We start from the raw sequence: 59822 nt of genomic DNA on the forward strand, positions 1-59822 counted from the left end.
TCTGAATGCATTTATACATGTAGGAAAGGAACCAACGAATATAAATTAATAATAATGCATTCACATCGACAATATACTCACAACAAACACAATAGAGAATAAAATGAGAAATAATCATCAAAAAGAAAAAAAAAAACCTCTTTTGGGAAACCTACCATTTGTTTCTAATGATTGTAATCCAAAACGCCAAATAAATACTCTCTAACTTTTCTATTGTCAAAACTTCTCTATCAGCCCGAGAATAAACGACCCCTTTTAACCTTGTCCAAATAGAGTCTACCTCGGTTCCCTCAGCGCCTCGAGACCTTTCCTCCTCTGAGCTAGAAGACACTCCTCTGCGACTGCGTTGGAAAGGTAGGTGTGATCCTCTCCCCAAAGACCTACCCCATTTACTAGAGTATCGGTGTCACTTGCCAAGTGTTAAAATTAGCCAACTCCCCCGCAAGCTTTTTCAACAGAGACCCTTTCAGCTTCCCATTGATTGAGCTGAGACGAGTTCCTAAAGCTCTATCCCCTCTCTGGATGTCACTTGGACTCAACTCTCCGTCGATGTGTGAAGTGTTAAAATTAGCCCTAAGTGTCAATTCGGATTGTGTGAGACTCGAGTTGGACTCAAGTCACACAAGCCAAATTCGAATTTGACTAAAAGGTTATCATGCATGAGATGCATGATAATTAAAAAGCTGCATTATCTTCCTTAAAAGAAGAGAAAGATTGCCATGCATGAGATGCATGATCTTTCATTAAAAGAGGAGAAAGATCTTTTGCATGAGATGCATTGGAATTAATAAAATATTAATTTCGGAATTAATATTATATTAATTTTCCCCTTCATCCATTATATCTCATGGTGGGCTATAAAAGAGGGTGAGAGGCTCTTGATGAAGGGGTTGTTGGACACTCTTGCTCTTCCTCTTCTTCTCTTCTTCTTCTTGGCCGAACCTCCTCTTGTGGCTAGCACCACAGTTTGGTTCTTCTCCATCTCAGTGTTCGTGTGGATACCGTGGAGGCGCGAACACTCTGATCGTGCTGAGATCCGACGACCTTGAAGGCAAAGAGTTGCTGTCGGGATTGCGAAGGGCACGCATCGAAGGTATACTCGATTCTAGTAGGTAGAATCGTCAAACGAGTTTGTTTTTCGCATGGATCTTCTGGAGGGATCCTGTTTTCCGCTGCGTTATATGCGGTTTAATCGGTTTTTCGCGCATATAGATCCCTACAGTGGTATCAGAGCCACTTGCGAAAGCACACTCGTTTTTAGTTTTATGTGATAAAACTTAGAACTTTTTATTATGATCTGCATGTTGATCATGAGATGATCGGACTGATCAGATCTGATGGCATCAATCTGATGATGCAGATCGGACTGATCAGATCGGATCGTACCAATCTGATGGTACAGATCTGATGGTGTCGCAAAGGCGGAGCTAATCGGACTGATCAGATCTGATGGCATCAATCTGATGGTGCAGATCAGACTGATCAGATCAGATCGTACCAATCTGATGGTGCAGATCTGATGGTACCGATCGGGTGGTCTTGGGTTCATCATGATGAACAGAATGGGCAGCGACTCATTCAACGAGTCTAAAAAAATAATTTTGAACTCCGTGGCGTTGCGGCTCATATTTTGCTTATGATCATAATAAACAGTTTTATTTAGTCATTAATATTTTGAATGTTATATGACATGGTGCATGGTTATGGCCTCAAACCCCAATGTGATTGGATATGTGTGTGTGTTTGTTGTAATTCATAATACGGCCTGCGTGTCGTGCCTTTCACCTTCATTATTCTGGTTGTAAAATTTGTTTACCCTCAAATGTAACTTGAGGTTTCTCTCATATTGTAATGTACAATGAAGAGCAATTCTACACTACTGGAAGACGGTGCAAAGGATGGAGGCCAACAACACATGACAACCAAGGAAGCACTTGGAGAAGATGCTAATCCCTAGGTTGACCATTCGCTCTTCTCATTGGCTTGAGAAGATCGTAGAAAGGGGCCATAACCATGTCACGTTTATTTTGTGCATATATGTGATGTATGTGATGCTTGTATGTGATGCATGCGTAATTAGTTGTCACAAAATTAGGTCACTTATCATATGCCTACCAATGATAAGCTAGGATTTTATGGTATTTTGTTGATTCATTTTGGATTTTATTGTGAACAATTAAATGTTTAATGACATAATTGAATTGCATTTGTGACATGGTGTATTTTTGGATGATTGATATAATTTCTGTAATTTTGATGGTTAATTTGGTATTAATTGAGTTTAATTCTTTGTAGGGTCCAAATTGAACCATGATCGAGCCAAATGGGACCGAGTCAAGCCAAAATTGATCAATTTGATGGACCTAAAACTTCATGATCAAGATTTGGGTTTGAATTGGAGCTGAAATTGGGCTAATTGGAGCTTAATTGGGCTGAATTGGGCTGAAATTGAGTTGAACCGGTTAAGTTGAATCAGGCTGAACCAGCAGCTGAAGCCGGCTGTGAACAGTAGAGATTCAAATCCCCGTTATAAAGAGAATGAACAGTAGCATTTTGACGCGGTTACTGTAGCAGTTACTGTAGCATCTTCGTTCCGTTTCGCGTTTTTCTTTCGTTTTTGTTTTTAGATTTAGCCAGATCTTCAGATTTTCTTCTTCCAAATCGATTTCCAGCTTCCAGAGACGACTACAAGCTCAGTTTGGCAATCAAATGGCGATCGGGATTGCTGTTGAGGGTTTCTTCAGAGTTTCTGATCCGCCGCGAATTTCAGCTGATTTCTTCAGATCCAAGACGATCGGAGCAATCAAGGGCATTTGGAGGGGTTCTTTGAAGGTTATTGAAGGTTCCTGAGCATTTAATTACAAGCGATTTGAAGGATTTCAGCTGGATTTTCAGATTCTTGGATCTGCTCTGTTCGGCGTGTTCTTGAGGGGTTTCTGATACGCGTTGATTGGATCCAATTCAGATCAAATCGAGCTGAGATTTGATTGGATTGTTCTTCTGGGATTTCTGATCTTTGATCAGATCTTGTGTGACGGCAAGATTGAGATTGATTTGGAAGGGAAGATCTGAGTTTCTGATTTTTTTTTTCTGATTTCTATTTCTGTATTTTGTTTCTGATAATCTGTTCTGAATTTCTGATTTCTGAAATTTTCAGATTGTTTTTAATTTTGAATTTCATTGGTTTTTTGTTATTTTAATTGAATTAGATTCTTCATTGAATTTGTTTTTAAATTTTGAATTTGAGCTATTTCTGAATAGTTTGATGTTAAATCATTGAAAGGTTACTGTTAGTATTAGCCTTTAGTATCAAGCTTGTTAGGTTCATTGCATTGAATTTTGTTTAGTTGAATGCTTAATTAATTTGTCACTGTTCACCGATTGCATTTTATTTTTTTAATAATTGTTTTTGAATTGGTTTCTCAAGTTAACATTTTGTTCATTAGTTAAAAGTTTGTTTTATTGCATTAGTTTTTTATTTTTGCATTGCTGCCTTAATTCATTCATGTTTTTTAATTTTTATTATTGTTTTTGTTCAATTGCAATTGCTTTGGATTTAGTTATTTATTTCATAGATTTGTTACATTGCTTTAGTTTCTTTTTCATTTCCTTATTTTGAATTTACATTTCATTTTGAAAAACACCAAAACCCCCATTTATATAAAAAAACCCAAAAAGAACGACATCTTAGCTTGATTCATACAACTCTCTACTAGTCCTTGGAAAATACGACTCGTGGCCCCTATATTACATTTGTTTGTGAGCTAAGGGTTTTCGATTATAAATTCTAATTTGAGGCTCATTCGTGACATCATTTGTGGGCTTATCAAATTTTGGCGCCGTTGCCGGGGAATAACTAGTAGAGATTGTTTGAATTGAGCTATCCTCATTTTTCTTTATTGCTTTGATCATTGTTGGTTCCTACAATGTATGGAAACTCATTTTATCAGCAACCATATTTTCAACAGCAAAATTTTTATTTGCAGGAACCTTATCAAGGTTTTCAACAAGTGGATCAACCATTTCAAGCTCAAAATCAGAATTTTCAGGATGGGCAATTTCAACAAGGGTTTCAACAGCCTTTTCATCAAGTTCAACAGCAAAACAATCAATTCCAACATCCAAATCAAACATTTCAGCAACCATTTCAACCTCAACAGAATTTCCAGCAACCCTACAACAATTTCCAACCTCAATTCCAGAATTCACAGCATCAAAACAGTTCATTTCAGCAACAACAATTTCAGCCTTCAAATCAAGGGTTTTCACAGCTTTATGGAGGGTTTCAGCAGCCCTTTAATCAAGGTTTTCAAGGAGAAAATTTTCAGCAACCTTCCTCCAACTTTCAAGCAAGTTTTCAAGATCAAAATGCACCATTTCAAGCCCAAAATCAATGTCAATCAACAAATTATCAAAGTGGACAGATTCATGCTCAAAATCAGCAGCCCAATCAATTTCAACATCAACAAAAATTCAACACAAATCAAGATGAATATGAAAATTCTATTGAGTTGATTCAACAACAAAGGCTTGAGGAGATGATGCAACAAATGCTATTGCAACAACAAGCTCAACAAAGGGCAGCTACAACATTGCAAAATCTTGAGAGGCAGTTTGGACAACTTGTAAGTAGCATGAATCAAATTCAAGCTCAAGAATCAAGTCAATTACCTTCTCAAGAAAGTCCAGATCCTGAAGAAAAGTTTGATGGAATAATTTTGAAGAGTGGGGAGCCTACTTCAAATCAAAGCACTCAAAAATCAAATATTCATGAAGAAATTCCATCAGATCAAGTTTCAAATCAAATCAGCTTTGAAGTGGATTCTACAGCAGTTACTAGTGAACCAGATTCAAGTTTAAATTCTTCATCAATTGATTTTATAAATTTGGTTGAAGAGCAAGAGCAAAACCACAATTTTGAGGACTTCACAGCAAACACAGAGGCACAGATTGATTTAGGTTTGGATGATGCAGAGGATATACTAGCTATTGAGGCAGCTGATTTGGAGCCTAGTTCTGATTCATTTGCAGTTGAGGATGATCACATGAGTGTAGGGGATTTTATTGAACCCCAGGGACCACCATTTTTGAGTGATATATCAGAGGATTCAGAAAATAGATATGAGAGTGTAGGGGATTGCACTGAGCCCCAGGGATCACCCATACCTATTGAGCAGTCACAGTTGGAGTTGAAATTTTATCAGATAATTTGAAGAATATTTGTTTGGAAGAAAATCAGAGTCCACCATTTATTATTGCCCAGAATTCAGAGTCAGAGCAGGAGGAAAATTTTATTTCAAGTTCTGAGGCAACAAAAGGAAGCTATAAGGTGGACAATGGTTGATATGATTGGTGTTGAGCCTACCATTTGGGTATATAGAATTTACTTTGAGGAAAATGTGAAATCATTCAGAAAACCACAAAGGAGGCTCAAATTATTAATTTGTGGTCATGTGAAGAAAGATGAATTGGAGCCTACCAGAATGAAGAAGGCATGGATTTATGAAATTATTCTGTACAAGGTGAGGCATAAATGGATCAAAGGATTATTTCCACCGGCTCAAGGAATCATTTTAAAGAATTAAAGGAGCTAGAGGTGGATGTTTGGATTTCATGATGATATCTACCCGACCTAGAGGGGAGTTTTCTATCTTACACTTTTCTTTTCATTGTTAATACCATCTTTTATTTTTCATTTTTCATTTTCAGTTTCATATCAGTAATAACATGCCATTTTCATGAGCATTTTTGTTTGAAATAAAGGCTTGAAATTCATTTCATGCATGGTTGGGTTTAAGGAATAAATGTATCCCCCTAGTCAGTTTTTATATCATTTTAGAGACCTTTGAAAGTGAGTTAAATTTGATTGATTATTCTTGGAATTAAGTTCATGGATAAACACTCTTGAACACTTGAGTTACCCTTAGTAATGGAGTCTAGAGTGATGAAATTAAGATAGTGTACATTTTCTACCTAGTGAGGTTTATACCCTATTGTGTGATGCACTTTTGTGATTGATTACTCTAGAACTTGCTTGTGTTCTTTCAAGGCTAAATTTTCTATGATAGGGTCCACATTTATGAAGGTTATCAACTTGTTTCATCACCCATACATTTTGCTTGATACATTTCATGCTATACCTATACTTCAAATCATTTTCTTTAATCTTTTTCACCTTAATTTCGGTTCATTTTTTCTTTTATCTTGGATGTGGATATTCTTAGATGCTATTAATGTTTCTTGCCCGAGACGGTCAAGATTTAAGTGTGGGGGAGGTGTTCATAATCATGGAAATATTTGATGATACAAGCAAATTTTGGAGCTAGTATTCATGGCATCAAGTGTTTATACTTTGTGATGTTTCATTTTTGTGATTGAACTACATTGTTTGAACTGAAATTTGGAGTGTTTGGAGCTAAGAAGCTGAGATGAGTTGAGATGTGAAATAAGATCAATAAAGATGGCATTTGATTTGTTTGATCAGTAAAAAAAAAAGTGGAGCACTTAATAAAAAGAAGAAGAAAAATGATTGAAAAAAATTGAGATCAAATAAGCAATAAGTGTACATTGATATATATTGCTGAATTCTTGAAAAGATGTAGTGTTGAATTTTGAAGTTTTTGATGGAACATGTTTTGAATTAAATTGCTGAGATGATAGTTGGAAAGTGTTGTTTTAAGCTGAAAGAGCTATAGAAACAAAAGCTAATGCTAAGCTGTAAACAAGATTGTTGTGTAAATTCTGAGAAATCAGATTTGAATTTGGTTGTAGAAAATGAGAATGGAAATCAGTTGAATTGAGGCACTAGTGTACCAAATCTGATACATCAAACTGTGAAGTTATGATCTGAAAAAGAGCTGAACTGTAGAGCTGTGAGAATGATTGGTTGAAAAAAATTCTGGAAAATTGCTTATGATTAAGGAGTGCTAGTTTTCAGAAATTCAGAGGTATTTTTGAAGCTTTTGAAGTCTGTTAAGTAAATTGAGTCTTTAATCAGAATGTGAAATGAAGAAAAAAGAATGTTAATGATGGGAATGAAATCTGAAACAAGGCTGGAAATCAAAATTAAAACAGTTGAAAAGAAAAAAATTTGATGGAGTTTTGAAGTTGTTGAGTGGTTTTGCTTAAATTGTCTTAAACAAATCAGTTGAAGTTCATGTGAAGAAGTAGGATTGATATGTGATAATCATGGGCACAGATCAGTTTGAAATTGTATCAGATCATCAGAAACAGAAAAAAAAAAAGAAAAGGAAAAAACAAAACAGAAAACAGATGTTTCAAAAGAGCAAGTAGTGTATCAAAACTTTGATAAGCTGATTAATTCTTGTGAAAGTTGATGCAATTCAAGCACTTATTGGACAACAAGTTGAGAATCTAATCATGTTTGTTGATGGCAGCAAGAAAAAGAAAAGAAACAGAATGAGAAAAAAGAAAAATCAAAAACCTACAGAAATTAATTTTAATTCTGGAAATTTTTGGAAATGCTGGTTTTGGATGGTATTGTTTTGGTTTGTCTGAGACAGACAAATGTTTAAGTGTGGGGGAGTGGTTCCATTGCCGGACTAGAAGAAGAAAAAAAAAAATTTGCAGAAGAAAAAAAACAGAAACAGAATTTCAGTTCTGTTTTTCAGAAAAATTTTTCAAGTTTGAGTTTTGAATTGTTGGAGCTACTGGTTTGAATTCGAATTGCTGAGAAGAATTGCAGATTGATGAGCTAATAGAGATCAAATTTCAGAATCACAGAAAAAAAAAAAAAAAAAACAGAACAAAAAGAAGAAAATCCAGTAAAAAAAAACAGAAAATTGCAGGAATTCTGTTTTGAGTTGTTTTTCAGCTATGTTTTGAATTTTTGAAGCTTACTGATTTGAGCTCGAATTGCAAGGAAATTGTAGTATGATGAACAATAGAAATCAAGTGACAAACTGGAAAAAGAATGGAAGGAAATCAGGAAAAAACAGCATAAAGAAAAAAGTTCCAGAAAAACAGAAAAAAATGCAGAAATTCAGTTTTATTTTTCAGCTGCTGTTTTGAAAATTGTTTGAGCACTGATTTGAGCTCGAAATGCAGGGAAATTGCAGTATGATAAGCATTAGTAATCAATCTTCATTATGGAAAAAGAATGGATGAAAAACAGTGAAGAAATTGAGAGAACAAAGAAAGTATCAATTTGGTTTTGAATTGTTTTTGGATTTAAAGTTGCTATTGATACTTTGCAATTATGGTTTCATGTGAATTGAATTTTGCTTGCTGATGATTGATTGCTATTTCTTATCTCTTTTGAAACTTAAATGTGAAGGAATTGGGTTTGTTTGCAAAGGGAAACAAAAGATAGCATATTTGGTGGAGTTTTGAAGCCAAAATGAAGAAGAAGGAGGAGTTTGTATCAAGGAGGGAAATTGAAAGAGTTTAGACCAGAATTTTTTCATGGAATTGAAGAACAAACAGAAACAAATGTGTTACAAAAGAAATGAAATAGAAAAGAGGGCAAGAGGTCATTGGTTAGCATTTAAGTATATCCATATCTACCACTACCATGCATTTTCCTTAAAGTTTCTTTTCTTAACCTTGTTCTTTCTAAATTCTTATCTCATTTGTTTCAGTTCATGATTTGCTTATTGTCTTCAATAATCCTTAATAAGTGTGGATTCCAAATCAAGAATGCTAGTGGAGAGTAGAAAACAAGCAAGCCTATGGAAGTGCATGAAACTTAAGTTGCTTGAGTGAGCCCTACTTTACTTGATCATGAATTAGAATTAGGGTGAGAGTTACTGATTTATCTACTGAAAACAACCTTGTGAGATTGAGTGTGGTGCATTTATCTTAATTAGTCATGAAGGATGAAACTTGCTAGGTGGTTAACCAAGTACAAGAGTCTAGTTTATGGACTTAAACTTTTGAGATTCTACAACTTTAGATAATTCTCTTTCAATTGTTTCTAATTATGATTGAGGATGATCTAGGGGGGTACGATGGTAGGAGTTTTTCTTAGTTTTATTGTTTTGGCTTGAGCGGGACGCACAAGGCTAAGTGTGGGGGAATTTGATAAGCTAGGATTTTATGGTATTTTGTTGATTCAATTTGGATTTTATTGAACAATTAAATGCTTAATCGACATAATTGAATTGCATTTGTGACATGGTGTATTTTTGGATGATTGATATAATTTCTATAATTTTGATGGTTAATTTGGTATTAATTGAGTTTAATTCTTTGTAGGTCTCAAGTTGAACCATGATCGAGCCAAATGGGACCGAGTCAAGCCAAAATTGATCAATTTGATGGACCTAAAAACTTCATGATCAAGATTAGGGTTTGAATTGGAGCTGAAAACGGCTAATTGGAGAAATTGGGCTGAATTGGGTTGAACCTGAGTTAAATCGCGCTGAACCAGCTTAAATCAAGCCGGCTGTGAACAGTAGAATTCAAATCCCCGTTATAAAGAGAATGAACAGTAGCATTTTGACGCGGTTACTGTAGCAGTTACTGTAGCATCTTCGTTCCGCGTTTTTCTTTTTCTGTTTTTCTTCGTTTTTAGGCAGATCTTCAGATTTTCTTCTTCCAAATCGATTTCCAGCTTCCAGAGACGACTACAAGCTCAGTTTGGCATTAATTGGATCAGAATCATCTGGTGAGGGTTTCTTCAGAGTTTCTGATCCGCGCGAATTTCAGCTGATGATCTTCAGATCCAAGACGATCGGAGCTATCAAGGGCATTCGGAGGGGTTCTTTGAAGGTTCTTGAAGGTTCCTGAGCATTTAATTACAAGCGATTTGAAGGATCTTTCAGCTGGATTTTCAGAATCTTGATCTGCTCTGTTCGGCGTGTTCGGAGGGGTTTCTGATACGCGTTGATCAGATTTGATTCAGATCAAATCGAGCTGAGATTGATAGTAGTTTCTTCTGGGATTTCTGATTTTGATCAGATCTTGTGTGACGGCAAGATTGGAGATTGGATTTGTAAGGGAAGATCTGAAGTTTTTTTTCTGATTTCTGATTTCTTTATTTCTGTTTCTGTATTTTGCATTTCTGATTTTGTTGTTTTGATCAGTTTGTTTCTTGATTCAGTTGATTTCAATTTTGATTCTTTGTTTAGCTATTGTTAGTTGTTTTGATCCATTGGAATTCTTTAGCCTTTAGTTCCTAAATCAATTTGAATTTGAATTCCTTTCACTGAAACTTGTTCACTGTTCACCGTATCAATATCTGTGATTGATAACCTGTTAGCTCTTTTGATAGCTTATGGCATTGTTAGTTTCAGTTGTTAGTTAATTGCATTGTTATAATTAGATTGAATTTGTGCTTGCAAGTTGGATTTGTTATTTTAATAAGTTGCTACATTGAGCTTTAGTTTCTTTAGCATTTTTTCACATCCTTAATTGCATTTCATACTTCCTTTGCTTATCATTACTTGCTTCATTGTTTGCATTTGATTCTTTAATTTGCATTTTATTTTATTGTTTTATTGCTTGGTTTCATGCATTTCATTTACCTTGAATTTCATTTACATTTCATTTTGAAAACACCAAAACCCCCATTTCATATAAAAACCCAAAAAGAACGACATCTAGCTTGATTCATACAAATTCTCTACTAGTCCTTGGAAAATACGACTCGTGGCCCCTATATTACATTTGTTTGTGAGCTAAGGGTTTTCGATTATAAATTCTAATTTGAGGCTCATTCGTGACATCTAGTTGTGGGCTTATCAATCAGTAGGGCACAAGAGCTTGGAGCTTGAATGGTTGCCAATATCTCTTCCACGAAGTGCACTTACCTCTTATACCAGTTCAGTTTTTAAGTTATCAGTCGACTGGATTTACCATCCCAGTCGACTGATTTAGTCAAACATAGAAAACGGCTACTGAATTACTGAAATCACATCTGATTTTTGTCAAAATTCAAAATCCAGTCGATTGATTTTTCCCATCAGTTGATTGATTTTGTCCTCAGTCGACTGATGTGATTGATCAGTCGAGTCATCTTACCTTCTGTTTGCTCTGAGTTGATGACAGTCGACTGATGAACACATCCAGTCGAGTCCATCAACTTCAGTCGACTGACGTGAAGTTCTAGTCGAGTCATTTTACCTTCTGATTGCTCTCCAAGCAACATCAGTCAACTGACCTTCAAAGTCAATCGATTGATCTTCAAAACGACTTGACTGGTGTTAAATCCAATCGACTAATGAGGCGTATCAGGCGTAGTAACTTAGTGCCAGTCGACTGTCCTTACCACTTCAGTCGACTGACACTAGTGAAAAGTGGTTGAAATGAATTCTTGCCGAGTTCTTCCTTCGCTTGATCAAGACTCTGGTCGTCAACCTTCTTGATCTTTATTTGCCTTACCTCGTAAGGGCTTTCCCGTGCCAAGAGCTCGCTCCTTGACCCTCTTGGACTTTTTTCTTTTGCCTTGCCTCCGGTCTTCTCATCCGCAAGGACTTTCCATGCTTTACCTTACCCCATAAGGACTTCCTCATACCAAGAGTTCACTCCTCGACCCTCTTGGACTTTCCTTTTGCCTTACAACCGATCTTCTCATCCGTAAGGACTTTCCTCCACTTGCCTTACTTCGTAAGGATTTTTCTGCACACTTAACACACAAGTTAGATATCTCATCTTGTGCTCTAACATTTATTGGTGTCAAACATCAAAATATAACTTACGGACATGATTGCAACAACAATCTCTCCTTTTTGATGTTTGACAACCCAACAACCTTAGAGCACCTTCCTCCCCCTTTGACAAATATCAAAATAGGCAACACAAAGCAGCGCATGGATACAAGAAAATAGAAAAGAGAGAGCAAGACCTTCCCCTAAAACAATGCATACATCTGAACAAACAAGAACCATCCACACAAGTATCATGGCAGCAGAAACATAAATACAACAGATAAGTGGAGAAGCATCCACCCAAGCAAATATACCAACAAACAACGAAATATCTATACATGAGCAGAAACATCCAAGAACTTAATAATCCATATAGTAACTATAAGAGAAAGTCATACAATTATTAGGAACAAAACATAAACATCTGAAGAAACAATCAATCAAGATTCATAGGAGGAGGATCATCACTAGCCGGAGCTGCACTAGAGATAGAAGCCCGTGGTGGAGGAGGATGACCAGACATCCAGACCTGGAACAGTGCAGTCAGATGATCAACCGAGCCAATCAAATGAGCCACGGCCCCATCAACAGTGTCAAAGCGACCATCAACCAATATAGGTGTGCCTTACGACTAACATTTCAAGGCCAAGCAATTATTCCTACTAAAACTTTTTATGAAATCTCTCAATCATCGTAGCTTTATTGTTGGAATTACAATTAAAGTCTCATATTAAAAATATATAAAGAAGATCATGAGTTTATAAGATGGAAGATATCTCTATTGGTATGAGACATTTTGAGTAAAGTCTAAAAATAAAATTTGTCACTCTATACTTGAGAAATGATGATGTACAATTTATTATATGTCCTAAGAGATTAACTAGATTGAAAACCCTCCTAAATGATGATGTACATAATTAATAGACGAGTTTAGTTAAGCTCATTTATTATCTTCTTACACTATTTGTTGGCGCAATCAACCTCATGTCAAGGTTGACTAACCAAGTGGGTCATAGAGGTGATCAAAAATCCAATAAGAAAGTTGACAAAAGAAAAGTTCAAATTGATCAAAGTTGACAGAACACTTAGTGATTTAAAGTTGTGACAAGGTTGAATATTAGACAACAGCAAAGTCCTGGTAGGTTAAGGTTAATCAGATACTAGACAACGAGAAAGTTCTGGCAGGTTAAGGTTGACTGGATGTCAAGCAACAGGACACGTCTTGGCAGGTCAAGGATGATCAAATGTCATGTAAAGGAAGTCGAAAATCAATCGACTGGTAGAGAATATCAGTCGATTGATAAGTGGAAATCAACCTTAACATTAACTGTATAAGTCAAATTTCGTTTGAAGGAGAAGGGGTCAGTTCTTGGGGGTTTGAGGAAGAAATATTGATGCATTTCCAAACCAACAAGAGGTTATTCCAAGCAATAAGAAGACATTCAAAGTAAGATCTCATTTGAAAAAGTGTTTTTGCTTTCATTTGTATTTATATTCTTATTTCTTATTGTATTATTGTGTTCTTGTAAGAACAATCTTGTGAGAGGCTTCTTCGTCTCCAGAGGATATCCGAAAAGGAGGAGTTCATAATGGGGGTAAATAGTTTAGAGTGGACTTTTGGATTAACTGCCTTAAGGAGATAGATACCAAGTAAAATTCAGGAGTTGTGCATGTGAAGTCACGTTTGAATCAAGATTTCCGCTGCGCGTTCAAACAATGAGAATAAGATCAAGACAAGAAGCAATCGGAGCTATTCACCCCCCTCAAGCTCGCACGGGTCCTAACACTATTAAGAGAACAATGAAGAGGCAAAAGCTTGAGTTTAGTTAAGCTCATTATTATCTTCTTACACTCTATTAAGGGAACAATGAAGAGGCACAAGCTTAGTTAGGCAAATAGGGGCGCGTCTACCATCATTATTGTCATTGATAATTTAATTTACTAATCATTAATTATGAATTTGTCACTAAAAGTTATATTGATCTTTACGGTTAATCGCTACATGTATCATTAATTTATTTTGCAACTTTTAGTAAATTTATTATGATCTTGCTAAACTATCATATACTAGTGTTCAATCATTTTTTTTATCTACATCATCTATCATATCATATCTAAAAATGGATTAAGTTGGTTAGATTTTCATATATATAATATATATTAATTATTTCCAAATATATGTACCTCATAGATATTTAAAATTACAAGATAGATTTAGCAATCGACCTAATTTTCTATGTTAATTATATTTACTGTTTTCATAATAATTCCCCACTCTAACACTAGCATTTGCCCCCACAATACAAGCACAACCCTATTCTTGTTTAGTGGAAAATCATATATATATATATATATATATATATGCATCATTACAAGAGGGAAAAACAAATTGATCGATTCCATGCTTCTCATTTTGTTTCTTCACTTCATTATGATTCCTACCGACAAAATTAAGAAAGAAAGGACCGCGATAAGGGTTTAGGTATCATCATGAGTTTGGTCATTAGATGGGGCATGTAATTAATTGTATTTTAGTTAAGCTAAAACTGATCGAGTAGGATATCATAGGGAACAAGTAGAAATCATGTGAGCAAAGGAGGAGTGCTATTAAGATGAGTGTCGGTAATTAATGGTATTACGAAAGACGAAAGAATATTGCAAGGAAGAAGGTTCATTGAATTGCCTCTGCAAGTCTCAAGTGGATATAGTACTAAGTTCACATCCTACAATTGCAAGGGATGTAGTAGAGTAAATTGATTTGGTTGTAAGCTTGCTAGGGTCATCATGTCCTAGTATGTTATGGGGGCTTTGGCCATGCATCCATTTAGATTAAAAAATAAATAAAGATGAATAATTTCTAAAAATTTTCATTTTGGTTTAGGTCTTTCTCAAAAGATGCCAACGAATCTTAATTTGAGGTAGGTTCTAGTGTGTCTGTATTTATTTCATATATTTGTCCATTCGATAGCATGAGTCTAATTTATTTTAGTTGGTACGAGTCCATATATATGTCCTTGTCAATTTAGTTTAGAGCATTTATTTAAATGCAAGAATTATTATTATTATTATTATTATTTTCAATATTGTGTATTAATTTCTAATTGTGTGTTTTTTGTGGATGGGGATAAATATTGTCGCAATTGAGGGTCCATCCCTTTATATAGGAACTTTGCTTCCATATCATGACAATATTTATTGAAATCATTGCATAATTAGCAATTTGAGTTTGTGAGTTATTCTAGAGATAGACTTTGAGTGTACATAAGCTGTGTTTCGGATTTAATCGATAAATAAACTAAGGGGAAAATTATCTACTTATTATTCAAAAAAAATTGAGTTTGTGAGTTTGAATCATTTTTGATTTTTTGTGTTTCTCATATTTAGGAAATGATCAATGTGTATCTCTTAGCAAAATCAAAGACACCTTGAGTATTGTTTGGTAAATTCATGTGCCTCATTCTTATTGTTTATTTCAAACCACGGTGTGAGGTTGCATATGAAGCCATGGATGTGATTCCACTACTAGAGAGCTTAAGAAGGGGCCATTGCCGCCGCCTCAAAGTACCCACGCGATCTCACCTATCATATTCGAACAATTCTAAATCATAACAGCGAACGAAATAATAGAGGAGTCGAGTAGTCCTACTATGGAGTCCGAGACTGAGACAAACATATTTATTATAGAGACTTCATGTGATCAATTCTAGAATCATTTAGTTTGCAAATTCATTCTGTTCAATGCTACTACTAGTCCATCAAAGGCTCGTGTGTGATTTGAGCCCATCATATGTTACTACTTGAGTCATTTGAATTTTCCTCTACCTATTTAGTCAATTTTGACTCAAATTAATATATTAATTAAATATCGAAATCCAATTCAAAACAACTAGATCTTAGTCAACTTGATCTACTTTGACCTGACTAACCAAACTTTTAACTGTACTTTGACTTGAAGGGTTAAAGAAGGGTTTGTATTACCCTACAACAATGCATACAGACATAACAAGATACAATAGCCCTTCTTTAACCATTAAGATATATAGCTCTAGCCCGGACACTCGACTTTCAAGTTTCAGCAAACACGAAAGAACTGATAATGAAGGAAACAAAATTAATAGGAGGCAACAGAACAGAACTGTGTTATTAAAGATCGGAAACTAAAGCAGGCAATGATTCTCTAGATAATAGAAGATGATGCATTTAAATGGTATGGAATTAGGCAGCCGGCTTCTCCCACTTGAGGGGTTTGATCACTTCCCAGGTGAAGTCGGGGTCGTCCCTGCCGAAGTGGCCATATGCTGCAGTCTTGAGGAATCGGCTACCACCCCTCTTCAAGTCGAGATTGATGGTGATCATTCCAGGCCTGAAATCAAAGTTCTCCTTCACAATCTTCAGAATCTCCTTGTCTGGGATCTTGCCGGTGCCGTAGGTGTCGACAAAGACTGAGAGTGGCTCAGGGACACCAATTGCATAGGACACTTGCACGATGCAGCGGCGTGCGAGGCCATTTGCCACGATGCTCTTGGCTGCTTGCCTAACGATATAGGCACCACTCCTGTCGACCTTGGTAGGGTCCTTGCCTGAGAATGCACCACCACCGTGAGCTCCCCAACCACCGTACGTGTCTATGATGATCTTGCGGCCAGTCAAGCCAGCATCTCCATGAGGACCACCAATGACAAAGCGTCCAGATGGGTTGAGGTGGAAGATGGTCTTCTCGTCGAGGTATTTATCAGGGATGACAGGCTTGATGACGTGCTCCTTAAGGTCTGCAGCAATCTCATCATTGGTGACAGTCTCATCGTGTTGGGTGGAGATCAAGACGGTGTGGACGCGAATGGGAACCATGGCACCATTTTCATTCTGGTATTCGACTGTGACTTGGGTCTTCCCATCGGGCCTCAGCCATGCGCAGGTGCCATTTTTGCGGACTTCAGTGAGGCGCGCGCCTAGCTTGGTGGCGAGGACATGGCTGAGAGGCATCAACTCAGGGGTCTCATCTGTTGCATAACCAAACATGTGACCCTGGTCGCCAGCTCCGATCTCCTCAGGGCGCTTGGTGAAGTGTCCATGGACACCTTGGGCGATGTCGGGTGATTGTTGCTCGATGTTAACTAGCACTTTGCAGTGATCAGCGTCCAGGCCAACGGCATCTGACACGAACCCAATTGAACGGCATGTTTCCCGAACAATCTTTTCATAGTCAATTTTGCCTTTGGTTGTGATCTCCCCGAAGACCATCACCATGTTTGTCTTCGTGCATGTCTCACAAGCAACCTTGCTGTCAGGATCCTGTGCCAGGCAGGCATCAAGGATAGCATCGGAGATCTGGTCGCACAACTTGTCAGGATGCCCCTCGTTCACAGATTCAGAGGTGAAGAGGAAGGTATCAATTGGAGCCATTCAACTGACAGAAAAAAATGAAACAAACAGGTTGATTAGCATGCATCTTTATAACACATTGGTCACATATGATGATTCCTGCATACTAATAATAAAAATCTAAATTCATAAAAATAATTTCTTAACTAGGAAAAAATAATGTTTTGATTTTAAAAAAAACATTATCTTTATATAAAGAATTTTTCTTACACTTATTCTTTTGTCAAGATGGGATAAGAAATTAAAGGACCCGTCACTTACTAATGGTCTATTATACTAAAGGTCCTCAGGAGCAAAAATACGCCTACCACATAAAGTTCCTTATCTTTTGTGTCGATTTCCTAAGACAACTATATGGGTTCAAATACACTTTTGATTTGTACACAATAATTTCATACATTATACATATTTGTAGTTTTGTCATTATAATGATGCAAAATAATTATTCAATCTGTTTTTTCACATCAAGGGTATCAAAGCAATAATTTTATATAGGATATGGTTTATTTCATGGTGGTACAAAGGATTTTTCTGATTATTTTTTTCTTTCATAGATGCATCAGATTGTCAATCTATTTTTTTCTCCTAAAACCAATTAATTATCAGAGTTTGTTCGTTCAATCGATAAACATTATTTAAATGAATTCAATTAAACAAATGCAATTCAGTATTTATAAATTTATTAACAAACGCTAATAATTCAATTTACAAAAAAAAAGAACAAATAGATCAATAATATGATGCAACAATGAAAGGGAAAATAATTTTGAATTTTTTATCACGAAGTATTGTTTAATTGAATTTACTTAAATAAATTCAACTAAACAGTTTCTCGATCTATAGCAAACTTTAGTAATTGGATTCAGAAGAAACCAATTTTGATCATAAATATTGTTTAGTTGAATTTAAATTTAACTAAAGAGTATTTGTCAATCTACAAGCAAATCATAGTAATTAGATTTAGGAGAAAAACTAGATCGATAATCTTTTAGGTTATCATGAAAAGGAAACATAATTTTTAACAAAAAAGTTGTTCTAAAACCATTAATTATGAAAAAAAATATTACTTTGATATCATTAAAGAAAAACTAAATATAATAATTGGCCTACATGATTAATGACAAAACTAAAAATATGCATAAATTTATTTGTATAAATGAAAACTGTTCATGAATTCATATTGCTACCTCAGGAAATCAATTTGGAAAAAAGGAGCAGATGCAATAGGCATCGTTGATGGATCAAGGCCAAGAATACATGAATAATTAATTACTGATAGAGTTAGAGACCCGTTTATTCTAGTCTAATCTGTTTTACTTCATGATTATCCATTCAATAGAATCACTTAATTATCTTATCAAATAAATATTTTGACAATGCAAGTAATATGGGACACCTTATGATTTTTCCTAACAAATACTCAAAAACTAAACCAAAAGAGTAGTTTATCTCATTTGCTTTACATCTGCAATACCTAAAAGAGCCCTATCACTATAACGAAAATCCAAATCATGCATTCGATCTGGATGTGAACCTGATGGGCAACCAGAAGCTGAAAGTTCGATCGGCTTCCGATCACAGAAAAAACAATGCGACCTAAGAAAAACGCAATGCTCTAAGTAGATTCATCCGCCTTCAAAGCGTTAAAACGATTAATGCCCTAAATGTTTCAACGAAACAGACTATGAGCAATCAGACAGCGATTCAAAGAGCAAAAACACTAGATCTACACCCACAGGCATCAGATCTGAATCGTAAAATAAAGCAACCAATTAAAAGTCATTCTAAAGCACTCATTTAAGCATTCGATAGAAGCAGATCGAGATCTACATGAATGAGCCAGAGGAAAAACAAAAAAGACAATGAATGGATCGAATGCAGATCAAGATCTACATGAATGAGCCAGAGGAAAAACAAAAAGGACAATGAATGGAAGAGAATTCACCTCAACTTGGAGACAAATCAGGAGATTTGGTTTCAAGAACGACCCCCTTCCACGTCTATGCTCAATCCGTTCCTCCGCCCTCTATTTATAGACAACTCGTGGACATTATTTAATCTCATCCACAATCACATCCCCACCGGGCCCTATTTCTACTTCCAACGGCTTGAGAGGTGTTCAATGGGTAACTCCTGATTAGTCGGGATAGTATTTCTATCGGATTTCATTCTAATTTCTGGAACTTCTTACTCATTTCCTCGGCTCAGTGCCCCACCAAATGGATCTGCATTGAACAATAGGATATCTGGTAAGACTCTGAGTTTATTAAAGTAGTGAGAGAGTTTATTATTCGAAGGAACATGATTTTTCGGTGCCGTCCGATTGAAACGTTCTACGGTTCCTATTTTCCGGTGCCGGTGAAGACGAAGGATAATGGGATGTGGTGCCAACGGTTATAATTTGCCATATTTCTTGAAGAATAAATAAATAATTATTATTGATTTCAGTAAAATACTTTTTTATTAAATAAATAATATTAATTTTAGTATAATGCTTATTTATTCATCTTATTAATTGTTTGGAGTAAATAAAACTATAATCAAATGAATAGAATTTCCTTTCAAGTGAATTCTAATCGAAAGTTTTAATTATTTTTGCTTTTTTTTTGTTTCTTTCTATTTTTGACCAATAAAAAACATTAATGAATTCTCTTATTTAAATAGAAGAGGGGTACGGAAGAAAAAATAATTTTCAGAATTGGATGGAACTAGATGCAAAAAAAATATAATTTAACGCATTATTTTCTTCCATTTGGATTAGGGGTGAACAAAAATTCAATTAAATCGAATAAACCGATCGAACCGACCGAATTAAAAAATTCGGTTCGGTTATTTCAAAATTTCAATTATTTTTTTTAAAAATTAATTAATTCGATTAATTCGGTTCGATTTCGATTTTAAAATTTCTTATTCGATTAAATCGAATATACCGAATTATTCAAATTAGAAAAAATAATTTATAAATTTTAAGTAAATAAATTTATAAATCCCTTAATTAATTAGTAAAATTTTTATAATATTTAAAAAATTCAATTAATTCGGTTAAAAAATCGAATTAACCAATAAAATATCAATTCGATTTATTTGATTTTTATTAAAAAATTTGATCGATTTAGTTGGTTAAAAAAATCAATTTATTCAATTTTTAATTTATTAAATTTGATTTTAACCAAATACTCAATCCTAATTTGGATCCTATTAAAATAAGCAAAATGATTAAATATATCTAATTTATTTTTCCATCTCACTTATTTTTAATATCAGTAAGAACACCAGAAGACTGTAAGCAACGATTCTACTTGTTTTTAGCAGTTGTAGTTATCAAATATGCATAGATTTCTGTACATAGTTTTACCTCATTCAGCATATGCAAATCAAATGGCAAAACCAAAAAGTTGGTAGGTAAAGATCATAACTGGGGAAGTAGGAGGAACGATTAAAAGAAAGAAATGTTCTTATTATCCTAAAACAATGCATACGACAGTACAAAATACAATAGCCATCGTTGATCAACTCCACAAACGGCGATATCAATTCATGGATAGACTTCTTTGTTGCTTCTTTCACCATTTAGAGAACTCTAGACCGGCCACTCCACTTTCACGTTTCAGCAAACAAGTAAGAACAGATACTGAAGGAAACAAAAATAATAAAAGATAACGGAATAGGCGACTATGTTAATGATTGGAAACTAAAGCAGGCAATGATTCTCTAGATAATAGAAGATGATGCATTTAAATGGAATGGAATTAGGCAGCCGGCTTCTCCCACTTGAGGGGTTTGATCACTTCCCAGGTGAAGTCAGGGTCGTCCCTGCCGAAGTGGCCATATGCTGCAGTCTTGAGGAATCGGCTACCACCCCTCTTCAAGTCGAGATTGATGGTGATCATTCCAGGCCTGAAATCAAAGTTCTCCTTCACAATCTTCAGAATCTCCTTGTCTGGGATCTTGCCAGTGCCATAGGTGTCGACAAAGACTGAGAGCGGCTCAGGGACACCAATTGCATAGGAGACTTGCACAATGCAGCGACGTGCAAGGCCATTTGCCACAATGCTCTTGGCTGCTTGCCTGACGATATATGCACCACTCCTGTCGACCTTGGTAGGGTCCTTGCCTGAGAAAGCACCACCACCGTGAGCTCCCCAACCACCGTAAGTGTCTATGATGATCTTGCGGCCAGTCAAGCCAGCATCTCCATGAGGACCACCAATGACAAAGCGTCCGGATGGGTTGAGATGGAAGATGGTCTTCTCGTCGAGGTATTTATCAGGGATGACAGGCTTGATGACGTGCTCCTTGAGGTCTGCAGCAATCTCATCATTGGTGACAGTCTCATCGTGTTGGGTGGAGATCAAGACGGTGTGGACGCGAATGGGAACCATGGCACCATTTTCATTCTGGTATTCGACTGTGACTTGGGTCTTCCCATCAGGCCTCAGCCATGCGCAGGTGCCATTTTTGCGGACTTCAGTGAGGCGCGCGCCTAGCTTGGTGGCAAGGACATGGCTGAGAGGCATCAACTCAGGGGTCTCATCTGTTGCATAACCAAACATGTGACCCTGGTCGCCAGCTCCGATCTCCTCAGGGCGCTTGGTGAAGTGTCCATGGACACCTTGGGCGATGTCGGGTGATTGTTGCTCGATGTTAACTAGCACTTTGCAGTGATCAGCGTCCAGGCCAACGTCATCTGACACGAACCCAATTGAACGGCATGTTTCCCGAACAATCTTTTCGTAGTCAATATTGCCTTTGGTTGTGATCTCCCCGAAGACCATCACCATATTTGTCTTCGTGCATGTCTCACAAGCAACCTTGCTGTCGGGATCTTGTGCCAGGCAGGCATCAAGGATAGCATCGGAGATCTGGTCGCACAACTTGTCAGGATGCCCCTCGTTCACAGATTCAGAGGTGAAAAGGAAGGTATCAATTTGAGCCATTATTCCCTAACCTGAAACATAGAATACATGTTTAGAACACATAATCAAATTAGATGTCTCTTTGATACATATAATATGAATACTGAAACAGGTTATGAATGTACTCGTGCATGTTTATACTTGCAAAGAGACATTTGGAAAGATATCTATAGAACAGAGCACAGAGCAATTACTTTGTATATGTTCCAAGAATGGAAAAACCAATACAACATGAAAACCAAAGTAAAGTAGAAAACTGAAAACCAAATTACAACGATATGTGTAAAGTTCAGAATAGAAGCTCAGATATGCCCGTTCCTCATCCAAAAAAAAACATTTTAGATCGAGTTGTGAAGCGAGCTTTTGTACACCAAGCCATCAAATAGATATATTACAGGAAGAATCTAATCTTTTTATCCACAATCAAAACTCCGGCTAAAGTTTTAGATCTGAATAGAAAATATCGACTTGAAATCCAAAATAAACAGAATCTGACAAGCTAAGGAGTGCATCTTACCGATCTTTTGTTACTATATTTCAATAACTGAATTATTTTATGTGAAGATGCTCGCATCAGACAGATCTCAGCACAAAAATTAAAAATAAAAAGGAAAATTTCTAAGGTAAATAAACAAATAGATCTAATCCTGCAGGACGACAAAAAAATAAAACAAAAAACAAAAATCTTAGGACCCAAGAAAAGCAGTTCCAAACAGATCTATTCAAGCAAGAATGGTAAAAAAAAAATTAAAAAAAAAACTACGCCACTATAATTCTTTTGAGTGAGATAGAAAAACAGATCTGGGCATTTCGACCACGGAGTAGCAGCACCCAATAACTAATCGGCCATCTCCAAAAGAACAACAAACGCAAACATCAGAAACCATTCGGAGAAGATCTAGATCTACGCGCAACACGAACTAAGAAAAATAATAATAATCTTAGAAAAATCACCTTGTTTCGGACACGATTTGGGAGCGTTTGCTTTCGAGATCCACCCCTTTTCACGGCTTCTTCCAATCCCCTCCGCCCTTATTTATAGACGGACCTGGCCCAGAGACTCACCGTCACCGATCCTTGATCTGACTCCCGTTCTGGGGTCCATGTTTTAAGAGGAATAGAAATGCAGGTAGCATCTGGGTATCTTCTCAAAGGGTTGATAACAAAAATTTAATATTTTCTCGAATTAGGTTAGTTGTGTTTGGCACCCGACCTACTAGTGAAATCTGACGTACCCGGAGAGTTTGCCTACGATGTGTCGAATCATAAGACGGGTAACAACATTCGTAACTATTACGCGTACAAACGTTTTCAGAGGTCCAGATCCGATGAGCCAGGATAGCCGTCGAATCACGAAAGATCTGACGGCCCGAAATTTTCGGAGTAAGTGATAAAATTGACCAGGGTAGATCCGGTAGCCACACCAACCTCGCTGGGGACCACCGTGACCTGGCACTCTGTTAGCTCGTGGTGCACATTAAAACAATTGGAAAATTTTCACCAAACCCCTAGCATTATCATAATTAGCAACTAAGTTAAAGCCCTCAAAATAAAAAATAAAAAATAAAAAAATAAAAATAAAAATAAATTTTTATTTTTCAATGAAATAAATATTTTAAAAGCCAATGCGAGCTCGAATACCTGAGTTAAAAATAATGCTAACTTATTTGTAAAATATTTATTTAAAAAAAAACTCATCAACAAGGTTAAATTAATGGTCAATCTAGACAAACTGGCTCCAAAGAAAATCAACAATTCTGGCACATAAAAAAAATAAAATAAAAAAAATTAAGTCAATCTGATACACCATACCTACTTTAATATTATTTACAGAGAATAACCCCCTAAGATTATTACAATCAAAATAATGGAGGACAGGAAGAACAAATTTAAGAAAACTACAAAACTGGTTGGCTATTCTATGACCATGGCCACTCTAATTCAGCCAAAATAGGATCACAAAGTAATTTTCAGGATTTTGTCGTCCCTTCCAGATATCTACAAAGATCCTGTAAGCTCAACTCTGGCCATTTTTACCCAACCAGCTCTTAAGGTTACAAAGTGCATCGATTGACAGGCTTTTGCAACACCTATATCTGCATAGCTGCAGTTGTTGTTCACCTTGTGGCATGGAAGGACTGGAATATTCGTCGGAGAAGCAGACCACGAGCAATGTAAGATTGTCGAATGTCTTCAGCCGCAGTGCCTCCATAACTACCTCTCTGGCACATAGCTCAGGGTTGTCGTGCCGCCTCAGTCCCTTGCTCACTATGTCGACGGCGTGCTGGCTTGACATCACGTCCCATATGCCGTCGCATCCTATAATTAGGAACTCGTCATCCTCTGATAGAAGGGCATGCCTGAACTCAGGCTCCGCGATGAGAGGGGAAGGAGAGCCTCGGGGCTCTTTGATGTCCCAGTCTCCCAAGGCGCGAGTGAGGGAGAGCACACCGTTGAGGTAACCGCCATCAATGTAACCACCAGACGCCTCGATCCTCTGACGTTCGACTGCATTTGTGGGCCTGTGATCCTGTGACATTTCAACTGCTTCACCTTTTCTACACAGAACAGCTCGGCAATCCCCAGCATTGGCGACCATGAGAAGCCTGCACGAGGTTGTGAAAACGATGAAGATAACCAACATGCGAAGAGTAATTAGTGGTAATTCCTGATTGAAACAGAGCATATCATCAACAGCACCACTAATTGAACATCCGATCAAATACAGTATGAGTCAAAGATCCCAGAAAAAACTGGGTTTTAGTATCAACATATACACTACTAAATCAAAGACCCAATGTGATTGCTTTCAGAATTACCTACCTTCCAAATACCAGTGCTATGAGTGCTGTGGTTCCAGAAGAACTGCTAATACACTCATCAGCCAAAGCAAGGTCAGCAAGATCGAATGCGCTTTTGATTGAGTTCTCGACTGATTTCATGAAATCCTCATCAGGTTCATCAGCATGCGGAAAGCCAGCATCTTCAAATAAGAACCTAATGGCATGCCTTTTAATATAGGCTGATGCATCTGGACCTCCATGACCATCAAAAATCTGCGTAACAAAGATTTTTCTTGTAACAAAACTATTATCTGCAGCCAATATAATAATAAGGTCATTTATCAAGTGGCATTAATAGGTTACCCCATAGAAGGCGCTAGGTGTTGGGCACCTAAACATAGTTCCCAGATTTTCTGAGAGATCATCAATGCGAATGTGTTCATCTTCCATGTATCTCCTAGGTCCAATATTGGCAAAGCTACCAGAACGAAGATTAGGAACAAATTGATGTGATCTAAAAGAATCAACTGACGCAAGTGGTGCTGTTGTGCCCTGTCAAACCATAGAAAAATATACAGAATTTGTTACTTGAGCACACAAACTTCTTTCAAGAACCAAAGCAACTATATGTGATCTATATCCATCATGCAACAATAAATAAGCAGATACAACCACTTCAAAGAAGAAAGCATATGAATAACCAAAAAACCTCATAGATGAGTCAAATCTCTCTATATAGGATCTTGATTGAAATTTTTGCAACCTAACGCATTATTAGTTTTCAAAGATATGTTTTCAACTATGAGATTGACAGGACAAAAAGATTCTTAACAATATGTTGTTTTTTGTTATGCCCTTGTATGGCCTGCTGACTAGAGAGGAAGTTCATCAGTAAAGGCATTATATTATTACCACCATATCCAGCTTCAGCAAACCTTACATCAATTCAAGCACGATTAGAAAACATACGGTCTTCATGTGCAGTGCTTGTAGATATTAATGCCATTTGTCACGCTGTACATTTCAGCTAATAAGGCTATAGATCCAAACAGCATCAACTTTCTTAATTCTTAGTGCATTAGCTACTTGACCAAAATAAGCAGCCACAAAGGACATTGAATTTTAATCATAATAAAGTACAAGAACAAACACCATGGATTACAAGAATACGAAGTATGTTCTGAAAAACAAATGAAGAAAATTTAAACTTGCAACTTTTGAAGGCAAGAAAGAACAACGAAAATAACTAAGGAGCAACAGATAGAAAAAAGTAACCAATGATGGAAGTTGAAGAAAAACTGGTAGATCATAACTAACATACTGAAATGTAAAAGCCACAATGACAATGTTGTCTGAATATAGTAAGGTGGTCTCATGTGGGCTCAATTTGTCATTTAAGTAACTAGATGTCACAGTGACAAATGCTGTTAGCCTTTGATACACATAAAATAAGGCAACATATCATGCACTTTTGAAAATTATTTTACCATTTATGCTATATGCCGAGTTCCTTTACGTGTTCCTAAACTACAGATTATATCATTGTTATTTTAGGGACAATTTGTTACTTTCTAAGAATAGATCCTTCAACAATTAATCGACTATATTGCCTGATTTATTTTATTTGATGATAATTTACCAGCCATTGAATTCTGAATGTCATTAAATTCATTTTTTGATCTCATAGATAAATAATAATTGTATTTATATGGAACTGTGCATGATTAGAAATGTTTTTAATGAATCCTAAAGTTGAAAGTTTATGGTCAGACAACTGAATTTCTTTTGAACAAAAACATAAATTAGAATCACTACTAGCATTCCATTATTTCTAGTCTAAATTGCATGCCTAGAAATTACATAACTAAAGAGAATGAAAGTGAAATCCACCCTACCCCTTGTAAATTTTAAAACTAACCTGCAACCCCTGCGTGCCAAGTGAGAAATGTTTACCATGAATTTGATAAAAATGGCTCAAATGGTCCAACTCAAGATTATATAGGTGGATCCTTAAAAAGTTATTTAACTAGGTAAGAGATACTATCTATGTGGTGAAGCCACGACATAATCCATTAGCAGTATGCAACCTGCATATGCACCACATGGGGTCCATAGTAAAAAAGATATTTAACATGGATTATATTGACAACAAGGAAGAAAATTGTCTATGGTGATATACATAATTCTACAACAAGTACGAAATATCTGATCAATTTAGGCAATTCATGTAAAAAACGTTTTGCGGTGGATTAACCGAAGTGTTTCTCATAAGAATAAGATTACATTAAAGATCAACTCTAAGTCTTTATCTTTTTATACTAAACATGAACAAACTCACTGGACACATCCAATATACAGTACCTTATTGTTTGTAGATAATATTGTTTTGGTAGATGAGACCCGTGAACGAGTAAATGCTAAACACGAATCATAGTGGAAAACGCTAGAAGTAAAATGTTTTAGGCTTAGTAGAGTAACAACAGAATATAGAAATTTAAATTTAGTAATATTAGACGTAATGAGACAATTGTTAAGATAAGAGATGACGAATTGTATGTAACTGAGAACTTTAAATATTTAAGATCATTTTTATAAAAGGATAGAAGGATTGAGAGATATCTTACATAGAATACAAGTAGGATAGTTGAAATGGAGGAGAGCGTCAGGTGTTATATGATCGTAAAGTACCTCTAAGATTAAAAGAAAAATTTACAAAACCACAGTTAAACCTACTATGTTATATGGAGTTGAATGTTAGACTATGACTCGAACACATGAGAAGAAGATGAGAGTTACAGAAATGAGAATGTTAAAGTGCATGTACGGACATACAAAAATGAACAAAATAAAAAATGAAAATAATAGAGAGACAGTCAAGGTTGCACCTATTGAGGAAAAACTACGGAAGACACATTTAAGATAGTACGGACATGTATGTAGATGACCAATAGATGCTCCAGTTAGGCGATGTGAAACTATGACAAATGTGAACATTAAATGAGGAAGAGAAAGACCAAAGAAGACTTGATTAGCAACAATAAAATAAGATAAAATTTATTTAAATATAAATGATGATATAGTAGGGGATAGAGTTCAATGGCGTAGAAGGATCCATATAGTTGACCCCACCTAGTGGGATAAGACTTGGTTGTTGTTATTGTTGTATGTAAAAAAGGTTTTGCATCTATCACTTAATACATCACATTTTAAGCAACCTAAACAATCCATAGTTCCATATAGAAAACTTTGCAAATGAACTCGAGCAGTCATATAAGATACACAACATAATACATGTTAGTCAAACTAAACAATTAAGGTAAAAAAATTTCATATAACCTAAGCAATTATTACCACATATTTTTTGTTAGTTTATTTGGATGAAACTACTTTGACCAAATCATTGTTAGGTTAGACTTGATTTTGAGCATTCACTTTAAGTGATTTAGTTAACCTACATAACCCTTGTGCAGCCTGCATAAGGGAAGCACAAACTTGTTTAAGTCAATTAAACCTAACTGCCTAATCAATCAAGCTACATGTGCAATATGTTCTTTAGTTGCATACACTTATGGGGCAACATAAACAGCCTATTCTACTGTTTTTTCAGATAATAAAAAAACTTAATTGTTTCCTACAGAACCTGAATTTAAGTCAGCATCAATCAGATAACAGTAACAAGGGATGGCAACAAGGAAACGTTAAATTCAGGGGAACATTATATGCTAACCTTCACGGTTTCCAAAATTCCCAATGACTATACAAGTAGTTTTAATAGGGAAGTTGTAATGAACGCGATTAACCATTATTACATGCGTAGAATGAGATTTTCCCTTTTCAAAATTTAGACTAGCAATTTTTACCTATGATACTTCTGATTGTCCATACTATCTATAAATGCCCTATGTTATTTAATCTTTATTTTTGTTAGAAAAGAAACAACCTCTATTTACATCACTTTAACTAGAAATTCCCACAAAATAAATAATAACAGCAGGTAATATACAAAGGCAGCCTAATCATTTCACTTTTTATAATCAATTGACCACCTATCTCTAGCTTTATTATAGAAATTATCCTCATTGACAGCTACAAAGGTTATTATGACTAGATAAACTTTATAAATTCACAACGGATAGTCATGCCGTTACAAATTGTTGAAATGCCATAACTAAACAAGAAAAGAAAAGACTAGCCTATTACTGTCAACTGCATAAACATAGGATTTGTAGGGGGAAAAAATCAAAAGTTAATATAAACAAACAAGATTTATATGACACTACTCAATTAACGAACTAAGATTAAGTTTCAACCAAACAAATATACTGTGTGGCCTTACATACCATAACATCAGCATTTCTACCAATTTCTAGTGAGCATGCGTAAATTCTTACAACTACTCTCAATAATTCAAAAATAAATTTCAAACTCGATATGAAAAATCATCTACGTTTCAAGTGCATATTCATCAAAAGCTAGAAAGAAAACAAAAACATTTACAAAGGATCATTTATGATCATTGTTGCTCTCCAGACTACAACCTAGCCGAAGGAAACAGTGAAGAACCAACAGATTTTTTTTTCTTCTTTAACAATATAGAGCCAGATTTAAATATACTTAATCAAACACCGATAAACAAAAATTTCCTAGTAATATTCTCAAAATCGCGAGAACTTTAAATGAATCGACGAATAAAGGAGCCTCTTTTCACTCCCCGCCTGAAGGAACACAACAAGAGAACACGCAACTACATGCAAAGAGTTACCTACAAATCCAGTGGAAAAAGCAAACAAACAAACTTCAAAATCTAAAACTCACCATCTCGGAAACCGCAAGATCGACCTCCGCGTTATCTGATCCCCCACCTGACGCCGCAACTGCAGCTGCTTCAGACACTTGGACGACCTCCTCGACGACTCCGGACCCGCATCGGCAGTGCACGCCGAGCACCGGCAACTTTGAGGGAGAAACCTCCGCCTCAACGAGCATCTCCAACGACCGCCGCTCTTCTTCTTCTTCTTCTTCCCCAATCGTATCGCTAGGAAAAAGAGATCGAATTACCTCCTAGAAAGCCTGCTGCCGTACCTGCGCGATCTCGGATCGAAGAACACGATAGGAAATTTGGGGGCTTTCTTTTTCTTAAACTACCATGTGGATTCCCAAAACTCGAAGCCTGACGGCGTCGTCAAATGGCCGTCACGGTCGTAAAGCGCCGTTAAGGCCGTGGCTCACGTGAGTGCTTTAATAATCGTGCCCGGCAGCAGATGGTTAAACACGAACCGTAGGATGACTATCGCACGGGTGGATTTGTGCCACGTCGTGCCGACGTCTCCGATTTACGTACACTACTCTCGTCCGATCGAACCGAATAAAATCGACCCACGGCTTAATTTCATTCGGCAGTCAAAATATTCATTATTAAAATTAAAAACATGATTTGATTTTTAAAAGTCTAAATCATTTATGAGAGGAAACATAAATTGTTAAATTTTATTTGCTTGTACGCTACTCTTACTCATTAAATTACACAAAATAAGATATATAGATGTATATTTTATATAACAAATATCTTTTTGAAGCCATGAACGGTCAACATGTCCAAAAAATTTCTTTTAGGAAATTGAACAAGCACAACCTTCGAGGAATTCAATTAATCAAGACATGATGATTATTATTTTATGAGAGAAAAATAACAAATGTTTGATCGTAGAATAAGAGGACTAGTTGAAATGTTGAATATAGGTTGAGCTACAAAAGGAAAGATTTAGTCAAACTTGTTCTATAGTAAAAGATTATAAATTACAATATAGTTGAACAAGCACACATTGAGGTTTAAGCAAGATGCCAATTATAGATAATGTAATGTGCAAACCTCATTGGCTCCATATAGTTGAATGCTATCTAGTTTTCATAAGAGTTAATAGATCAATATAGCATAATTTGTGTTATAATGCAGTATGTATTTTAATTTCCACCATCCATGATCCAATGATAATTCCGTAGGAACCATTTTTCCTTTCTGAACTAGATTAAGGCCAGGTTGAATACAAACACATCTAGCTAATGAACAAAGTAAAAAACACATTACAAAGGCGAAATAAAATATATTAGATTGATGGAACCATGCATTGCAGCATTTACTATCGCTCACCAGATTAACAATATATGAAGTGCATCCCAACACTGAACACATTCCTAGCGATCCCATCCGGAAGGACGTTTTCTTTCTCGAGGCCTCTGTCTTGAGCTGCAAAATCACAAGGAGAAAAACGAATCACAGACAATAAAAATAGGCAGAGACATAACAAGTGCAATGAAAACATCTGGGGAAATGTCTGGTTATAGTGCATCATGACACAGTTCAGTTTTAAAGATAACATCAAGTTTTTTTTTTTTTTTTGAAGGCTAACCTTTCAGAGCCCTTGTGGTTGTTATTCTCATTTCTGTTTTCTTCGTTCTTGGAAGGAGGAACAAAAGGATTAACCGCTTGTGCTTTGTATCCATCCCCTCCAATCGAACCACCAGAGACAAAACCTGCTAAAGCTGGCCTTGCAATCGAGGATACATTACTCTTAGTATTAGATGAGGCAGCAACAAAATTGCTTTTGAATTGTGCCATCATCCCGGTTCTCAACGAATTGACAGCAGATGATCTATTACTCTGAACAGGGTGAGAAGGTGTTGCTGCATTTGTAGTCTCTGGATTGTAGCCAATACCGAGTCCAAAGTCCACACCACGTACACCACGCCCGCCTCCGCCACCACCTTTTCCTCTACCTGCACCTTTTCTCCCACCTGATAAAGAGTTTCTTTATGTTAACAACAAACTGAACATGGTTATGTTATACGACAGTATATTCCACACAAAAAACTAAACAAAGCATCATGCATGAAAAAACACATTTATTTTAACAGTACTAGAATGGCATGGAAATAATACACATACCAGAACCTTTTCGTGCATCACGTTTAGCCCTGAACTTCCCATCCTGAATTTAATAGAAGATTCAATGAACATATTTATAGAGAAGAAAACAAAACAGTTTTCTTACTTTTCATTTCAGCTTACAGGATCATGGTTGCTTCATAAATCAGATACAACACTCTTAACAGAACTCATTTGTTGGACAATGAAAAAAACACTTGAATTATGGTAGAATCAAGGCTCCAATGCATTCAATGTTCCATAGTCATTGTATAAGTATTAAAAATAGACTCCTCAGCAAATAGTGGTATTTAAAATTATACATGTATTAGTGCTAAAGATATTTTCAATGGAAGACCAGAATAAATTGACTTTAGGCACGCAACACGAAATTGAGGTTACAGTAGAAGCTAAATATCAGAATTCATCGACACAGCAAGACTATTTCTCATAAAAGCCAACAAGAACTTAAATTAGGCTGGTATGGCCTAAGCATAACTAACAATGGCAAAAATGAAAAACCATTGCATGGTATAATTAATCAATGTACATAATGGATACATAAAAAGTTTATACGCCATACCTTCATAGCAAGATCCATCAACTCAGCAGGGACATCCTGACCAGCAGCTATCAAGCTATTCACTAATTCACCAGCAAAGCGTGCTTCCTTTTGTGTGATAAGAGTGTATGCAGTCCCATCTTTATCCCCAGCACGGCCTGTTCGGCCAATGCGATGGACATGCATGTCCATATCTCTAGCAATATCATAATTAACAACTGACTTGATCGATTTTATGTCAAGTCCCCGGGCAGCAACATCAGTTGCCACAAGAACATGATATGTTCCTGATTTGAACTTCTGCAAAATGTCCATGCGAGAGGCTTGGTCCTTGTCCCCGTGAAGGGCTGCAATTTTGAAACCTTTCTGAAGCAACTGACTTTCAATCTCATCAACTGCAGCCTTCTTTGAGGCAAATACAAGAACATCCCCGTCGTCAATCAATCCAGGTAGCTTATCAAGAAGCCAAGGCATCTTCTCAGCATCAGAAGGGATTACATTTACAACCTGGGTAATGTCCTCATTTGCCGTTCCTACCTCACCAACTGTAACTCTTAGAGGATCAGATAGAATTTCTCTTGCTAATCGTTCAACTTTGTATGGCATAGTAGCTGAGAAAAGTAAAGTCTGTCGATCAGGTCTAATTTGACCAACAATAGACCTAATCTGTGGCTCAAAGCCAAGATCAAACATTCGATCAGCTTCATCTAGTACAAGATAAGTTGCCCTAGTCATTGTCAGAGCCTTCATCTTAAGCAAGTCAATAAGTCTTCCTGGAGTGACAACAACTATTTCACAACCTGCCTTGAGTTCTCTGAACTGATCTAATTTGGATACCCCACCGTACACGGCAGCAACACGAAGCCCATAAGGTTTTGAAAATTTCTTAGCTTCTAGATATATCTGATGTGCCAATTCCCTTGTTGGAGCACATATCACACCAATTGGACCTTGTCCTTTGTCAACTTCAGGCTGATCCATAATATGAACAATCATAGGGAGAACAAATGCAGCAGTTTTACCAGAACCTGTTTTTGCAATGCCAATAATATCTCTACCAGACAGTACAATGGGGAGAGCCTGACATTGTATCGTTGTTGGTTTCTCATAGGCTTGCTTTGCAATAGCACCCATTAGTGGAGAAGGAAACCCACAATCTTCAAAGAGTTTGATTGGCTTTGGTATATCAAAACCCGAGACTCGGATAGCTAAAGTTTTCCGATACTCAGAAACTTCAAGATCGCTCATACCTACAAAATGAACAAAAAGCAAACCTTAAAAATCACAGATGAAAACATATATACTGCACATTGGTTCCAAAATAGCTCTTTCAGCATCCTAAGTTGGCAAACCTCAAAATTCAAAACAACTGCAACATGGAAACCATACTGGTACTACATTAGAACATATCGATATAGCAAAGTTCGCAGACAGACAACATGCACCTGTCAGATCTTGAAGGTGAAAGCATTTTAAAACTTCCATCCCATTTGTCCAAATTGTCATCTGACTTATTCACAAATCTCTTACAAAAGTACTCGACAACAGTCACACAATATGTAGAAGGGATGTTTCGGCACACAAGATAAAATTATTACTATCACAATTGACTAAAGTGTCATAGAAACAGCAGGAAAGCCACGAAATTTACCGGATATTGAAGGATTCTCTTCGTAGAAATCCTTGTTAAACGGCTCGTAGTCCATAGTGCTATGATCCAACGCCGGAATGGGCTCGATCTTTCGTTTATCCATGACAATCGGGTTATCATCTGAGTCATATTCTATCGCCCCCAAGTCCACTGCTTTGGCTGCAGCATACACCTCCTCATCTGAATCATACCCAGCGTGAAGCGCCTCCGATGCCAGAGTCAACCCGGCGTCCTTCTTCGATCGCAAGAAGCTCTCCACAGGGTCATCCTCGTCCTCGTCATCGTATTTTTCGCCCTTGTCCTTCGACAGCGTAGAGGCAGGAGGCGGAACCCGGATCTCCTCCTGGATCCCCTCCATGAAGGCGTCGAGCGGATCGATCTCGCCGTCGTCTCCGCCGCCTCCTACGATCGGCCGATCGGGAGAGTCGGACTGGTCGTACTCGATGTTGTCGAGGTCGGCATCCTCATGGTTGTCTCCGCCGCCGCGGGAGGAAGGGGGGACGTAGAGGCGCTGCGGAACCGGCGTTCTCTCGAAGTTGTAGGTGGCGGGGCGGTTGATCCCGAATCCCTCGAAACCGAATTTGCGCTTCGACATCTCTCGATTGGAACTAGGGATTAGGGTTCGAACTCTGGATTCAGCAGCGGGGAGGCGGGGTCGTGGAGATGGAGAGAAACCCTAATTAGGATTTGGGTTTTGTCAGTAAAATCCGTAACCCGAAGACCCGTTCACATGAGGAAAACGAAGTTTCGATTGCGGTTTACGTGGAGTATTCCTATTGGCTAAGAGAAGATAAGAACGAGATCTTCTCCTTTTATCTTCTTGTCCCTTCCTCCGTTGCTCCTCGGCCACACAGCGCGCTTTAACCATGGCAGCGACGTCGTTCCCCGGCGCGGTCAACGGGCTCGTCTCCGCCAAGGCGAGGCTCTCCGAACCACTTCGAGGAGGTAGCAGGAGTCTCCTCGTCCTCTACCCGCGCGGAAGCAGCGGTCTTCCCCGCGGCGCGGCACTGGTGGCGTCGGTGACGCCGCTGGAGCTGTCGGAGAAGGTGGCGGAGAGCATAAAAAACGCGGAAGAGACGTGCGCCGGGGACGCGGCGAGCGGGGAGTGCGCGGCGGCTTGGGACGAAGTGGAGGAGCTGAGCGCGGCGGCCAGCCACGCGAGGGACAAGCTCAAGGCCAACTCCGACCCTCTGGAGAATTACTGCAAGGACAACCCCGAGGCCGACGAGTGCCGCGCCTACGAGGACTAGCTTTTCAATGGATTAATCTTTCCATAATTAGAAGTTTATCGGTACCAGTTGTTCATCAAGATTTGCTGGTTTGGGTATCTGCGTCGATCGTTTGGTTCCACGACAAATAAAAGTAATATATATTAGATCTTGATAGGATTCATGTTCTTGAAATTAAGGATTGTTAGATTTGGAAGATCAAGAGCGTTATTCGCTGATCGAACAAACTACTTGCGTTTTGATTCTGATCTCCGTTTGGTAATTAAAGAGGAACAATTTGTGATTGTTGTCAACTAGAGAAGTAACAACAGCTCATGCTGCTTCTCTTATTATAGCTTCTTCCTTATTCACTGGAGTCAAGGAAAGAAGAAACAAAGATGTGTACAAGAATTCAATCGATCGGAACTTGTGAAAAACGTAGACCAAATGGATATCAACTTCATGATCTTTAAGCAGAGGTGGAAGTTTTATCGCCGTGCTGTTGCGGTTGCGTCACCGCCGGCGCTCCCGGAGCAGGAAGAGGAAGCTGAGGCGGCGCGCCGGCAGCATGAGCGTGCTGCTGCTGCAGCCTCTGCATCTGCAACGCCGTGAGGTACAGCCCGACGCCGAGGAGCACGGTGATTAGGCCGAAAATTCCGGCAGCCGCGAACAAGCCCGGCCGGGTGACGTGGCAGTCCGGCTTCGGCTTCCTCCAGTTGCTGATGTGGCCGGCCTCCGCGCCGATGCCGATGAGGAGGAGCACCTCGGCGACGGCAAAGCAGATCCTGCACCAGCCAAGCTTTCAACTGATTGACGCGATGAAATTATGAAATTATTAATAAATATTGTTGAAATAGTAAAATTAAGATGGAATCACCAGGTGGTGAGGAAGAGGCAGCAGGCCTGCCGCGTGAGTGTGGTGGCGGCGGAGGCCGGCGTGTGCGGATCGTGAGGCATCGCAGAGGCGGGCGGAGGCGGTTGTGGCCCCGAGACATAGAACGGATGCTTGGAAGACGAGTCAACGGCGACCAACAAGTAGGCGTGCTCGGCGAGCATGGCCACCGCCAGCAGCAAGAATGCAGTGACGGCGCAGCCCAGCGGCGTCCGCCCGCTGCTGTCGTAGACGCACACGAAGCTCTTCTTCCCGGCGCCCTCCTCGCTCAGCGCGAACCACGTCGCCTGCGGACACCAATCACGGGTCATGTACTCCGTTCGAGAAACAAAAGCAGACCAAGGATTACGTTCGCCTAATTGCCTCTGAGCGGGAGGCCTCGGCGGCGAGACAGAGCACGAAAGCGACGAGGCCGGAAATCACGGAGACGAAGATGAAGAGAAGGGTGAGCTGGCTGCCGAGCTCGGATCGCCGGTGCCACTTCCGCGAAAGGTCGGCGTGCGAAATGGCCATGGAGGTCGCGGTGATAACCTTCGCTTCGTTCTCTCTGAGACGGATTGCATGGGGCCGGAGACACGAAGGAGATATAGAGCTGTTGATCGAGGTAGGACAAAAGAAGAAGGCAGGAATCCAAATGAATCGAATGCATGGAATTGCTTCAGTTCAGGTGGCTGCGTTGCTTGGTTCAGAGAGATTCTTTGGCTCTAATTTAGTCGATGATGCAGGTGGAATTGCAGAGGAAAAGCGACCAGCTGAGCTCAGTTTTGCTGAAAGCGAGGAAAAGAGAAGAAGAAAGGAACCAATATATATAAATATCTATATCGAGATTGCTATCTTATGCGACAAACCCGTGCGCTCGCGTGCGACTCCCTGACCCATTGCCACTGTCACTTTCAACGTTCTTGCCGTGCCGTCCGACTACCGCCGGCCGCCGCCTCGACCGCCATCGATGCACCACTCGCCGGTGCTCCTTCCGACGGCGGATTCCGATCGGATAGTGGTTAAAATCCGATGAATACCCGAAAATGCAATCCATGTCTGCTCACCATCACTGCCGACCAAATCGTGATCGGATTCCGGCCAAATCGCATGTCGGTCCTTTCTCGACCGATCCTTGACTGCGATTTAGCCGGAATCCGACCGCAATTTGGTCGAAATCTAATCGTGATTTGGGCGGCAATGGCGGTGAGCAGGCACAGATCGCGTTTCTGAACAAATTCATCATATTTCGACTATTATCCGATCGGAATCCGCCATCGGAAGGAGCACCGGCGAGCGACGCGTCGATCGCGCTGGGGCGATGGTCGGACGGCGTGGCGAGGGCGGTGGCAGTGATGGTGGATTGGAGGTATCATGCACGGATCGTGCAGGATAAATCGCGCGGCATAGTATATATCTCTCTCTATATATATATTAGATATTTTCTTGGTTCATCAGGAAAAAACCACGGCCCAAATCCTCAATAAACCCGGCCCAGTATTGCGGTTCACGAGTCCGATTGGGTTCGGAATTCTGATACCCTAGACTGGGGCCGGGTTAGGGTTTTCTAGCTCACTATAAATATTCGAAGGTTCCTAATATCGTTCACTCTTCGGATCTCTCAGCGGCCGCCGGAGGCGAACACTAGAACCAGCCATGGTTCACGTCAGTTTCTACAGAAACTGTAAGTCTTCCTTCTACTCTAAGAATCTAGCCTTTGGATGTTGTTTGTTATCCTCGAACGGATCTACTTTGTTCTGGGGTTCCTGATTTTCATGTTTTTTTTAAGAAGTGTAGACTATCTGTTGTGGAGAGCTGTTTTCTGTTTCGATTTAAGCGTTTGTGTTATCTTCGATCTGGAATTTCTGGTCGGCCTTTGATCTTCCTTGATAAATTGAATGTTCTTCTAAAAAAAATCAAATTTGCATGACTGATATTAAGAATTGTAGCGGTTAAACCTAGCCACGCTATAAATTTGCAGATGGGAAGACATTTAAGAAGTTCCGTCACCTTAGATCCTCTTTGATAAATTGAATATTCTTTAAAAAATTCAATTTTCTTGATTAATGTTAAGAATTGTAACCGTTAAACTTAGGCACACTGTAAATTTGCAGATGGGAAGACATTTAAGAAGCCTCGTCGTCCCTATGAGAAGGAGCGGCTTGATGCGGAATTGAAGTTGGTTGGTGAGTATGGGCTTCGCTGCAAGCGGGAACTCTGGAGGGTGCAGTATGCACTGAGCAGGATTCGAAATGCTGCAAGGGAGCTTTTGACGCTTGATGAAAAGAACCCTCGTCGTATTTTCGAAGGAGAGGCCCTCCTTCGCCGGATGAACCGCTATGGCCTCCTTGAGGAAGGACAGAACAAGCTTGATTATGTCCTCGCCCTCACTGTTGAAAACTTCTTGGAGCGTCGTCTTCAGACTCTTGTCTTCAAGTCAGGGATGGCAAAGTCTATTCACCATGCAAGGGTCCTCATCAGACAGCGCCATATAAGGTACATGTTTCCTTTTTTCCTTTAGTTGATGAGTTTAATTTTCTGAAAATTGCAATTTGTAAATTAAAAATAATTTTTGCTGTTCATTTTCTTTGGGGAAGATCGAGGCAGTACACAGGGTGTTCTATCAAAATTATATGCTTACCTAGCAAACCGATAAGTATTTTTAGTTTGTCAACTAACATGGTTTCAGCATAGTCTTATCTCTGTGCCATGGTAATAGATCTTCCTCATTAAACTGTGTTGTTGTTCCTTTGACATTGAGCAGCACACTGCTGCTGCAGTGGTCTTCAGTTCATTCCTGTAATGGTTCTACATATTAGCTTCTTTTATCGACAATTATCTTCTTTTATATACAATTGGTTCTCTTCATGTCTGGTCTCTGATACTTGCAAACTATCCCTTGCAGAGTTGGTAGGCAGGTGGTCAACATCCCATCATTCATGGTGAGGGTTGATTCAGCAAAGCACATCGACTTCTCCTTGACAAGTCCATTTGGTGGTGGCCGACCTGGAAGGGTGAAGAGAAAGAACCAAAAGGCAGCAGCAAAGAAGGCTGCTGGAGGTGACGATGAAGAGGATGAAGAATGAGCAATATGCATTGCAATAGTGATGGTTGAGTTTTACTAGTCCCCTGTTTAACAGGTTTATGCTGATTTTATTGTCAGTTGCTTCTGAATCTTTTTGAGTTAGCACCATCTCATTCCCTCTCTGGAACTCTGGGAGTTTTACTTGAATCTTGGATTTTTTTTTTTTATGAATCTAGACAAGGCATGAATCTTATATATATTATTTTCATATTTTTAATCTTAGATTGCTGCTTAATGCTTATCTTCAACTTATACATTTCATTTTGTAGTTTTGTTAAATCCTTTTGACTTAACAGAGAATTCAAATTGTCAATTAGTTTGCTCTATTTGTTCTAGTCAATTTATAGGACAATTGATTCATTTGATACGACCATGTCAAGTTCTCTCATTGTATTATTACTTATTTGTTATCTTTTTTGTATAGAACTAATTTATAAAATCATATTAGTTTAGGGTTAAGTGAGACTCTAATTGAATCTTTAAGGGGGAATAGTTGCATCAAATGCTCTTTTAGGGACGGTTGCAAAGATATGCATGGTGAATTTTTCTTGAATACTTTACATTACAAACCATGCTTAGGCAGATAGTTTTCAGAGTAAAATTTATTATCCTTCAAAAGATTTTAAATTATTTATAAATTTTAAAATTTTAAATATTTAGAAAATGTAAAACTATTTTTAAAAAACAAATTAATTTAAAGTTTGATGATTTACTCGAACCAGTTTACAATAAGATTTACAATAATTAAATATTATAATGGGACTCCTTTGAATAGTCTCACATTTTATAAGATATTTTCTTATTTTTTACTTTATTTTTTTATTTGATATAAAAATTAATAATGTTAATATTAATTTATATATAATAATTATATAAACTAACTATTAATTTACTTAATTAATCATTGATTTATATAATATATATTTATATAGTTACAGTTTATAAAGTATAATATCTATATTAAATACTATGATTTATATATATATATTATTTATATTGCATTTAAAATCAAATTTATTTAGAAGATTTAAATTTATATGTTTTATATTGAAAATTTAATCTATTTTTTTATAAATTTAAAAATAATAATTTTAGGTTTGATTTTTATTAAATTATAAATCCGAATTCAGAATTTTTAATTACAATTTTTTTATTTTTTACTTTTTATTTTAAAAATATAAATTTATATATTAGTTAATTATTACCATTTATTTAATTAATTATTAATTAATAATTTATATTAATTTATAATATATATATACTTACAATTTATATAATAATTAATTATTAATATATAACACTGATATAATAAGATATATGACACTGATTTTAACATATAATTTTATATTTTATTTTAATATAACGGTTTTAATTAAAACCCTATTCTTCCTCCTTCCTCCCGCTCGCGATTCCGCCGCCTCCTTCCTCTCACTCGTGATTCCGCCGCCGGTCCCAGACGATCGCCATTTTGTCGTCGACCGCCAGCATCTCCCCCCTCTCCTCGAAATATCCTAATACTATCGTAACTGTCCGAAGAGTGGTCGCCGCCGCTATTGATCTCTCGCCGGTCACCATCGCCGAGCTAATTTCTCGCCGATCGTCTTCGCTGCTGGTTCCAAGTAAGTCTTCATCGTTTATATAGCGAGTCGATTCTTTTGTCCTCGCGCACTGTGCCGGCAACTCGACCACGGTAACGCACGCGAGATTCTCGCGCATGCTGTGCTGGTAGGGTTCCGGGGCCGGTCCCGTGCCGGAACGGTAAAAACCGTCCGTTTGGAGCGGCACCTCAAACGTTGCTTTTCATACAATTGCAGACTTGTGATTGATTTATCCAAGTGACAAGGAGTCTAAACCCGCAAAAAAATCAGAGAAGGAAAAGAGGATGTTGTATATTATTGGATTAGGCCTGGGTGACGAGAGGGACATCACCCTCAGAGGTCTTGAGGCTGTCCGCATTTGTGACAAGGTCTATGTTGAAGCCTATACCTCCCTCCTCTCCTTTGGTCTTGCTTCTGATGGTCTCTCCAGAATGGTATTGACCTTCTTTCTCTTCTCCTCAATCGCGATGACTCAATGAGTTTAGTGCTCTTAATATGCATCCTTTGTTTCAGGAGAAACTGTATGGGAAGGACATTGTAGTTGCTGATCGAGAGATGGTTGAAGAGCATGCAGATGCTATTCTCCGTGAAGCTTCTGATTCCAATGTTGCTTTCTTGGTTGTTGGAGATCCTTTTGGGTACTTTATTCTTCCACCTGACAGTCATAGAGTGTTGTTCTGTGCTTGAATTTTATATATATCTGGATCTTCGTAACTAAAAAGGTGTTGCATCTGAATTTTGTAAATGTGAATTTTACCATTGCTGAAGGATTGTTTCAACATATCCTCACTTTGAATAGGTTGAATTTCATGCCCGTTGCAGATTCATGTGCAATAAATGATATTGTACAATAAATTCAACTTTCAAATTATATATCATAATTTAGATTTCATAATCTTGTGATGTGCATACTAAGAGATTACTAGGTTCTCCTTTTACTGTGTGTACAAAGTGATGATTTAAAAGTGGGTTATTGGTGTTAACAGTATTTCTTCCTGCCTACTATTGTTGTAGAAAGTACTCAGCTTTCCTGAAAGACTAAATGAGCTTTCTTTAAGAAATCATTTAAAATCTCACTGTTCATTTTGTCTAGTTATCATCTCAACATTAGAGTATACATTTCTTTAGTAAAAATCTATAGCTTGAATTATGGTATGATCAAAATTCTACTGTCTATCTGGCTATTTAGTTAAAACGTTTTTGTTTGATAATTTCTATTGTAATCTTTTTGCACCTCATTTACTTCTATGAATGTGATATGAAATTATACTGTTTTAATCTAGAACTTTATCTTCTCCTCAGTTTAGTGCTTCTTCAGATGTGCTATCCCTACTATACGTCTTTTGAAGAACCAGCAGTTTCCCATCACTTTACTGTGTGATCATTTGTAAAATTACTTAGATTTATCTAGATAGATGTTATATCTAGATTTCAGCTTGATTCATCTGATATTTATACTTCAATTTTAATGCATTTTGACATTCACTCTTTTTTTTTTTTAGTTTTTGGCAATATGGTTTTCATTTCTTGACCAACTATTTTCTATATTATATTGCAGAGCAACCACCCATACAGACTTGGTTGTTCGGGCCAAAAAAATAGGGCTGGAAGTCAGAGTCATACACAATGCTTCAGTTATGAATGCCATTGGAGTTTGTGGTTTGCAACTTTACCGCTATGGTGAGACAGTGTCAATACCTTTCTTTACTGATACATGGAGACCTGATAGTTTCTACCCAAAGATCCATAGAAACCGACAACTTGGCTTGCACACTCTATGCTTGTTAGGTCAGTTCTTTATACTCTTCAGTTTATAAATTCTTTGTATGTGTGCTTTGAGAGTTATAGATATTTGAATAAATCCTAAATTGTAAGTGCACACTTCAAAAAGCCTAGTTGTTCATACTGCCTTGTATTGGTAACAACTAGGTTATCTTGTCTAGAGGAAATGGAGAAAAGAGAAACACAGCAAAGACATTAATACAGTGGCTTAGTAGAAGTTGCATAGTTGATTCATGACTCTTATACATCACGTGGCCAGGTACTTACATAAGTGTCCTCGTTAAAATAAATACTGTGAGAGGCCTTTTTCTAGAGTTTAAACCCTAGAATAACATGTTTTCTGTGGCACAATGAATCAGTTTGAATTACTCTAACTTTTTTATGTGAGTTATTTAGCCTAGATCAAGGATTTAAGACATGAATTTTTTGTTGTGCTTGAGGGAATAAACATAATGGAGGAAATTGATGGCATATTTCGCTTTGATGTTTTATTTTCTTTGTTAAAGCTTCTATTCCTTTTTATTTTATTTTTATTTAGAAAGATGAGGCTTTTGAGCAGCCTTAGCATGTCGGACATTTAGACATGCTGATCCTTTGTATGACATTGCCAAATTACAATTACAGTTAATCATTCCTCTTCTATTCCCTTATTGCTGTAAGCTAAGAGTCTTAAGATGTTTCTCCTCTGCTTGTGCCCCAACATGAAATGAGTCATTATGTGGTTGACACATGACACAAGAATCTATTTGTTGCTATTTTTTTATTTTTTTTAAAGTAATCAATGAATCCATATAATTATGTACTGTGTTGTTTTGAACTTAATATTGTACCCTATCCATGTGATATTGTTGCATATGCAACACTAATTAGAACAGGAAATAATGGCTGTTTTATGTCAGGCTGTTCTATTTTTTTTCTAAATTTGATTTAAGCTTTTTTGGTACTAAGATGTCACTAAATATCATTTTTTTTCCAAGGTTTTAATACAGTTTTTGAATCTACAGATATTCGGGTGAAGGAACCATCTTTGGAGTCATTGTGCAGGTACTGTAAAATAAACCAAACTTTGTTCTGTAACCTGTGCGTGCTTAATGCCATATGTTGTTGAAGAACTTTGAGATGCTTTATTTTATTTTGGCATCAGGGTGACTGTTTCAAATTGAAACACACAACTTATATTAGTTATTTCCTTACATTTAACTATCTCGTTTTTTCTTTCTTCCTCTTTTAGGTGGATAGGAGAAGTTTCTACTAGTTTGTTCTTCCTCATGCCCTAACAACAGTCTTTGCTTTTTCTAGATTTAGTCATAACTTGTTTTGCTAATATTTCGTGTCCCTTTTGACTCCTGAATTTCCAGAGGAAAGAAGTGTTATGAACCACCAAGATATATGCAAATCCACACTGCTATTAATCAATTATTGGAGATTGAAGAATCAAATGGAAAATCTGGTACATATCTGTCTGCAGTATGCCCTTTCTCCATTTCAGCAATTATTCACACTTCATTCCAGAAATGAAAGATCCTTAGTATGGATACCACTGCAAGATATTGGGGTGTTCAATGTCAATGTGTGCCATTAATATGCTTTTTCATGCAAAACCAGGAGTTAAATGCATATTCATGGTCTAAAAAGTTTAGGGTGTATTTTATATTCTCATGATTGTTGATATTTTCAAGCATGATATTCAGTTTCTTTCCTCACCCAGGTCCTATAGGCCAAGCTCTACCTCCTTTTACTGGCATATTTAACGTCAAGACCTTCATCTTAAGAGTATCAATCACTTTATGCACCTATAATAACCAACACATGAGATAATATCTCCTGTCAGCAGACTATTGTTTCCTTTATTTATCCTTCAATACAATCTTAACTTTGCATGCCAATCTGCATGTGGATATCTTCTATCGAAGAATAGAATGTGTATAACCTGTAAATATGTACAGTTTAGGGCTATTTTCTGATGGCGTTTCAAACTTTCTTGTTGTAATTTTTTTTAGTCCTTCATTGCCTAATTCATCTCTGTTGGATAAAGGTGATTTATTTTTATCAGATGGTAACCATTTGACTGCTTTCCAGCTTATGATGCAGAAACAAAGTGTGTAGGAATTGCTCGCCTCGGCTATGAGGATCAGAAGATAGTTGCTGGATCAATGAAAGATTTACTTGATGTAGATTTTGGTCTGCCTCTTCATTGCCTTGTAATAGTAGGCGAGACACACCCTGTGGAAGAGGAGATGTTAGACTTTTATTCAATCAAGTCGATAAATGAATAAAGATCAATCCTGTATGGTGATACATCTATCTACATGCAGGTGTGCAATAACAACTCGTTTGCTGAATTCTGTTTTGTTTAGCATCTCTACTTCATATTACTTCTGTCGAATTAGTAATCCTGTCAATTCACAAATGACAATCACACCAAATAGATTTTGTCAACATGGATTTACCATTTAAAGTTTGACAACCCATTCCGGTGCCACAAGTGAAATGGTTTGCCGACCAACTGTAACTCATTTAACAAATGAAACAGGTCATGTGGAAATCAATGACCTATGTGCTTCCTTTGCATTCTCTCTCTCTTTTTAATTGTCTTATTATTCTAAGCCCTGGAGTGCATTGCCGTGCTTATATATTACATACTGCTGTTACTTAGTTGACTGCTAACAAGTGGATTAGAATGTCATTAGTGGCATTAAGTATCTTTGGTGTTATTGTTAATACCTGTTTTTTTTTTTGTTTAACTGGAAGTTCAATAATGTTTTTTCTGCCCATTAATAAGGCTCTTGTTGTTATACTGCACCTTAATACTAGGAACCCAAAACAATCAAATAGTTCCATAAACTCCTATGGATAACTGTATTGCCCAAGTCATAAATTATTTGCTAGGAAACTTCCATCAGAATTTTTTCTTTTACCATTCATCCTCCATTATCATGCCTCAAATGACAATCCAACATATTGCTTAAGATGTTTATCGGCAAACATGCTAGAAGTGAAGCTTAGGAAAGATCAGCCTCCATTTCTCACTCTTTGTTGTTTCCAAACTTGCAGGACACAGAGCATGGTGATGGAGCGATGCTTAGTTTTCCTTCTTAGCGATTGAGGAAGGCATAAATTTTATAAACATCTGTTCCAACGGTTTTCTTGAATATATGTAAAATATATATATTATCTGATCGAGCATTGACATCGAGATGTTGTTTGTTAACTAATTGACATGTTTTCTTTAAAGATGTTACATTAACATTCTCATGTTGCCGGCAACATGAATTTCTTTTTCAACAAATATATCAGATGAATTTGCCAATAATATGCTTGCATTTTAATTGAATTGTGAATATATTGGATGTTACATAAATCCTCACGCAAACAAGTTAATTCAAAATAATATATAAACAGGATTATATTTTTGTTCATTAAATATTTAAAGAGGACAATCTTTTTTCTTCTGCAACTAAGGGTGAAATTTATCATTTTAACGATCTTACACTCGATTTTATAATTGATATAAAATTAATTAATTAAATTGATTATCAAATTAATTTATTGAATTTTGCCGTTAAAATTGAATAAGTTGATTGATATAAAATTAATTAATTAAATTAATTTAAAATCGAAATCAAATTAAAAAATTGATATTTTTTTTTAAAAAAATTGAAATTTTGCAACAGTTGTCGGTCAATATCACAACAATGGTTCTACGGTAATAAGTGTCCACTTCTTGTCCCATTTACAAACTCTCCCTTCGCCTCAAAGAAAAGAACACATGTCACGGGATTCATTCAAACGCCGCTGGTTATTTGCAGCGAGACCCCGAAATTACTTGTAATTTCACTCTTGTTCCTGCCTCAACCGTTATCCTCGTCGAACATTTTAATAACCAAATTATTTTTTTTACAAGATAGCACACAATCAAAATTGAATTATTTTTAAAAATAATTTCATTCCCTTTACTTTTTATTTTTTTGTATTGGGATTCACATGAAAGCTTGTCTTTAAAAACGAGATAAATATTAAGGGGGTAAATACAAAATGAATAAGGCATGATTACGCAATATAAAAAAAGAAGTTTAAAGCTATAAGCATAGTACTGCGCACCACTGACCTCTCCAGTTTAACTCTTCCCTGTCCTCTCTCTCTCTCTCTCTCTCTCTCTCTCTCTCTTCCCCATCTCTGCCTCCGCTCTTCTAACCCTAATCCGCCTACCCGTGAGCTTGACCTCGCCTCGATTTCTCGTACTCCGTCGCGGCAATGGGCGCATTGGAGGAACCGGTCGGCGTTTGTGATGCGGACTGAGCAGATCTGGTGCGGGACGCGATGGGGAAATCCGAAGAAGAGCAGCCGCCCGAGCCGCCGGAGCCCGCGACGGAGCCTCGGGAGGGTAATGCCTGCGATGGGTGCCCGCGCTGCCGCTCCATCGGGCGGATCGTGCGACCGCGCTGCGTGGTCACGCTGATCGTCGCCCTTGCGGTGCTGCTGTCGGTGGTGTTCTGGCTGCCACCCTTGTTGCGGACGGGCGATGGCGCTGGTCGCCCTGATCGGGACCCGCGGTTTCCAGGTGAGGTGTTTGGGAGTTTGGATCTTCGTCTGTTTCTTTTGGAGGCATTGCGCCTTGGCTGCGTCGGTGGATCTTGGCTTGATTTTGTCGCCGTTGCATACTTGCAATAGTCGTTTAGATTTCCTATAATGTGGCGTCGCATACTTGCAGTAGTTGGATTTGTTATCCAACTGGTCACGGTAAGCTCGTCATCTAATCAGTGATCATCAGTATTGCGAGATGGATCGCTATTAGCAATAGTCGACGCACGAACCTTTTCAGGTTAGTCAACGCACTCATTCAAGTTAGTCTTCACCAGCTTGTTGTCCAGTAACCCCTTTGGGATAACCCCTTAATGGAGATAAAAGTTGAAACTTTTCTAGTTAGTGATGAAGCTTAATTAAAATTTCCTAGTTAGTCAAACAAATTTGATCACCTACTCGACTTGGTAATTATGCTACAAATCTATCCTGCTTGGATACTTATAAGGAACAAAATTTTGCAAGCTTTAAGAACATTTAGGAAGAGAAGCAGAGGTGCAGAGAACTGGCTGCGAAATATAGGGGCACAAAATCTGTATATCCCATACCTTGCGTTTGTCAAGGGAGAAGAGAGGAGAGGAGAGGAAATATTAGTTAATATCCTAATGTTCATCCCATTCGATGGCTTGCTGCAACGCTCACCACACACCCTTGAGGGTGATGTTTGCTGCACTCTCAATGGAAAGGGGCGAGTTGGAGATTTATCCCTTTAATCTGGCTGGTACAGTGTCATCTCCACCTAGTTTTGACTGGATACAATTTAGGGCTAAAATCCAGCAGCTCTAGGGACTATCATTTCCGTCTCAATAATATTTTGGGTTTAATAATCAAGTAAGTATGGACAAATTTGTTCATGAATTGAAATCTATGATAACTTGGATCACTCTGTAAATCATCTATAGGATTTTCAGATCAACTGTGTTGATCTCATGTGCATGCTTTGTTCTGTCCAAAATGATTTTGTAAAACATGACAATCACACACAACTCACAATGTTCATATGTATTTGACCTATCTTGCATTTATTTTGCACAACACATGACATCTACTTGGGGGAAATTCTTGTCTATCCATCTGAACTACAGTTTCATATCATAATGCTAATAATATTGCATTTTTTTCTACTACTAGTTACTTAACCCCTAAAATTAAATGGACATCTATTGATTTTGCAAAGCAGTCAAGTCACTGGACAGTTTGACTAGGAACTTAATAGGGTTGTTAATTTTTTTCATGATTGGTTTAGTCTAAAGCAATAAAGCCAATGGTGAATTGTTTCTTCTCAGGGTTGATGTAAACTCAGGACAACTTTTTTCTTTCCAATTGCTTCTAACTGTGATTTGTTTGTAACATATGAATTGAGATATTCTCAAATCTCTACTAATAAAGTGGATAAAAAAACTACAATTTCATTTTTATTGATATTTTATTCGCCATTATCATCTTGGTTTGTAATTGTCTTAACTAACCATAGTTTTTCAGCTGATATTGTTGCAACTTTCAAACTGCAAAAACCTGTTGATTTTTTGAAGTCCAATATTAGAAAGCTTCAGCTTGATATCTTTGAAGAAATTGGTATTCCTGGTTCTACGGTAAATTTTCTTTACCCTTGCATCCTTCTCTTGCTTGTCAAATGTAAAATTGCTTTTATCAAATGTTTTTTGTGAACCAGGTTTCTGTTATTGATCTGGAACCTACAAGCAGATCAAATTGGACAAATGTGGTTTTCTCAGTGTGGCCTTATCCAAGGAATTCATATTTGTCATCAACTGGGCTAAGCATTCTCAGGGCCTCCTTTATGTCCTTAGTTATAGGACAGTCAACTCTTCACTTGACTACATCATTATTCGGGAATTCATCCTCCTTTGAGGTTCTCAAGTTTTCTGGAGGGATCGTCATAATACCTTTTCAAAGGGCTTTTCTTTTACAGAATGTGCAAATGCTTTTCAATTTCACATTAAACTTTCCTATCTATCAAATCCAAGATAAATTCAGTGAACTGAAGGACCAAATGAAGGCTGGATTACTTCTCAACACAAATGAGGTTTGCCCAAGACATTTTGTTCTACGAACTAAATGTTTCCTTTTTTGCAGTTCAAGTTATGTATACTGCATCTCATCTGCTCCCTTAAATGCACCTTCTGGACCAGGCTAACTTCCTACGACTTTATTCAAAATGCAAGTGTTTTGAAACTGCATTTCATTTTTTTAACTCACTTGTCAAGGGTAACCATGCCTGGCAAATAGTGAGATGCTTCTATTTTTTCCTCCAGTTAATTGACAAATTCTAGTTATCATTCTTTATATCATGGTTATCATACCACATGCTAAAAAATAGGCATCACGTTTACACTTGGATGTTTCCATACTGTAAGTGCATTGCTCATTCAACTGAAATTTTGGAGAATCTACACGTACTTTTTTACCATTCTGCTATTTTGCTGAAGCTTTGAACCAGCAAATTTGGCTTTCTTTCACAAATTGCAGTTTCCAAGATTGTAGTTTCTGATATGCTCACCTCCTCTTTTCTTACTGCAGAATCTGTATGTCAGTTTGATTAATTCAGAAGGAAGTACAGTCTCTCGTCCAACAATTGTCAACACCGTAATTGTACTTGCTGTTGGGAATCATCAACCTTCCTTCCCAAGGTGGAAGGAGTTGGCTAAAAAGATTCGGGGTTCTTCCTCAGGAAATCTTGGCTTGAATCACACTGTATTTGGTAGAGTAAAGCAAGTACGCCTTTCTTCTTTTCTTCAGAATTCCTCAAGTAGTGGAAGCAGCAATGCTTCACCAAGTCCAGCACCTCAGCCACAAACAAACCATCAACGTCATCACCCACACCATCATCATAAACACCATAAGCATCACTATCACACACAACATGCTCTTGCTCCTGCTCCTTCTGGTGCTGCTCCTGAACATGGTTATCAAACTTCAGCCCCATCTGGCTGTCAACATGGATTTTTAAATTCAAACACAGCTCCAGCTGCTGCACCTGATGATGCTCTGAAGCATTTGGCTGTGCCTGTGGGTGCTCCAAAGCATTCTTCTGGACCAGTAGTTGTTAGAAGGCATTCTGGTCATAGGCCTGTGAGCGCTCCACATTTTGTTGGTGCTCCTCTAAGTGTTCCATGGCATTTACTTTCTCCTCATGCACATGAAAATATCCCTGTTCCAGCTCCTAGCATGAAACCATCATCTCAGAAGCCAGATGTTTCTATTACTCCTGTGCAACCTCCTAGTGAGAGTGTAAAAGATAGCAAAGCTCCTGGCTTGACTCCGTCAATATCACCTATTCCATATTCATGTGAGTTTTTCTCCTGTGACTAGTTGTTCACTTTTTGTTTCAGAATGGTTACAAAATTAAAGCAGTAAGGAAAACTGATGGCACATAAATACAAAACATGGAATACTGAAAATTCTTTGCAACATACTGAAAATCCTTACTTGATTTGATCCTATATTATAACGAGAGCCTGATGTGTTAAGTGAAATACCAATATTTTTTGTTTTGATCTTTTTTCTGTTGCCTGCTTTGTGTTCATTTCTTGCCATACAATTTTTGTTAATGATCCATTGTCAGTCTTGCATATCTTAATGTCTGTACCTTTCACAAACTTAGGGACTAATTTTCTGTGTTTAATAACTCCAATTTGTTGAAAAATCATTCTGCTAATGACTGTATCTGCGTGTAGCATATGAAATTTGGTTAGGAAGTTGTTGGCAATAAGCACAATCCATTGTACTTCTTTGGTTTCTTGATATTAGGATCAGTTTCCCTGAAAATGCAGTTATAAATGTTCACCAAGTCACCCACAAATAGGTCAACTGAGCTAGTATCTTATGCATACTTCTTTATGTGATTTTGGTAGTGGTGGTTAACCATTGTCATTTTAGTACTCCAAATCCAACTCTGTTTCCTTCAAGTCTAACCATCCTGTTATCCATATTGTCAAATTCAACTCTGCGGCACTTTAATAAGCTCGAAATATCTCTTTTGATTACTTTACTTGATGGCATCTCTTGAGGTTTCATAAAGGGAGTTGACCCACTGCATGGCACACATGCAGCATGTGGAGGAGTGCAATCATTATTAAAATAATAAAAATATTTATATAAATAAAATTAACTTACAAAATAATGAAAGAACAAAGTATATTAATCAGCGCCTCATACATTCATTCACATAGCAGAAAAGTATATGCTAATCATATAATGCAAAGCACATGAAATAACAATCAATATCAGTATTCATGACAGATGCAAAAAAAAATATTCATACATAAGTGAAATGATATTATGACTTGCAAATTAAGTGATTATTTTAAAATTATGTTTGTTGTCAACAATGAAGATTTGGTTGATTAATGTATCTTCTCCCAATTCTTTTACAATTTTCTTTTTCTTTCTAATGATCACTGGATTTGCCATGCCGCCATAGTTATTAACACCAAGATCCAAATTCCACAATCATACACATTTGCTAAAGACAATGAATTTCTTTTCTTCCAACTATCTTAACTGTACATGTGCAGCTTATGCTTCGGATGACGACCCATTTCCCAGATTGGCCTTGGCACTAGCAGCATTGTATGTACTACTGTGCTTGTAATTGAGGTGGAACATGCTATTCTAGCTTCAGATCACGCAATGGTGCTTGCAAAGTAGCACACCGGGGTGTGATGAGAGACAAAAAAATTGCTAGGAAACCTGATGAATGTAAATATATGGATAAGCACAGCCGGCAAAAATAAGTTTTCTGGTCAAAGCCATCGAAGTGGCAGGCCGTTGTTGTTAGTTGTGACGATGTCTTGGTGCTATTATTACTATTTCCACGAGATCAAGGCCAAGAGTCAATGTATGTTTTTGTTTCTGGAGGTAACAAATGTATGCCACAAGTGAAATATCTGATGCATCACAGTTCACAAATTCTTTTTTGGTCTCTCTTTTTCTTCTTGATGTTTAAGTACCGTGCTCTTAACAATTTACCAGAGTGTTTTTTTGTTCTCTAGTTCATGACTTCATGGTCCATGTTTCATTCTGCTAAAATAATTTAGTTGAGTGAGTTATGGAGATGGTTGCTGTGAGTGACGCCTTGGTGATCGATTTGATTTGTAATATATGGTCTTGTGTGGTGGGGCACTGTCAACTGCTTGGTGTGAATTAAATATTTTTATTTTTTAAATTATTTTAATTTGATTAAAATTAATTTAACTTAATAATTTTTATTGAAATTGCTCCTTTAGCAATTTTAGCTAAAGTTACTAATTGGCCGCTGCGTACATTTCTCGATTTATCCTAATGATCGATGAAAAATTTCTGTAAAACTAGATCAGTCACCTCATAAATAGTCAATAAAACTAATTGAGATTTATCATTTTTTTAACTAAAGATACTATAATATTAATTCAAAGTACTTGTTATTTTTAAAAAAAGAAAGTAGGGCATCCTTCTTGTTAAAAATAAATAATAAATAAATAAAATCTGATTGACTTATGACCATAGAAGTTCAATTCATCTATAAAAATGCAAATGCCGTCAACTAATGCGTAGAAGCAATAGACAGTAAGCACAAATGCTTTCATGTTCTTATTCTTGGTCTACAATCTGACATGAACATTCAAATGAGTCGTCAAACGGCAGATTACACGTCTTAGCGGAGCAGATTACATGTTAAGAGTACGACTTCACAGCGCAACAGATCTCGACATCCTTCTAGTCTTGGGAGCTCTCAGAACTGAAACATGTAGACGTGCAGATACCTGCCACCAGCAGTGTTGGTTTGTAGTGAATAGACTTGAAAATTAAAACATAAAACTGGAAGATTTGAAGATACAATACCAGAAGAAAAAAAAAAGGCCAACTAGAGATGTGATGCTGATTGAGCTCTTATAGATTCTTGTACCGCATTCAACAATGCTGGCATCAGCTTCTTGTTTGAGACAATAATTCCTGTGTCGAGATCGAGGTGCCTTCCCTTGGAGAAATCCAAATGATTTCCAGCAGCATCTGTAGCAATACCACCGGCTTCTGCAAAAGACAACAGGGGCAATATCAATAGATACAAACTTCAATTTAGGGGTTGAATAATACCAAAAGAACTATATAGTTGAAGAGGTATTACTTAGTTAAAGTGGTTGAGAAAACTCATTTACTGGACTGTAATATCTCTAAATACACCAATCGATAAAAGAAAACATGAAAGCCAATCTCATTCATACCTGTCACAACAATAGAACCAGCAGCATGGTCCCATATCTTCTCCCGATAGCCTTTATGCGGGAATCGTAGGTATATGGCACCATCACCTCTTGCCAAAGCACCATATTTTGCTTGACTGTCTATTCTAACTGGCGGTGCTTGGACACCAAGTTTCTGCCAAACAAGCATCATCCAAGCATATTATTTTTGCTAAATGTCTAAATTTATGAAGCTGCATGCAGTACTACAGTATCTTTTTAGTACCACTGCTATTGCCTTCGACAAATCATGCAGGGAATGAGCAGCTTCATAAGATTCAAAGAATGATGCTTCAGCAGGATTGTCAACAGTACTGACATTTATCTGAAGTGGAAGATCCAAAAAGTTAGCGGTAGAAAAATTGGGAAACAAAAACTGAATAAACTTAATTCATAATATACAAAAAAAAAACCTTTGTGGCAGAAGAATCATTTAGTGACTGCAAATATGCTCCCTCATCCGTTGTAGCATAAAAAAGACAACCAATTTGATTTTCAGAATAATGTGCATCAACATTAGCAATGGATGTATGAGGAAGATTTGGGCATGCCAAAACACCTAACACTACTTTCCCTTCATCAAGCAATGCTAGAGCAATTGCATACTGGTCTCCACGGAGGAATCTAAGTTAAAAAAAGCAAAATCATAAGATCTGGATGGCACTAAAGTGCATAGGAAAACAAAGATGGATATTGATAAAGTGCATAGGAAAACAAAGAAAAAGGTAATCATATTCATTAAATTCTTCTACTTGAGATAAAGGTAAAAGAGCACCAAAGTTAATTAATAAGGAAAAAAGGAGAGAACATCTTATCAGAATACACAGTCATGCACATACATTAATCCTGTCTTAGAAAGGAAAAAAGAAGTAATGATTATGGTTTGCATAGTGCTAACTCTTTACATATCTTGCAACAGATTTGTATTTCTTTGTTGTTTCCAAACATTCCTAATATCTAAAGCCCATACCCATCAACTCAAGTATGCAATGATCAGAATATTCCTTGAGTTGGAGATATGTATTAAAAAGTGATGTAGACAGCGACATATCCACATGCAGTGCAGTGCTTCACCAGACATGAGATTTGTTGGTAGAAGCTTTGAAATTTAATCACAACTAGGAGCTTTGAATTCACCTATACCTCATAAAGAATCTAATGAACTACAACACAACACAGCTCAATTCACTTCAAGAGGGTGAATATAACAGTGATGAAAAATTATCATTAAGCTCATTTGAAGTTTTTTATGAAAATTTTGATTAAGCATGGTATGTATTATGTTAGAAACTTAGATCTTGTCTAATATAGGCAATTATTATGGTTATCAATGCAAAATATTTTTATGGTTGGTTTATTTTGATTAAATTTTTTAGAATAAGCAAATTTTATATATTTTTTGAACAAGTAAAATTAAATAGTTTGACTGTAGATTATACAATATTAGCCCAAATATCCCAAATGCACTAAGTGGTGACTTGAACACATGCTACCTACATAGGCTTTTCAAAATCTGACCTAACCCCTGCAAGCAGTTACTTCCTCTCCCTTACAGAAATACTGGCTTCAGAGTGACACTAAGCTCATTCATTAAGATCAAGGATCATACTAAAATGTTGACAGATATTATAAAGAACAACCATCTGATTGGAGAGCTTAACATAGAACTATTAGTAGTGAAGTAAAGCATTATAATAAATGTCAAATCCAGTGCTAGAACTATGATGATGAAATATCCAGAAACCGAGCTTTTCAAAAGCATTAACAATTAGGAAACAACATAACTGATTCTTTCTGCATCCCAAAATTCACTCACGTATGAGCAAGCAAAGAGGCCTAAATCAAGCCTAATGTGTCAAATGTCTTAACTAGAGATTTCATTTTATTAAAGATCCTAGTAGGGTTCAAACACAAGGCTATCAGTGACTATTTTTGCATCCTAAAATTCACTCAGGTCTGATAAGGCAAATTGGCCTCAAACAAATCCAATATGTGGACTGATTTAACTAGAGATTTCTTTTTAATTAATGATCCTAATAAGATTCAAACATAAGGCCTCACTCACTGATAAAGTGACAATATCTTAGATTTGATTGTGTGACCACTTATTCAAAAAATAATAGGAAAGGACCAATATATATATATTTGTCTATGTTAAATAATTCTCCTATTCCAAGCAGCATATAAGAAGACTCATTTAATACTGAAAAATTTATGATTTAGTATTGTGCAGCTCAATAGATATACCTTGAAGAAGCAAAACCATGGCAGAATATCTAAATAAACAATATACAATTCAGGATGAGTTCTTTTGAGCAGCAAATACATACCCTTTAGTGCCATCTATGGGATCCAAAACCCAGTGCCTGCCATGAGGTCCACCTTCAGATTTGCCACTATCAATTGCGGCAAGCACATCTTTACCAGACACAGTGGTATTATATTCAGAAGAAAGTGTATCATTAACAAGTACAGTAATGCGTTCTAAAGTTTCATGAGCATCATCCTTTTGCAGATCTGCTGAATCCTAGGTTCATATAATTGCTTTTAAATGAAGTGACTCAAGGAAGCCTAATACATTATACATGTTCCTGTGAAAATATATAAATTCACCTCTTCAGCCACCAAAGAAAAGCTTTCAGAAGGTAGCTCCTTGTTCAATACAAGGCTGACAATAGCTTGTGAACCTAAAAGCAGGCAGATTGTTAGTCAGATTGTTAGTAGAGGATACACCATGCAGAGGTTTCTAGTTGTTATTCCAGCATTTCTAAGATTATCCAAATCCTATTGACTACAAACTAGAAGAAGATAGTGTCATGGTAAGGAGAATTTTGATAGGAATTCATTATCCGATTAGATGATTTTTTGGGACTATAAATGATGCATTCATAAAACAATAATCAATGCTCACACCAATCAAGACACTACTTGCCGGTTGTTTCATTTGGGTGCCTATTATAATGTGATATCAATCTTTTATTATGCATACAGGAAGATGTTTCATTGAAAGCAATGGTATAATTTTAATAAATAGACCTATGTGTTCTGTTTTTGAGTTCCCCCATAGTTTATGGTCATTGACTTGATAGATAAACAGTATTTATCACCAGCAGTATCATACCAGATAACCGAGTATTATCTGTGGCTACTCTTGTTCAGGTTCATTTTAGTATTCAGCTGATCAATAGAATAAAAAGAGACATTGAGAAAACAAAGGAAGTAAGTACATGTGTATGTGACAGTAGCTTTGCATTCTTATTATCAAGGGTGCGACTTAAATCCTGAATCTTTTTTATATCTAATCATAGAAAATAGGGTAATATGGTTAATAAAGAGAAATAGATCTCATTACGCACTCTTCGTGATGAAATTGACTGTGATAAAGAACATAATTCATAAATTCTAATATGCACTAGAGAAAACAGTAATAGAACTGAACTGAAAATATATAGTGAAGAATGATGACCATCAAGTCAAAATAACATTTCTTCTGGTCACATATGACTGATACAAGAGTACTTGGGAGCTTACCATAATCTGCTACAGTGACAGGACTTTTATCTGCTTTTGAATGGACATCTGATTTCAAGATCGCCTTTTGTACTGTCTGCAGAAGTTGAGAAATAAGAGGCATATCCACAAACCACAACAAAAGAACATAAAACGCCAAACAACCATAATGTGTTGACATGTTGACAAAGGTTGAATCGAAGTTTCCCGAGTACATTTAACAACCGACCAGAAGTTCGAGAGGGTCATTATTATACGCCAAGAATCTAGTTTTCCTTAAGCTTAGTCTTCTTTGTTTCTCCTTTTAATAGCACTACTCTAGCATCAAAAACTTGAAAACTCAGATTTCTAGTTCCGAAGCAAGCATTTCATGAGAAGAATATTTTTCTCCATTTCGGCTGCGAATCGCCAGGCCAAACCGCGATCTTTTCCGAATGGCGAAAGAGATCCACGACAAAGATCCAAATTTGTAGCCATCCATATACCTGGCAAAGGCGGGCGGCGAGTGACGCCGCCTTCTTAGCGGCGGCGAGCTCTTTTTGGTAGGAGGAGGAAGACGACATGGCCGCCACCGGAAAGGCTGAACTCGCGCAAGAGAAAGGGCGGAAGTGTGAAGAGGACGGCAGAGGAAGGTGGAAGCGCGAGGGAACGAGGAGGAGGTGGCGGAGCGACCGATAGGGTTTCGACGGCGGCGCAGATCCAGAAGAGATTCTTCCCGATACGGAGGAGGAGGGCTTTAATGGGCGAGTGAGACCAGGAAGAGAGATGGCCGCCCGGCACGCCATCTGTCGGCGTTAAGGGTTTCCTTGTGGTCGCTGATTCTTCCGGCCATCGACCCGGCCTCGTGCACAAGACTGCTATGGAGATTGTTTGGACCGCCAGACGCCCGAGTTGAACCGCTGTGTCAAAATATAAAATTAGGCAAGATTTTTTTAATAAAACCCACATGTCACACCTGCCCATCCAGCATGGGCCCAATTGATCCAGGCCCACACCGATCCAGGCCCGAAACTGATTAATGGAGCAAAAAAAAACTACATGAAGAATACTTCTCAGTAAAAGATGAAATTCATCATTTCAATGGTCTCACACGATCGATTCCATGATTATCTATAAGGAGATAAATCAAAAAATTATAATTGGTCACGACGGAAGACGGCATTATCTCGGCTTCGTCGAAATTCAACTCTTGTCCACTTCAACAAGTTTGTTCCCTCGTAACCAACTCAATTATACCCGGGGACAATCATAAACACATTAAATACAGATATTATGGCATTTATACTGCCCAAATCTTTCAGTCATCAGATTAAGTGCATAAATTTACAATTCAAAAATCAAAATAAAATCACATAAACAAACCTCTTAAACAGGTCTATCATAACTTGTTGGGTTCATAAACTTAGTCCTCATGGCACCACATAGATCTGTTTTAATATCACTGTTAGATCCGATGGAATCCATGTATACTTCTAAAACAGTATGATATTGTTCACTTTGGATTCATACCCTTAGGGTGCGTTTGGTTGGGGGTCTTCCAGGATTACCTTGGTTATGTGATTACCAAGTAATCACATAACCAAGGTTAAAGGGAATAAAACATAACTTATGTTGTTTGGTTTAATCTTAGGTAATGAAATAAAACCTTGTTTGTTTGAAGGTTTTAATCCATTACTTACTTTTATATTTACTATATTATCCTTAGTTCAATTATAATTATTTTTTACAATTAAATTAATTTAATATTTAATTATTTTTAAAATTAAATTAAATTAATTCTTCCTCCCGAGGCCGTTCTCTTCTTCGTCGCTCGCTCTCGAGCAGGCCCTTTCCACTGGCTGCGCTTCGCCGCCGCCCTCGCCTGTCCCGGCGGAAAACTCCATGTGGAAGGAAGATACAGTGTTGTTGGGCGACGATGATGTCGCTGCCACCTCCTCGACTTCCTCGGCAGACGGCCCTTACCGGTCTCGATCGCCCACGGGAACCGCAGCTGGGAAACCGAAGGCTGCGCAGAAAGAGGCAAGAGGGGAAGGAGGTTTGACGGCGGCTCGGCGGAACCCCTCTCCTCTTCCTCCTCCCCTTCCATCTCTTTCTCTCCACAGCGTCCTCTTTTCCCCCTAACTCCTCCCCGTCCGCGCTGCGGGCGACCCTTAATCGCAGGCGACATGCTTGACGGGGAGGGTGACGACGTCGATGAGGTTGGGGGAGAGGGAGGATTGCCGCGGAGGGCGGCGGGAGACGCCGTAGACCTTCCAAGATCGCCGGGGGTGTTGGGTTTTGTAGGAGAGTCAGGTTTCGAAGGGTTTCGCCGCAGCTAGGTTTCGCTCGCGCAGGAGAGTCGGGTTTCGCAGGGATGATGGTTACGTCTCGCGGGGTGGGTAATAAGGTAAAGAAAATATACTTAACCTCGGAATCCAGGAAAACCTACGTTTTCCTTGGTTATGTGATTCCGGGTTGCATTACCTTTTTGATGACGTATGCTGACGTGTCAGGCATAAAAGATTACCCCGGAATCTTTGATTACCTAAACCAAACACAGTTTTTGTTGATAACCTTGGGTGGATAACCGGGGTAATCACAGATTACCCCCAACCAAACGCACCCTTATGATTTTACTTTTAGATTTTATCTAAAAGACATCATACCAATATAAATATCTTCATTTTATAATTTCATACTTTTTTTAAATATATTTTCAATGTAAAATTTTGATTGTATCAACATCCATTTCTACTAAAGGTGGAATCCGCCACCTTAGCGGCCCCACACGATCGGTCCCACGATCATTTGTGAGGAAGACAGTAGATCACGATACAGGAGGGTATTGCCTGGCTCTGTCAGGATTCGAACCCTTATCCTCTTCTGTAACTCTGCTGCGTCGTAACCAACTCAACTATGTCCCGAGAGCAATATAAAAGTTTTTCATGAATCATATGACAATGTACTCGAAGTTCAGATAACAAAGCTACTTAATTAATTATTATACTTACTTATAATATTTAAATAATTATAATGGTTACTTAACTAATTATTATACTTATTTATAATCATAATTATAGATCTTAAATTCTAAATACTATTATATTAAAATAATTTTTTTATTAATTTATCAAAATTATTTAA

General features: G+C 37.4%; 10 protein-coding genes across 10 annotated transcripts; 4 read left to right on the forward strand and 6 right to left on the reverse strand.

Moving 5' to 3' along the window:
* Positions 1 to 15597: 15597 nt before the first annotated feature.
* LOC141813437 (S-adenosylmethionine synthase 1-like) lies at positions 15598 to 18987 on the reverse strand. Its single transcript, XM_074701404.1, has 2 exons — positions 18937 to 18987; positions 15598 to 17016 (listed from the first exon to the last, which is right to left on the reverse strand). Exon 2 carries the CDS (start codon positions 17010 to 17012, stop codon positions 15825 to 15827), a length of 1188 nt encoding a protein of 395 aa, XP_074557505.1. The 5' UTR covers positions 17013 to 17016; positions 18937 to 18987; the 3' UTR covers positions 15598 to 15824.
* Positions 18988 to 20427: 1440 nt separating this feature from the next.
* On the reverse strand, positions 20428 to 22945 carry LOC141813237 (S-adenosylmethionine synthase-like). The gene is made up of 2 exons (XM_074701166.1): positions 22862 to 22945; positions 20428 to 21939 (listed from the first exon to the last, which is right to left on the reverse strand). The coding sequence occupies exon 2, from the start codon at positions 21926 to 21928 to the stop codon at positions 20741 to 20743; it is 1188 nt and encodes a 395-aa protein (XP_074557267.1). The 5' UTR covers positions 21929 to 21939; positions 22862 to 22945; the 3' UTR covers positions 20428 to 20740.
* A 727-nt stretch (positions 22946 to 23672) lies between these two features.
* LOC141813339 (putative protein phosphatase 2C 2) lies at positions 23673 to 29778 on the reverse strand. The gene is made up of 4 exons (XM_074701287.1): positions 29506 to 29778; positions 25054 to 25242; positions 24731 to 24963; positions 23673 to 24513 (listed from the first exon to the last, which is right to left on the reverse strand). Exons 1-4 carry the CDS (start codon positions 29674 to 29676, stop codon positions 23925 to 23927), a joined length of 1182 nt encoding a protein of 393 aa, XP_074557388.1. The 5' UTR covers positions 29677 to 29778; the 3' UTR covers positions 23673 to 23924.
* Positions 29779 to 30679: 901 nt separating this feature from the next.
* On the reverse strand, positions 30680 to 34474 carry LOC141813840 (DEAD-box ATP-dependent RNA helicase 24). The gene is made up of 5 exons (XM_074701831.1): positions 33826 to 34474; positions 32196 to 33424; positions 31634 to 31676; positions 31098 to 31482; positions 30680 to 30934 (listed from the first exon to the last, which is right to left on the reverse strand). The coding sequence occupies exons 1-5, from the start codon at positions 34418 to 34420 to the stop codon at positions 30883 to 30885; spliced, it is 2304 nt and encodes a 767-aa protein (XP_074557932.1). The 5' UTR covers positions 34421 to 34474; the 3' UTR covers positions 30680 to 30882.
* Positions 34475 to 34665: 191 nt separating this feature from the next.
* LOC141814086 (calvin cycle protein CP12-1, chloroplastic-like) lies at positions 34666 to 35208 on the forward strand. The gene has a single exon (XM_074702083.1). The coding sequence runs from the start codon at positions 34692 to 34694 to the stop codon at positions 35073 to 35075; it is 384 nt and encodes a 127-aa protein (XP_074558184.1). The 5' UTR covers positions 34666 to 34691; the 3' UTR covers positions 35076 to 35208.
* A 137-nt stretch (positions 35209 to 35345) lies between these two features.
* Positions 35346 to 36538, reverse strand: LOC141814084 (uncharacterized). The gene is made up of 3 exons (XM_074702082.1): positions 36289 to 36538; positions 35911 to 36212; positions 35346 to 35818 (listed from the first exon to the last, which is right to left on the reverse strand). Exons 1-3 carry the CDS (start codon positions 36436 to 36438, stop codon positions 35503 to 35505), a joined length of 768 nt encoding a protein of 255 aa, XP_074558183.1. The 5' UTR covers positions 36439 to 36538; the 3' UTR covers positions 35346 to 35502.
* Positions 36539 to 37517: 979 nt separating this feature from the next.
* Positions 37518 to 39151, forward strand: LOC141813442 (small ribosomal subunit protein uS4y-like). Its single transcript, XM_074701409.1, has 3 exons — positions 37518 to 37588; positions 38019 to 38400; positions 38810 to 39151. Exons 1-3 carry the CDS (start codon positions 37561 to 37563, stop codon positions 38988 to 38990), a joined length of 591 nt encoding a protein of 196 aa, XP_074557510.1. The 5' UTR covers positions 37518 to 37560; the 3' UTR covers positions 38991 to 39151.
* Positions 39152 to 40413: 1262 nt separating this feature from the next.
* Positions 40414 to 45644, forward strand: LOC141813809 (putative diphthine methyl ester synthase). The gene is made up of 8 exons (XM_074701794.1): positions 40414 to 40608; positions 40804 to 41021; positions 41101 to 41225; positions 42146 to 42375; positions 43374 to 43413; positions 43728 to 43819; positions 44449 to 44684; positions 45424 to 45644. The coding sequence occupies exons 2-7, from the start codon at positions 40872 to 40874 to the stop codon at positions 44643 to 44645; spliced, it is 834 nt and encodes a 277-aa protein (XP_074557895.1). The 5' UTR covers positions 40414 to 40608; positions 40804 to 40871; the 3' UTR covers positions 44646 to 44684; positions 45424 to 45644.
* An 846-nt stretch (positions 45645 to 46490) lies between these two features.
* Positions 46491 to 51933, forward strand: LOC141813277 (uncharacterized). Its single transcript, XM_074701216.1, has 5 exons — positions 46491 to 46930; positions 48433 to 48542; positions 48623 to 48994; positions 49489 to 50257; positions 51486 to 51933. Exons 1-5 carry the CDS (start codon positions 46690 to 46692, stop codon positions 51560 to 51562), a joined length of 1569 nt encoding a protein of 522 aa, XP_074557317.1. The 5' UTR covers positions 46491 to 46689; the 3' UTR covers positions 51563 to 51933.
* A 536-nt stretch (positions 51934 to 52469) lies between these two features.
* On the reverse strand, positions 52470 to 57568 carry LOC141813278 (3'(2'),5'-bisphosphate nucleotidase 1). Its single transcript, XM_074701217.1, has 9 exons — positions 57185 to 57568; positions 56721 to 56796; positions 55803 to 55876; positions 55520 to 55716; positions 53603 to 53813; positions 53416 to 53514; positions 53172 to 53325; positions 52792 to 52980; positions 52470 to 52712 (listed from the first exon to the last, which is right to left on the reverse strand). Exons 1-8 carry the CDS (start codon positions 57482 to 57484, stop codon positions 52814 to 52816), a joined length of 1278 nt encoding a protein of 425 aa, XP_074557318.1. The 5' UTR covers positions 57485 to 57568; the 3' UTR covers positions 52470 to 52712; positions 52792 to 52813.
* Positions 57569 to 59822: the final 2254 nt, after the last annotated feature.

The sequence above is a fragment of the Curcuma longa genome, chromosome 20, assembly GCF_044706935.1.
Source record: "Curcuma longa cultivar G26 ecotype Majalengka, Jawa Barat chromosome 20, ITB_CL_G26_1.1, whole genome shotgun sequence".
Classification (NCBI taxonomy): Eukaryota; Viridiplantae; Streptophyta; class Magnoliopsida; order Zingiberales; family Zingiberaceae; genus Curcuma; species Curcuma longa.

Coding starts and splice junctions, on each gene's coding strand:
- LOC141813437 (XM_074701404.1), bottom strand. CDS start 17,012: ATGGCTCCAATTGATACCTTCCTCTTCACCTCTGAATCTGTGAACGAG.
- LOC141813237 (XM_074701166.1), bottom strand. CDS start 21,928: ATGGCTCAAATTGATACCTTCCTTTTCACCTCTGAATCTGTGAACGAG.
- LOC141813339 (XM_074701287.1), bottom strand. CDS start 29,676: ATGCTCGTTGAGGCGGAGGTTTCTCCCTCAAAGTTGCCGGTGCTCGGC. Junction 25,243..29,505: donor ATCTTGCGGTTTCCGAGATG/GTGAGTTTTAGA, acceptor ATGGTTTGACAG/GGCACAACAGCACCACTTGC. Junction 24,514..24,730: donor ATAGCACTGGTATTTGGAAG/GTAGGTAATTCT, acceptor AACCTCGTGCAG/GCTTCTCATGGTCGCCAATG.
- LOC141813840 (XM_074701831.1), bottom strand. CDS start 34,420: ATGTCGAAGCGCAAATTCGGTTTCGAGGGATTCGGGATCAACCGCCCC. Junction 31,677..32,195: donor TGATGGATCTTGCTATGAAG/GTATGGCGTATA, acceptor TATTAAATTCAG/GATGGGAAGTTCAGGGCTAA. Junction 30,935..31,097: donor AACCACAAGGGCTCTGAAAG/GTTAGCCTTCAA, acceptor GTGATTTTGCAG/CTCAAGACAGAGGCCTCGAG.
- LOC141814086 (XM_074702083.1), top strand. CDS start 34,692: ATGGCAGCGACGTCGTTCCCCGGCGCGGTCAACGGGCTCGTCTCCGCC.
- LOC141814084 (XM_074702082.1), bottom strand. CDS start 36,438: ATGGCCATTTCGCACGCCGACCTTTCGCGGAAGTGGCACCGGCGATCC. Junction 36,213..36,288: donor CCGAGGCCTCCCGCTCAGAG/GCAATTAGGCGA, acceptor TGGTGTCCGCAG/GCGACGTGGTTCGCGCTGAG. Junction 35,819..35,910: donor TGCCTCTTCCTCACCACCTG/GTGATTCCATCT, acceptor TGGCTGGTGCAG/GATCTGCTTTGCCGTCGCCG.
- LOC141813442 (XM_074701409.1), top strand. CDS start 37,561: ATGGTTCACGTCAGTTTCTACAGAAACT. Junction 37,589..38,018: donor CGTCAGTTTCTACAGAAACT/GTAAGTCTTCCT, acceptor GTAAATTTGCAG/ATGGGAAGACATTTAAGAAG. Junction 38,401..38,809: donor ATCAGACAGCGCCATATAAG/GTACATGTTTCC, acceptor TATCCCTTGCAG/AGTTGGTAGGCAGGTGGTCA.
- LOC141813809 (XM_074701794.1), top strand. CDS start 40,872: ATGTTGTATATTATTGGATTAGGCCTGGGTGACGAGAGGGACATCACC. Junction 41,022..41,100: donor CTGATGGTCTCTCCAGAATG/GTATTGACCTTC, acceptor CCTTTGTTTCAG/GAGAAACTGTATGGGAAGGA. Junction 41,226..42,145: donor GTTGTTGGAGATCCTTTTGG/GTACTTTATTCT, acceptor ATTATATTGCAG/AGCAACCACCCATACAGACT.
- LOC141813277 (XM_074701216.1), top strand. CDS start 46,690: ATGGGGAAATCCGAAGAAGAGCAGCCGCCCGAGCCGCCGGAGCCCGCG. Junction 48,543..48,622: donor TTGGTATTCCTGGTTCTACG/GTAAATTTTCTT, acceptor TTTGTGAACCAG/GTTTCTGTTATTGATCTGGA. Junction 50,258..51,485: donor ATCACCTATTCCATATTCAT/GTGAGTTTTTCT, acceptor GTACATGTGCAG/CTTATGCTTCGGATGACGAC.
- LOC141813278 (XM_074701217.1), bottom strand. CDS start 57,484: ATGGCGTGCCGGGCGGCCATCTCTCTTCCTGGTCTCACTCGCCCATTA. Junction 55,717..55,802: donor TTTCTTTGGTGGCTGAAGAG/GTGAATTTATAT, acceptor ATATGAACCTAG/GATTCAGCAGATCTGCAAAA. Junction 53,814..55,519: donor CCCATAGATGGCACTAAAGG/GTATGTATTTGC, acceptor TTTTTAACTTAG/ATTCCTCCGTGGAGACCAGT.